This window comes from Oncorhynchus gorbuscha, linkage group LG06 (assembly GCF_021184085.1).
Source record: "Oncorhynchus gorbuscha isolate QuinsamMale2020 ecotype Even-year linkage group LG06, OgorEven_v1.0, whole genome shotgun sequence".
Lineage (NCBI taxonomy): Eukaryota > Metazoa > Chordata > Actinopteri > Salmoniformes > Salmonidae > Oncorhynchus > Oncorhynchus gorbuscha.
Genome location: NC_060178.1, coordinates 77111379 through 77182579, shown reverse-complemented (window position 1 = coordinate 77182579; position 71201 = coordinate 77111379). Strand labels below are relative to the sequence as shown.

Genomic DNA, 71201 nt, shown 5'->3' with positions numbered 1-71201 from the left:
TACACATGGAACAACTCACTGAGAGAACATCCTGTCCTGACCAAACTCAGACTGGTAAGACTGGACTGGGTTAGAGCCAGGGTTAGGGTTGAACCGGCATGTGGACCTGAAGCTTGGGTTAAAGAGCCTGGTTCTCCCCAGTCTATTTACAGTGGGGATCAAAAGCAGGGATGGTTTTACTATAGTATCGTGAGAGTTACATAGGCTACTATAACCACTAGATGTCAGCATAGTACCATACAATCACTGCAGAGAAGCTAATAATCAGCGGTAAGCAGTCGGGTATAAACATTTGGTTAGATTATGCCATAGAAAAATGACTTTTTGGTATTTTGTCAAACATTTTCTCAGTGAAATAACTTCAATGTCCTTCCTTTATGTTGCAGAAAACCCTTGAGGACCCATGGAGCGTCATGCTGGTTGCTAGTGAACAAGCACAACTGATGGCAAATCTGGCCAAACTGATCAATACCAGCAAAACCATTGAAATTGGTATGTAATGATAAAACAAGCTTGTTCCTGAAAACATTTAATATAACTATAGTATAATATTTGGAAGACATTACTTTGTGGCAATATTTTTAACGTTCTAACACTAATTTGGAATTTTTAGTGAACTGTCCCTCATTATAATATCAGTGTAGACGCACTTGCTAGGCCCTCCGCGGCAGTGAGAATAGACTAACGTTAATGTGGTGACTATTTGCACATCATAAGAGGGCGGTTGACAGAGATACATGCTAGGTGGAATGGGCTGAGAGTAGCTGAGGGCCAGGTATAAAAGTCCATGATCAGATGTCAGTTAGGATCACCACTTTATTTTAAGAATGTGAAATGTCAGAAAAATAGTAGAGAGAATTATGTATTTCAGCTTTTATTTCTTTCATCACATTCCCAGTGGGTCAGAAGTTTACATACACTCAATTGGTATTTGGTAGCATTGCCTTTAAATTCTTTAACTTGGGTCAAATGTTTAGGGTAGCCTTCCAAAAGCTTCCCACAATAAGTTGGGTGAATTTTGTCCCATTCCTTCTGACAAAGCTGGTGTAACTGAGTTAGGTTTGTAGGCCTCCTTGCTCACAGATACTTTTTAAGTTCTGACCACAAATTTCTATAGGATTGAGGTCAGAACTTTGTCATGGCTACTCCAATACCTTGATTTTGATGTCCTTAAGCCATTCTGCCACAACTTTGGAAGTATGGTTGGGGTCATTGTCCATTTGGAAGACCCATTTGCGACCAAGCTTTAACTTCTTGACTGATGTCTTGAGATGTTGCTTCAATATATCCACATCATTTTCCCTCCCCATGATGCCATCTATTTTGTTTAGTTCACCAGTCCCCCTTGCAGCAAAGCACCCCCACAACATGATGCGGCTACCACGTGCTTCACAGTTGGGATGGTGTTCTTCAGCTTGCAAGCCTCCCCCTTTTTCCTCCAAACATAACGATGGTCATTATGGCCAAACAGTTTCCTCATCCCAGAGGACATTTCTCCAAAAAGTATATTTTTTCCCCATGTGCAGTTGCAAACTGTAGTCTGGCTTTTTTAAAGCAGTTTTGGAGTAGTGGCTTCTTCCTTGCTGAGCAGCCTTTCAGGTTATGTCGATATAGGACTCATTTTACTGTGGATAAAGATACTTTTGTACCCGTTTCCTGAAGTATTTTCACAAGGTCCTTTGCTGTTGTTCTGGGATTGATTTGCAATTTTCGCACCAAGTACATTAATCTCCAAGAGACAGAACACGTCTCCTTCCTGAGCAATATGATGGCTGCGTGATCCCATGGTGTTTATACTTGCATACTATTGTTTGTACAGATGAACATGGCACCTTCAGGCGTTTGGAAATGGCTCCCAAGGATGAACCAGACTTGTGGAGGTCAAACAATTTTTTCTGAGGTCTTGGCTGATTTTTTTTATTTTTCCCATGATGTCAAGCAAAGAGGCACCAAGTTTGAAGGTAGGCCTTGAAATACATGCACAGGTACACGTCCGATTGACTCAAATAATGTCAATGTCAGAAACTGCTAAAGCCATGACATCATTTTCAGGAATTTTCCAAGCTGTTTAAGGGCACAGTCAACTTAGTGTATGTAAACTTCTGACCCACTGGAATTGTGATACAGTGAAATAATCTGTCTATAAAGAATTGTTGGAAAAATGACTTGTCATGCACAAAGTAGATGTCCTAACCGACTTGCCAAAACTATAGTTTGTTAACAAGAAATTTGTTTTTTTATCTGTCCAGGGATGTACCAGACCCTGAACATTGCGTTGGTAGTACCAGAGAATGGGCATGTGAAATAAACAAATATGTTGTCCTTTCTTTAAAGAGGTCAGATCAACATTCCACTAGTCAATGCAACATTGATATTCAGCTAGTTCACTTCCTCCATCATTCCTCTAGACAGGAATTATATATGTTCTTTCAGTATTCAACCCCAATACAACATTTCAACCCATTGGAATTCAGAAACATTGATTGTCTCCCCAAAAGCTTCCATACAGCATATGCTGTATCTAACATCTGTCATTCAGACTTCACAAAGTGCTGTGGGTGGAGTGGTGAGGCAGTCTGCTCAGGAGAAAGTGTCTACCAAAGGTACAAAGCCAAGCAACCGGGAATCCCTCTCTCCACAATGAACTTAATGCTCCCCTCCAAACCCCAGCAGTAGAAATGCTACTGGAAACAACGCAGGTCAACCATTGTGACAAAAATGCTTGGTAGGGTTTCGATTTTGTTAGGGCGCAGTCGATGGGGATGGAGGATGGTAGTAAAGGCGTCCGCATGCTTCCCAGCCGAAACAGTTCAGAAGAGTTTGTGCATATACACTTCATGATTATTGTGATTGTGGTTTTGCTATTCAGTGTAAATGTTTGTAGGCCTATGTTGCCAAATTGTATCTTTGATCGTATGCTATCCATTCATGTTTTTAGTACGTTATTTTTATATCTGAAAATGAACCAATGATATCAGGCCACACCCGGCCATGATTACAGACACCTGTGTGTGTGTGTCCTTTGACACTATATAAACCAGTCACCCCACAGTGTTGGTCATTATACCCTGATGAAGACAGCTTGTCTGTCGAAATGTTGGATATTAGGTTATTCAATTATTGCATCTGAGCTCCTAGAGTGTGCGGCTCTCCTTTGATTTTTAAAAAGTATGTGGATACCTGCTTGTCGAGCATCTCATTCCAAACTGATGGGCATTAATATGAAGTTGGTCCCCCATTTGCTGCTATAACAGCCTCCACTCTTGTGGGAATCCTTTCCAGTAGATGTTGGAACATTGCTTTCTTGCTTTCATTCAGCCACGAGGGCATTAGAGCAGCAGGTTGGGCACTGGTGTTGGGCGATTAAGACTGGATCGCAATCAGCGTTCTAATTCATCCCAAAGGTGTTCGATGGGGTTGAGGTCAGGGCTCTGTGCAGGCCAGTCAAGTTCTTCCACACCGATCTTGACAAACCATTTCTGTATAGACCTCGCTTTGTGCACAGGGGACATTGTCATGCTGAAACAGGAAAGGGCCTTCTCCAAACTGTTGCCACAAAGTTAGAAGCACAGAATCGTCTAGAATGTCACAGTACCCTTCACTGGAACTAAGCGGCCTAGCCCAAACTAAGAAAACAGCCCCAAACCAGTATTCCTCCTCCACCAAACATTAGAGTTGGCATTATGCATTCGGGCAGGTTGCATTCTCCTGGCATCTGCCAAACCCAGATTCGTCCATCGGACTGCCAGATGGTGAAGGGTTATTCATCACTCCAGAGAACGCGTTTCCACTGAGTCCAATGTTGGTGAGCTTTACACATTGCGTATGGTTATCTTAGGCTTGTGTGCGGCTGCTCGGCCATTAAAACCCATTTCATGAAGCTCCCAATGAACAGTTCTCTTGTTGACGTTGCTTGTTGCTTCCAGAGGCAGTTTGTAACTCAATAGTGAGTGTTGATTTTTACACACTACGCGCTTCAGCACTCGGTCCCATTCTGTGAGCTTGTGTGGCCTACCACTTCTCAGCTGAGCTGTTGTTGCTCCTAGAAGTTTACACTTCACAATAACAGCATTTACAGTTCTGCAAGGCAGAACTTTAACAAACGGATTTGTTGGAAAGGTGGTATCCTATGATGGTGCCACGTTGAAAGTCACTGAGCTCATCAGTAAGGTCATTCTACTGCCAATATTTGTCTATGGAGATTGCATGGCTGTGCACTCGATTTTATACACCTGTCAGCAACAGTGTGGCTGAAATAACCAAATCCAGTCATTTGAAGGGGTGTCCACATACTCTTGTATATAATGTATTATGACAACATTTTGTGACGTTTTGGACCTTTTTTTCCCCCGGTTGTTCAGGCACACAAATGTTTGTTTAGGCAAGTCGAAGTCTACGGCCCCGCGTCTGTGATTGGTCAACAGGAGGGATTCTTCAGTAAAGTCTGTCGTTTAACGAGAGATTACTTGTTTTCATACACATTTTTCCATTGAGAAATACTGCACCAAAATAGTTTTCCCAAACAACCGACAATAAAAATAAAATGCGAAATTCTTCTGTTTTGGTTGATTAACAGCGTCCGCCTGCTTCCCATCAGCCTCGCCCCTCTGCAACCCTCGAGTGTGTGCAGGTTTTGTCATCTGGAGCTGAAAAATGGGGAGGGAGGGGAGGAAGAGTGCAGTTCAAAGGTTTATAATTTATAACTGACACAATTCTATAATGAATACATAATAGAGTGACCAATAGTTACTGTAGTGTGAATGTTTAGTGTTTTAATTACTCAACAAGTAGTGCCCCAGCATCTCAAAAGCTGCAGAAAAGGTCAAATAAGGTCACCAAAATTTCCATTACAGCTATACACGTCTGGCTTGTGAGATTCATATTTTGTAATTCAGACTAAAGCACACAGAATTTCCCCAAAATCTATAGACATACAAAATTAAATGGATGTGTGATTGAAATGTGATTTTCTGGAATTTTTTCTTCTCATTTTGTCTGTCATAGTTGAAGTGTACCTATGATGACAATTACAGGCCTCTCATCTTTTTAAGTGGAAGAACTTGCACAATTGGTGGCTGACTAAATACTTTTTTGCCCCACTGTATGTGATAATTACCTGTATCACCTGTCATGGCCGGTGTAGCAGGTGCAGGGGCAGGTGACTGCAGCTGTGGGGGCTGAGGTTGAGCTAATAGGGGTGTCTGATGTTAAAGAGAAACAATTTTCTTTGGTGAAAATAATTATACAACAAAATAGAGTGAGTGATTGAGTGAGTGTGTATGCGTTTGTGTGATAATTACCTGGACAACATCACACTGCTTCAGGTCTACAAGCCTCTTGAAGTTCCAGCGTGTCACTCCAGGCCTGGAACAGCCTGGTGGAAACATGGTTAGTTGTCACCCACCGAGCCTGTTCCAGGGAGTTTTTCCTAGCCACCGTGCTTTTACACCTGCATTGTTTGCTGTTTGGGGTTTTAGGCTGGGTTTCTGTACAGCACTTTGAGATATCAGCTGATGTACGAAGGGCTATATAAATAAATTTGATTTGATTTGAAGAGACAAACACAGGCACAGACAGATGCATACACTCACGATAACATTCACACTATACACGCATGGATTTTGTGTGGTAGAGTAGTGGCCTGAGGGCACACACTTAATGTGTTGTGAAATCTGTTGCGAATGTATTGTTTTTTTAAATTGTATAGCTGCCTTAATTTTGCTGGACCTCAGGCAGCAGCTCATGTGGATCCATAATAAATGCAATACAAAAAAAAATTAAGCTTGTGTGTGTATCAGGCAACAACGCAGCAAACTTCATTTTCCCAACTGCTCATTGTATTTTCCCCTCACAATCAGTGGTGTGTGTTCTGTGTTATTGTGACTTGTAGTAGGACATTCAGTGATTAGCTTTTAAAAAAATGACTTTCAACATCCACAGTAAAAAAAGGATATAAACTATTCAGATCTGGATTGACAAGTAGGCTAAATCATGAAGTTACAAAACCTCTAGAGCTTATTCTACACTTAAATTAAATAAAGGATACAGGACCTGAACTCTAGGCCCATTCCTCAGGACAACCTGGCCTGATGACTCCTGTCTGTCCCTGTCCCCAGTCCACCTGGTCGTGCTGCTGATCCAGTCTCTGCCGTTTCTGTCTTTGGCTATGGAACCCTGACCCACTCAGGGCTCATCGGAAGTGCTACCTTGTCTCAGACCTGCTGTTTGATCCGGTCTGTCTCTACCGGACCTACTGCTCAGCTATGAAGAGCCAACTGGCATTTACTCCTGAGGTGCTTAACTATTGCACCATATATAACCACTGTGATTATTACTTGGCCCTGCTGGTCATCTACGAACATTTAAACATCTTGAAGAACAATCTGGCCTAAATGGCTGGACTCTTCTATATTCTCCACCAGCACAGCCAGAAGAAGACTGGCCACCCCTCGGAGCCTGGCTCCTCTCTTGGGAATTCTTTCCAAGCCACTGTGCTTCTACATCTGCATTGCTTGCTCTTTGGGGTTTTAGGCTGGGTCTCTGTATAAGCACTTTGTGACATCTACTGATGTAAAAGGTTCTTTATGAAATAACGTTGATTCATTGCTTGTATATGCTTCTATTCATGTCAGTAACTAAACATGACATTGAGTTATCTTACATTTCCTCAATAGAAAGTTGTAACTTAACACTTTTTCCTGGTATTACCTGCGAGGGACATGGGGCTTCAGGTTTGGGACTTGAGGGCCTAGACAATTGGAATATTAACAATAATTAGTACCCACATTGATGAATACAATTCAATTTGGGTTAGTTGTGTATCCCATCTGATTGAGGATTGCTGATGATATACTGTAAGTCCACTTCATTTTGAAAATGTGCCACTAAACCAAACAACTCGATCTAGTGAGAGTGCACAACCATTAGCTTATTTTAACACGTTGAAAATAACAGCATTTTTTCAATGGAGACTTGGCAAAGAGGGCAGAGCTGTCAAGTAAAATGCATATCCATAGCAGCAGCTATGGTACGGCTAAAGACAATGTGACACTACCACAACTGCATGTGTGAGCTGTCTATAATATTAGCTCATTTAATTTCCAGACAACAAATAACAGAACAGTAGGAAGGCTATTGTTGTTGTACTGTAGCCTACTGTACCCCATATCAACCAACTACTAACTAGTGACAAGGCTATAATGTTGTCATTCTGTAATACTGTAGCCTACACCACATTAACCACCTAGCTAGCTAGTGATAGCTTAGCTAGCTAGTTCCAAAGAAACAACCAACGACATCAACAGGGTTTTAAACAAAATATCTAACGTTAACTAGCTTGTATGATGCATGTAAAAACACCTTTGCAGATGATTACAAAGTTCGAAAGCAAAATTGCCTTACCGGTCCGCTGCTCTTGGGAGCGTCGTTAGCATTAGCTAGCTAGCAGCTGTAGCATGTTAACCATTTTTAAATGTTATATTATTATTATTTTTTAAATATATTTTTTAAAACCTTTTTAACTAGGCAAGTCAGTTAAGAACAACTTCTTATTTACAATAACGGCCTAGCTAAAAAACTATCTATCCAGCAAGAATGTCGAGGTCAAAAATGAAATAAACTATTTTAAGCCATGCTGATTCACTAAAATAAGTACATTTCTGTGACTCACTAGCTAACTTTAGCTTTCTAGCTCAGTGTGCACCTCTTCTTGTTTACAGTATTCCCTATGGGAAATCAGACTAGAGTAAGGTGACCAGACGTCCCCGTTTTTGGTGGCCTGTCCCTGGCTGGAGCTGCCTCCGGAAATGTCCCCGTTTTTAACTGTGCGTTAAAAACAGACTGCAAAGTTAAATAATATTTTACTTGGCAAGAAAGGCCGGGCAGCAAAGCCTACTGGTTGACGTCTCAATCACGTAGTGCTTGTTTTGTCCAGCAGGAGGAGCTGCTCGCTATAGCAGCTTCATTATCTCTTCTACTAACTTCTTGCTCGCGCTAGTTTTAGAGAAAACTGCTGTGGAAAACTCAGCCAAAGTTAGCAAGTGTCAAGTGAATCCACAACATCACTACAAACGTCTTTTCAAGCCAGGTAGGTTACAATTGTTTGAGATACTAGCTAATGATGTTATATTTTCACAATTTATTATATATATATAGATAATCTGCTTTATAAGGTTTTAAATAGGTTATGCTAGCTAACATTAGCTATGTCGACTAAGTTATCTAGCTAGATTAACTTGCTACTTTCATTATATTAAATTAATTCATAATTCTGAGAATATTTATTTGTAGAATAAAAAAATTAATGGTTTGGCATTATAAGTAGTGAAAATATATTTAGACATTTTCATGGATAACTTTAGCATAATGTTCTGTTAGAGTGGATAGGAAGAAGAGTGAAAGAGAGAGGAGGAAAGGTAAAGATATGATTACCGAGCCTGCCAATTTATTATTCCAAACAATGTTTTTGAGATAAAATACAAAAATGAGGCAAGCAATGGGAATCTGTTAACCAAAGTATTTTATCTAATAGTGTACTATTTATTATTAAAGATTGGAGAGGAAGGGGAAGGGAAAATTAAGGTAGTAAAAAGAGTGAAGCAAAGAGAGTGTGGAAGAGTGAGGTGGAAAGGTAAAGAGAACGAAAGGAAGAAAGAGCAGGAAGACAAGTGAAGACAAGAGGAGAAAGATTAGAGGAGAAGAAAAAGTTAAGAGAGTAAGAAGAGTGACACAAAGAGAGTGAAGAAGAGCAGACAGAGGAGGTACAATGTCTCTTTCCAAGAAACGGAAATGCCATTTTAATGACAACATGATGAGAGAATTTCCATTTATACACTCCGGTCAAGACGATAGAATGGTTAACTGCACCCTTTGTAATTCCTCTTTTTCAATTGGCAGCGGGGGAAGAACGGCAGTGGTAGAACATCAACAGACGAAAAAGCATAAAGCCTATCTGTTTGGCCGTGTTGGTATGCCATCTATCACCACATTCCCAAGAAGAATATGATTTAGCTGTGCAGGAGGGTGTCTTTGCATACCACACTATGCGACACAATCATAGTTACAGATCTATGGACTGCACAGCACAACTGACACGGAAGCATGAAGCCTCTCTGATTACCCGTGTTGGTATGCCCTCTGTCACCACATTCTTCAAGAAGGTAGAGCCTTCCCAAGAATAATGTGGTTTAGCTGTGCAGGAGGGTGTCTTTGCAAACCACACTATGCGACACAATCATAGTTACAGATTTATGGACTAGAGGTCGACCGATTATGATTTTTTCAACGGCGATACCGATTATTGGAGGACCATAAAAGCCGATACCGATTAATCGGCAGATTTATTTATTTATTTGTAATGATGACAATTACAACAATATTGAATGAACACTTATTTTAACTTATTATAATACATCAATAAAATCAATTTAGCCTCAAGTAAATAATGAAACATGTTCAACACATGGTTAGCGGATGTTAATGTGAGTGTAGCGAAATGCTTGTGCTTCTGGTTCTGACAGTGCAGTAACATCTAACAAGTAATCTAACATTTCCCCAACAACTACTTAACACATATAAAAGGGGTGAATGAGAAAATGTACATATAAATATATGGATGAGCGATGGCCGAGGGGCATAGGCAAGGTGCAACTAGAAGGTATAAAATACAGTATGATTCATATGAGATGAGTAATGTAAGATATGTAAACATTATTAAAGTGGCATTGTATAAAGTGACTAGTGATCCATTTCTTAAGGTGGCCAGTGATTGGGTCTCCATGTAGGCAGCAGCCTCTCTGAGTCAGTGATTGCTGTTTAGCAGTCTGATGGACTAGGGATAGAAGCTACTCATCAGTCTCTAGGTCCCAGCTTTGATGCACCAGTACTGACCTCGCCTTCTGGATGGTAGCGGTGTGAACAGGCAGTGGCTCGGGTGGTTGTCGTCTTTGATGATATTTTTTGCCTTCTTGTGACATCGGGTGCTATAGGTGTCATGTGGGGCATGTAGTTTGCCCCCCCGGTGATGTGTTGTGCAGACCGCACCACAGTCTGGAGAGTCTTGCTGTTGAGGGCGGAGCAGTTGCCGTACCAGGCTGTGATACAGCCCGACAGGATGCTCTCGATTGTGAATCTGTAGAAGTTAGTCAGGGCTTTGGGTGACAAGACAAATTTCTTCAGCCTCCTCACTGCCTGTGTGGGTGGACCATTTCAGTTTGACGTTGATGTGTACACCGAGGAACTTTCCACTTTCTCCACTGCTGTCCCTTCAATGTGGATAGGAGGGTGCTCCATCTGCTGTTTCCTGAAGTCCACGATCATCTCCTTTGTTTTGTTGACGTTGAGTGAGAGGTTGTTTTCCTGGCACCACACTCCGAGTGCCCTCACCACCTCCCTGTAGGCTGACTCGTTATTGTTGGTAATCAAGCCCACTACTGTTGTGTCGTCTGCAAACTTGATTAAGTTGGAGGCGTGCATAGCCACGCTGTCATGGGTGAACAGGGAGTACAGGAGGGGGCTGAGCATGTACCCTTGTGGTGTACCCAGTGTATAGGATCAGCGAGGTGGAGATGTTGTTTCCTACCAGTGGCTAGGGATGCCTGTCAGAAAGTTCAGGACCCAATTGCACAGGGCGGGGTTGAGGCCCAGGGCCTCCAGTGAAGTTCCTTTAGGGCCATCTTGGGGTCTGCTTGAGGGGAAATGTACACAGCTGTGACGATAGCTGACGAGAATTCTCTTGGAAAGTAAGATGGCCGGCATTTAAGTGTGAGGAATTCTTGGTCGGGTGAGGAGAAGGGCTTGAGTTCCTGTACGTTATTATGATTACACCATGGGTCGTTAATCATGAAGCATACACCCCCGCCCTTCTTCTTCCCAGAGAGGTGTTTATCTCTGTCTGCACAATGCATGGAGAAGCCCGGTGGCTGAACCGATTCCGACAACATATCACGAGAGAGCCATGTTTCAGTGAAATAAAGAATGTTATTATATTATTATATTATTACAATCTCTGATGTCTTTCTGAAAGGCAACCTTACTCAAATTTTGCCTACCTTGTTGTCAAGAGACTGGACATTGGCGAGTACTATGCTAGGGAGCAGTGGGCGATGTGCACGTCTACAGAGCCTGACTAGGAGGCCGCTCCGTCTGCCCCTTCTGTGGCACTGTTGTCTTGGGTCAGCTACTGAAATTAGATCCAGTGTCCTGTGTGGTGGTCCAAGCAGAGGATCCGCTTTGGGAAAGTCGTATTCCTGGTCGTAATGTTGGTAAGTTGACGTTGCTCGTATATCCAATAGTTCTTCCTGGCTGTATGTAATAAGACAGAAGATTTCCTGGGGTAACAATGTAAGAAGAAATACATATAAAAAACTAAATACTGCATTGTTTCCTAAGGACTCGAAGTGAGGCGACCATCTCTGTCATCTCTGTATACAAGAAAGGACATTGAACATTATGATAACTCATGCTAACTCATGCTAATCCCATACTAACTCGTGCTAAACCCATTCTAACTCACGCTAAACCCATGCTAACTTATGCTAACCCATGCTGACTCATGCTAACCTATGCTAACTCCAAACCCACTGATTTATTGGAGATTCGAAAGCATGTCAGCCTCAGTCTGAGAAAGAGCTAAATCAGTACCCTCTACCCCCTGAGATTTAATTTGGTTCAGGTTCAATTATGTTATTAGATATGATTCTCCACTGAATTGCTGCCTAAAGTTACATAAAGGGATTATATGTATAGCATGTTGTGATGATTTCTGATAATGTTCAATGTCTTTCCATACATAGGTCTATTGCTTCTGAGTAGTGAGTGTCTTGATGTCTGTATCACTAAAACATTTTAAAAGTATGTGTTTATTTGTCTAAAAAAAACTTGATTTGAATTGATAATCTACCAACCTATGTGTTCTTGTATCAATCCCTGTGTTCTAGTACTTCTTTAATGTTATAGTTAGAACTTCCAAAAGTAATGTCACGCCTGCTCTCACTCTTCCCATAATGCAGGCTGCCCTGCATTACGCACTCCTGCCACCATCATTTATGCACACCTACCTTCCCTCTTTTTACTCACCTGGACTCACTCAATCACCTGTTTATTCCCTAGCCTATACTAGTCAGTTCCCCAGCTCTGTCCCCCGCTGCTGCATTGCTTGTCATATGTCCGTGTTACCCGTGTGCTGACGCTGTTCCTGTCTTGTTCTCTGTCTGTTCCTGAATAAATGTCTGACTCCCCGTACATGCTTCTCCTGTCCGGCGTCGGCCCTTACAAGTAAAGTAAAATGCCATGATAAATTTGAGCAATTAAGGTAACTCATCAAATAAACTAATCAATTGCATCAACACATACAGTGTATCCAATGTGTGAGCCTCTTTACAAAGATTCTACTTAAAATAAAATTAAATGTTATTTGTAACATGCGACCTTACAGTGAAATGCTTACTTGTTGCTACATTCTGGTAAAAATGAGGTAAAACTGATTTAAGTTTCCCTGCATTAAAGTCCCCGGCCACTAGGAGCATCTGGATGAGCATTTTCTTGTCCGAGATATGGGTGTGGTTAACATTGGCTGCCATAAACATTCATTTTACTGTGATCCCTATAATAGAAACTGTGGTTAGAAAATTGCTTTCTAAAATTCTAGCCACACGATTAGAGGACTTATTGCCACTAATTGTGAATGGGGACCAAACTGGCTTCATTAAGGGCTGTAAGTCATGTAACAATATCAGGCAGCTTCTTAAAGGCACAGTCACCTTAGTGTATGTATACTTCTGACCCACTGGAATTGTGATACAGTGAAATAATCTGTCTGTAAACAATTGTTGGAAAAATTACTTGTGTCATACACAAAGTAGATGTCCTAACCGACTTGCCAAAACTATATTTTGTTAATTAACAAGGAATTTGTGGAGTGGTTGAAAAACAAGTTTTAAATGACTCCAACCTAAGTGTATGTAAACTTCCGACTTCAACTGTGTGTGTTTGCTGTTTTTTTTGCTTTGTCTTTGAATCTCAATGTGTCGAAATTGTGAAATTCCAATAAAAATACTGTTACAAAATAAAAATCCTGAGCAATCTACACACAATACCCCATAATGACAAGGCAAAAACAGAATTTTAGAAATATTTGCAAATGTATTAACAATAAAAAATAAATAAAAATACCTTATTTACATAAGTATTCAAACCCTTTGATATGAGACACAAAATTGAGGTGCATCCTGGTGCATCCTGTTTCCATAGATCATCCTTGAGATGTTTCCATAACTTGATTGGAGATCAGCTGTGGTAAATTCAATTGATTGGACATGATTTGGAAAGGCAGACACCCGTCTATATATCTCACAGTTGACAGTGTATATCAGCGCAAACACCAAGCTATGAGGTTGAAGGAATTGTTCATAGAGCTCAGAGACAGGATTGTGTCGAGGCACAGATCTGGGGAAGGGTACCAGAAAATGTCTTCAGCATTGAAGGTCCCCAAGAATGCAGTGGCCTCCATCATTCTTAAATGGAAACAGTTTGGAACCACCAATACTTTTCCTAGAGCTGGCCAAACTGAGCCATCAGGGGAGAAGGGTCTTGGTCAGGGAGATGACCATGAACCCGATGGTCACTCTGACAGAGTTCTAGAGTTCCTCTGTGGCGATGGGAGAACCTTCCAGAAGGGCAACCATCTCTGCAGCACTCCACCAATCAGGCCTTTATGGTAGCGTGGCCAGACGGAAGCCACTCCTCAGTAAAATGCCACTTGGAGTTTGCCAAAAGGCACCTAAAGACTCTCAGACCATGAGAAACAAGTTTCTCTGGTCTGATTAAACCAAGATTGAACTCTTTGGCCTGAATGCCAAGCGTTTGATTTGATTTGAATGCCAAGCGTCATGTCTAGAGGAAACCTGGCACCCTCCCTACGGTGAAGCATGGTAGTGGCAGCATCATGTTGTGGGGATGTTTTTCAGCGGCAGGGACTGGGAGACTAGTCAGGATCGAGGCAAACATTCATGGAGCAAAGTACAGAGAGCTCCTTGATTAAAACATACTCTGAGCCTCAGACTAGGGCGAAGGTTCACCTTCCAACAGGACAACGACCCTAAGAACACAGTCAAGACAATAAAGGAGTGGCTTCATGACAGATGTCTCTGAATGTCCTTGAGTGGCCCAGCCAGACCCCAGACTTGAACCTGATCGAACATCTTTGGAAAGACCAGAAAACAGCTGTGCAGCAACGCTCCCTATCCAACCTGACAGAGCTTGAAAGGATCTGCAGAGAAGAATGTGAGAAACTCCCTACATACAGGTGTGCCAAGCTTGTCGCGTCATAAATGTGCTAACATTTCTAAAAATCTGTTTTTCTTATCATTATAAGGGAGTGAGTGTAGATTGAAGAGAGAAAAACAACTATTTAATCAATTTTATAATAAGACTAAGGTAACAAAATGTGGAAAAAGTTAAGGTGTCTGAATAGTTTCCAAATGCATTGTAGATTTTATTTCAAGATATGGGTGTGGTTAACATTGGCTGCCATAAACTTTCATTTTACTGTGATCCCTGTAATAGAAACTGAAACTTAACTGAGAGCAATAAAAGACACAGTCACTATCAGAAAACACACTTCATCTGAACAGGGACAGCTGGTATTTGAAAAAACAAGTCCTGATTTTAATTATGAGGTAAGCAATGGGGGGGGGGGGGGGGGTTTAAGTAATTCTTTTTTTGTTACAATTTAATTTTAGTATTTTTGAATATGATATGACCCCTTGGTAAGCAATCTTTTCATTTTTTTTGTGCATTATCATATTATGTGTAACCGATGCGAAATGGTTAGCTAGTTTGCGGTGGTGCGCTCTAATATCGTTTCAATCGGTGACGTCACTTGCTCTGAGACCTTGAAGTAGTGGTTCCCCTTGCTTTGCAAGGGCCGTGGCTTTTATGGAACGATGGGTAACGATGCTTCGTGGGTGACTGTTGTTGATGTGTGCAGAGGGTCCCTGGTTCGCGCCCGGATTGGGGCGAGGGAACAGATTAACTTTATACTGTTACATATGCATAATTTGCTATATTCAAAATGCTTTCTTCTCATTGTGTAATACATTTATTCGCTATGAACTTTAAAGGCCCAGTGCAGTCAACCTGTACTTTTTCTTTTATTTCATATTGTACAACAGCTGATGAAACAAAAAGTGTGAAAACATTTGATCAGTGTTAATTCCTGATAGTTGCTGGTAGAAAAATACAATATATACAGGACCTTCCAATTAGAAGGTTCGCAATGGCGGGAGTTACGGGTTTCCATGATGACATCACTATGCTCTAAATTTGGTGATAGGCCAATACGAACAAGAGTTCCAAACCTCTCTGCCAATAACATCCTGTTTTCAGTTTCCCCCTCCCCACTCAGACCTCTCCCAGACAGTCCTAGCAAAATTATTACTTGAGAATTCGTTGTTTTTTTGCAAAAAAGGTTTTAGTTGCCCATTTTAATGGAAATCTATTACAGTAAGGTACTTAAATGTTGTCCATAAATTATCTGATATTGATTTAAAAACAGCTAAAGTACTGTTTACATTTTCTCAAAATCAAAATCATTCTCAGTGACAGTGAGAACACCCTTGAAAAAAAACTAAAGAAACTGCAATGTCACTTCACCTGGGAGCTAAACAAGGAACAGGCTGACCTCAACCTCCTGGAGATAAAACTACGTGAAACGCTGGAAGTAGTTCAGGAGGGCTTTGAAGGCAATCTGAAAAGACACAGTTTAAACCTGCTGGCTTATATTAAACACCTAAAAGCTGAAGATAAGAGATCACTGGAATGCTTAGAGAAGGCAGAGAGGGAAAACGCTCATGGCGAGAGGCTGTGTGTAGTGACGTATGGAAACCTGGCCTGGGTCTGCCATCACATTGGAGATGACATAAGAGCAGACGGGTATATTCAGAAGCTGGAGGAGATATACAAGGCCTCTGCCACAGCCTCAACCTCTGTCCTGCTTGTGCCCAGAGAGGTCCACAGTGAAAAGGCCTGGTCCCTCCTCAAGTTCTCAAAGCACCACTACACAAGGTATCTAGATTAATTATTTATTATGTATATTGTAATAAAAGGCTGACTGATGACTGTTGGCTTTATGTACTGTTTAGTCTGATTTCACTTTTGGAAATCAATAACACCTCTCCTTTCAGTCCTTTTTCGTCATCTACCCTCCCCTCTTCTCTCCCCTCACTTATCCTGTTTCTTTTCTTCCCTTCTCCTCTCCTTAGAGCCAAGGAGTGCTTTCAGGAGGCTCTGCAGATGGAGCCTGAAGATAAGGAGTGGAACTCGGGTTTTGCCTTCTCTCTGTTCCGCGAAGAGGGCCTGGTGACTAGGGAGGACCAGAGGCTCTCCTATGAGGATTCCCTTGCTGTTAAACAGCTGAATTATGTCCTGGAGCTCAAGCCAGACAGTGCCATGACCAGGGTCTACCTGGGCCTGAAGTGCTACAAGAACCGGAGGAACGCAGAGGCCTGGGGCTACATGAGGAAGGCTCTGAGTCTGGCACCCTACGACCTCAGTGTGGTACTACAGGTGGGGAGATAAGTTTAGGCTAAAAAGCATTCTAATGCTCTAAGATTAGGTCACATATTTCTGTGATGTGTTGGACCTATAGGTATTTTGGATTTAAAATGAACAGTTTCTGTCTATATATGACTATCCAGGGTTGTGTGTATTAGTAGGGCATGCACAAAGTGTTATGCCTCCTGTTTCACTCCATTTAAAATGGGTTTCTCCTATTTTGTGCTTTCTGAACACTATCGAGCTAATCCTGGTTGCATCACTGGTTGCATCACTGCCTGGTGTGGCAACTGCTCGGGCCTCCGACCGCAAGGCAAAACAGAGGGCATTGCGTACGGCTCAGTATATCACTGGGACCAAGCTTCCTGCCAACCAGGACCTCTGTACCAGGCAGTGTCACAGGAAGGCCCAAATAAATTGTCAAACTCCAGCCACCCTAGTCATAGCCTGTTCTCTCTGCTACCGCACTGCAAGCAGTACCGGAGTGCCAAGTCTAGGTCCAAGAGGCTTCTTAACAGCTTCTATCCCCAATCCATAAGATTCCTGAACATCTAATCAAATGGCTACCCAGACTACTTGTATTGCCCCCCCCCTTATTTTATGCCGCTGCTACTCTCTGTTATTATCTATGCATATGTAACAGTATAACTTTAGACGTCCCCTCGCCCATACCCGGGCGCGAACCAGGGACCCTCTGCACACATCAACAACAGTCACCCACGAAAGCATCGTTACCTATCGTTCCACAAAAGCCGCGTTTCACATCCGTTACACAGTCACTTTAATTACTCCCTACATGTACATATTACCTCAATTACCTCGACTAACCGATGCCCCCACACATTGACTCTGTACCAGTATGCCCTTTGTAAAGTCTCGCTATCGTTATTTTACTGCTGCTCTTTAATTACTTGTTCCTTTAATTTCTTATTCAGATTTTTTAAACTGCATTGTTAATTAGGAGCTTGTAAGTAAGCATTTCACTGTAAGGTCTACACCTGTTGCATTCAATGCATGTGACTAATAACATTTGATTTGATTTGAGGTGGGGAGGTTCATGAAAAAGGAGCAGAGTTATGATGAAGCCCTGGCAGTGCTGCTTAGGATGCTGCAGAGGGCGCCAAACTCTTCCCGCCTGCACCACGAGATAGCCAACAACTACCGCTGGAGGGCTAAGCAGAGCGGAGACCCCCACAACCAAACCCTGCTCAAACGCTGTGTGTTCCATTTGGAGGAGGGGGCACGCCTCAACCCCACACACATCTACCCTCAGGTTAGAGATACATGCATGCACACACACACAGTGATAAACACACACAGGACAGGGAAGCTACATCAAATCAAATTGTAGTAGTCACATGCGCCGAATACAACAGGTATTACAATGAAATGCTTACTCACGAGCCCCTAACCAACAATGCCGTTAAAAAAAACATGCCTACGGAATTTTTTTTTAAAGTAACAAGTAATTAAAAAGCAGCAGGAAAATAACAATTGCTAGACTATATACAGGGGGGTACCGGTACAGAGTCAACGTGCAGAGACATCGGTTATTTGAGGTAATGTGTACATGTAGGTAGAGTTCCTAAAGTGACTATGCATAGATGATAACAACAGAGAGTAGCAGCAGTGTAAAAGGGGGGGACAACGCAAATAGTCTGGGTAGCCATTTGATTAGGTGTTCAGGAGTCCTATGTTTAGAAGCCTCTTGGACCTAGACTTGGCACTCCGGGTACCGCTTGCTGTGCGGTAGCAGAGAGAACAGTCTATGAATAGGGTGGCTGGAGTCTTTGACAATTTGTAGGGCCTTCCTCTGACACGGCCTGGTATAGATGTCCTGGATGGCAGGAAGTTTAGCCCCAGTGATGTACTGGGCCCTTTGCACTGCCCCCTGTAGTGCCTTGCAGTCGGAGGTCGAACAGTTGCCACACCAGGCAGTGATGCAACCAGGATGCTCTCAATGGTGCAGCTGTTAAACCTTTTGAGGATTTGAGGACCCATGCCAAATCTTTTTAGTCTCATGAGGGGGAATATGTTTTGTAGTGCCATCTTCACGACTGTCTTGGTGTGTTTGAACCATGTTAGTTTGTTGGGGATGTGGACACCAAGGAACTTGAAGCTCTCAACCTGCTGCACTGCATCCCCGTCGATGAGAATGGGGGCGTGCTCAGTCATATTTTTCCTGTAGTCCACAATCATCTCCTCTCTCTTGATCATGTTGAGGGAGAGGTTGTTGTCCTGGCACCACACGGCCAGGTCTCTGACCTCTTCCCTACAGACTGTCTCGTTATTGTCGGTGATCAGGCCTATCACTGTTGTGTCATCGGCAAACTTAATGATGGTGTTTGAGTCATGCCTGGTTTTGCAGTCATGAATAAATATGGAGTACAGGAGGGGCCTGAGCACGCACCCCTGAAGGTCCCCTGTGTTAAGGATCAGCGTGGCGGATATGTTGTTACCTACCCTTACCACCTGAGGGCGACCCGTCAGGAAGTCCAGGATCCAGTTGCAGAGGGAGGTGTTTAGTCCCTGGGTCCTTAGCTTATTGATATGCTTTGAGGGTACTATGGTGTTGAATGCTGAGCTGTAGTCAATGAATAGCATTCTCACGTTTGTGTTCCTTTTGTCCAGGTGGGAAACGGCAGTGTGGAGTGCAATAGAGATTGCATCATCTGTGGCTCTGTTGGGGCGGTATGCAAATTAGAGTGGGTCTAGGGTTTCTAAGATAATGGTGTTGATGTGAGCCATAACCAGCATTTCAAAGCACTTCATGGATACAGACATGAGTGCTTCGGGTCGGTAGTCATTTAGGCAGGTTACACTAGTGTTCTTGGGCACAGGCACTGTGGGGGTCTGCTTAAAACATGTTCGTTTACCGACTCGGGCAGGGAGATATTAAAAATGTCAGTGTAGACACTTGCCAGTTGGTCAGTGCATGCTCGCAGTACATGTCCTGGTTATCCGTCTGGCCCAGCGGCCTTGCGAATGTTGACCTATAATAATAATAATAATAATATATGCCATTTAGCAGACGCTTTTATCCAAAGCGACTTACAGTCATGTGTGCATACATTCTATGTATGGGTGGTCCCGGGGATCGAACCCACTACCCTGGCGTTACAAGCGCCATGCTCTACCAACTGAGCTACAGAAGGACCGATGTGAGTAAGACCTGTTTAAAGGTCTTACTCACATCGGCTGCGAAGAGCGTGATCACGCAGTCTTCCGGAACAGCTGGTGCTCTCATACGTGTTCCAGTGTTATTTGCCTCGAAGCGAGCATATAAGTAGTTTAGCTCTTCTGGTAGGCATGTGTCACTGGGCAGCTCTCGGCTGTGCTTACGTTTTGTAGTCTGTAATGGTTTGCAAGCCCTGCCACATCCAACGAGCGTCAGAGCCAGTCTAGTACAATTTGATCTTAGTCCTGTATTGACGCTTTGCCTGTTTTATGGTTCGTCGGAGGGCATAGCGGGATTTCTTATAAGCTTCCGGGTTAGAGTCCCGCTCCTTGAAAGTGGCAGCTCAAGCCTTTAGCAGTGCAGATGTTGCCTGTAATCCATGGCTTCTGGTTGGGGTGTGTACACACGGTCACTGTGGGGACAACGTCATCGAGGCACTTATTGATGAAGCCAGTGACTGATGTGGTGTACTCCTCAATGCCGTCGGAGGAATCCCAGAACATATTCCAGTCTGTGCTAGCAAAACAGTCCTGTAGCTTAGCATCTGCTTCAGCTGACCACTTTTTTATTGATCTGGACACTTGTGCTTCCCCCCATTTAAGCAGGAATCCGGAGGATAGAATTATGGTCAGATTTGGCAAATGGAGAGGTTTGTATACATCTCTGTGTGTGGAGTAAAGGTGGTCCAGAAGTTTTTTGCCCCTGGTTGCACATATAACATACTGCCAGAAATTTGGTAAAACCGATTTAAGTTTCCCTGCATTAAAGTCCGGGGCTACTTGGAGCGCCGACTATGGGTGAACGTTTTCATGTTTGCTTATGGTGGAATACAGCTCATTCAATGCTGTCTTGGTGCCAGCCTACGACTGTGGTGGTATATAAACAGCTACGGAAAAAATACAGATGAAAACTCTCTAGGTAGATAGTGTGGTCTACAGCTTATCATGAGATACTCTACCTCAGGCGAGCAATAGCTCGAGACCTCCTTAGATATCGTGCACCAGCTGTTATTTACAAAAATACATAGTCCACCGCCCCTTGTCTTACCAGATACTTCTGTTCTATTCTGTCGGTGCAGCGTATAACCAGCCAGCTGTATGTTGATAGTGTTGTCGTTCAGCCACGACTCCGTGAAGCATAAGATATTACAGTTTTGAATGTCCCGTTAGTAGTTTAATCTTCCGTGTCGGTCATCTATTTTATTGTCCAAAGATTGCACGTTTGCTAGCAGAATGGAAGGAAGTGGGGGTTTATTCGATCGCCTACGAATTCTCAGAAGGCAGCCAGCCCTCCGGACCCTTTTTCTCCGTCTCCTCTTCACGCATATCAAGGGGATCTGGGCCTGTTCCCGAAAAAGCAGTATATTGTTCACGTCGTCAGACTCGTTAAAGGAAAAAAAAGGATTTTGCCAGTCCGTGGTGAGTAATCGTAGTCCTGATGCTCAGAAGTTATTTTTGGTCATAAGAGACGGTATCGGCAACATTATGTACAAAATACGTTTTGAAAAATATGTTATAAACAAAAAAAATCGGTTGGGGACATACACTATTATCACTGATTTACCACATCCATTCTCCTCTCGACTCTGACCCAGATGATATTCAAATACTTTCTTTATCACTGAGTTATGGTAATAATATCCAAACAAGACAATCTCCTCCTCTCCCCCAGGTGGAGCTGGCTGTGAGGTACTCAGAGCTGAAGGACACCAGTAAGGCCATGGAGAAGTTCCAAGAGCTGTGGTCCCGGTCAGATCTGAAGCCCTCCGACCGCCAGGCCTGGCACCGCATGTATGGTGACGTCCAGCTCTACCACCTGGGCTCTGAGCGGACCGCTGTCAACCACTACAAGGAGGGCATGAGGCTCTATAACATATCAACTGAATGGAGTCAGTGTAGAAGAAGGCTGCTCAAAGTGCTGAGCTTTAACAAGGATAGGAGAGGAGATGACCCCTATGATATCAGAGAGTTCGTTGACTCATTCAAGAGAGGGGTTTTTAATGTGGAGGACGCTGGGGTGTCGACACTGACACTGGGCCACCCCTAGTCCACTTCATAATGAGTAGCCTTCCACTTTACCATCAACAGCTCTTTACATGTTTGATCATTCATAATAACAATTTGCTGATAATGCATTTAATATACACTGAGTACACCAAACATTAGGAACACCTTCCTAATATTGAATTCCCCCCCCCCTCCCATTGGCCTCAGAACAACCTCAATTCGCCCAGGCATGGACTCTACAAGGTGTCGATCCTGTCCCATGTTGACTCCAATGCCTTTGGGTGGTGGACCATTCTTCATTCACACGGCAAATTCTTGAGCGTGGAAAAATCCAATTGCAGTTCTTAACACAAACCGGTGTGCCTGGCACCGACTACAATTCCCTGTTCAAAGGCAATTCAATATTTTGTCTTGCCCATTCATCCTCTGAATGGCATACATACACAATCCATGTCTCAAGGCTTAAAAATCTTTAATTAATCTGTCCCCTCCCCTTCATCTACTCTGATTGAAGTGGATTTAACAAGTGACATCAATAAGGGATCATAGCTTTCACCTGGATTCACCTGGTCAGTCTTTGTCATGTGTATATACTGACTGACTTTCACTTGGTCTAAAAAGCACTTTACATACACTTTTTTTGTATAGGGGGTGGGGTGAAGGGAATTAGGGGTGACTAATAAAATACTATGTTACCCCTCAAATTGAAATATATAAATATAATATATTTAAATAAACATTTTGCCTATGACATTGTTTAAAATAAGTGAATCACTGTGCATGCTATTCTAACATACAGCTGAGAAGTGACATGGAGTTAAGTGCTAATTTTTGTAAAATATACTATTTCACAATAAAAAATGTTTGCTGATACAATGTTTTCTCTTATTGCAGCCAGTGACCGTAAACACATATTTACTATTCTCTCTCTCTATGAGGTTTTCATATCTCATCAATAGTGTAAAAGGCTATCCTTCATCTGATATCATATATTATTCACTCAAATATATCACTGATTTCTATGGGGCAACCTACATAAAATAAAACATTGCTTGTAGTGAGGTGTGAAGAATGGCTGCATCACTGGAACACATCCAAGTCATTTGTCTGATTTCTGGCTCTTCAGCCAGCCTGTCTGTGCCAAGACTTGTGCATTTGTCCTCATATAGACATGTATAAAAAGGTGCAAGGTTAAAAGTGCTGCTTGACTGAGATATGGGAGTGGTTATGTCTAGGCCTAGGGTGATTCTTGCATGACTATTTTACACTTTCATTACAGTAGTCTCGTGTAGCGCTATACAGTAATATTACAAGCAAAGCAAATTCAGCCAAACCAGAATGTTCAACCACTTTCCATAATATTAAGAAAATCATCAAAACAAGGAAAGCTTTAGCCCCTTGAATAAAACAATAGTCTGAACACTTAAAATGTATTAAAGATGTATTAGACTTGAGATTTTGAGGTGTCATTGTAGACTACAGACGTTTAAGGGAAATGCTCTCCTATGGGCTACGTCACTGCTGTCTGCGACAAAACAATGAGGGAGAGAGAGAGATAGACCGCGATAGAGAGAGGACGCGCGCGTTGGCAGGCAGTCAAGCCTACGGCTGATTCAATACATTTTCAGCACTATGGACAGTTCCATTTTGCAGCGCGAGCGGACAGCGAGGGTATAAAAGATAGGAGCAGCGCTACTTAGCCTACCAACACCGCTGAGACAACTGGGGCAACATGAGCCACCAAATTGAGAATCGGTCGGGTTCTCCACAAAGAAGAGCTCAAGATGACTATTCCCGCTATCAACACAAACTGACCGGATCCCCCTCAGGGTCCAGGACCGTTATAGGTTTTGGGTCGGCTACCGCATTTATGAACAGAGGATATGCGACGACGCCGAAGAGCGAATTCGGATCGGTTCCGAGATCGGATATCTTTTTAGATTTATCAAACACGTTTACCGGGGTGTTGACGAAAATTGATGAGAAAGAACTGCTCCATGGGCTGAACGGCCGTTTCACCGGGTTCATCGAGAAGGTGCGCCATTTGGAGCACCAAAATGAATTGCTCGAGAGGGAAATCGAGGAAATCAAACAGAAGGCACAGTCACCCGCATCTCTGGCACAGGAGCACGAGTCGGAGCTTATGGATCTGAGGAAACTAGTGCATGACATCACCCTTCAGAAGCGTCAGATCGTGATAGAACATCAGAACCTGGAGGAAGACTTCCTCACCTTGAGAGACAAATACGACCAGGAGGCTCGTGAACGCTCGGATGCAGAGAAAGGCATCCTGGTGCTGAAAAAGGACGCCAACGACGCATACCTGGCAAAACTTCAGCTGGACAAGAAAGCGCAATCTCTGGTGGACGAGATTAACTTCCTGAAGAAAAACCATGAGGACGAGGTGTTGGAGATGGTAGCCCAGATCCACGAGTCTCAGGTGACGGTCGGGGGGCATGCCTTTGCAAAACCCGATATCACTGCGGCTCTCCGGGACATCCGTGCAGAGTTGGAAGGTCACGCCGCCTCGGACATCCTTGAGGTCGAGGAGAGTTTCCGTGTCCAGTTCACAAAGTTGACAAAAGCGGCAGAGAGCAACAGAAAGGCGCTGAAGGCAACACAGCAGGAGATCCAGGAGAACAGGAGGCGCTTCCAAGGGAAGAACATTGAACTGGACTGCGCGAAAGGAACGAGAGAGGCCCTGGAAAAACAACTACATGAGCTGGAGGAGCGTCACTATTCGGAAATTATTAATTACCAGGTAGGCTATGGTTTATTTCTTACCTCTAATAATTTATTGCAAATAAACATATGCATTTGTATGATAACCCCTGCTTTTCTGTCCAGGACACTGTCAGGCAGCTTGAGAATGAGCTGACTAATGCTAAACTAGACATGTCTGGCCACCTGAGAGAGTACCAGGACCTGCTGAATGTCAAAATGGCTTTGGATGTGGAGATTCTCTCTTACAGGTAAGAGACAAACTCTGTCTCTCTCACTAGATAAGGAAACTTGTTTTGGTCATTTTGAATATCAAAGTCTAGCCATACAATATCCTTGACAAAGGAAAATACCATATGTGTTATTTTTTATTTAACCTTTATTTAATTAGCCAAATCAGTAAAGAACAAATTATTATTTACAATGACGGCCTACCCCTGCCAAACTCTAACCCCAACGATGCTGGGCAAATTGTGTGCCGCCCTATGGGACTCCCAATCATGGCTTTTTGTGATACAGCCTGGAATCAAACCAAGGTCTGTAGTGACGCCTCTAGCACTGAGACGCAGTGCTTTAGACCGCTGTGCCACTCGGGAGTTGTAGTGTGTTCCTGGATCTATTTCTGGGGATAACCAGGGTGTGCACCTTTTATTCTACCCCATCACTAAAACATTTGAAAATGTGCAAAACTGTCATAGTGTTAGTGACGGATCACTACAGACACAGTTAATAACGTATAACAAAAAAAGAAACAGTAGACATTTTCTAGAAAGAGGAAGTTTGATTTCATATTTAACACATCAAATGAACAGATCGTGGCTTATATCACAATACACAATGACACTTTAGTCATAATATGGATATTGAGACACATCTACACAAATTGGGACATATCCATATTATTGTCATGATGGTAATCACGCCTAATAAGTCTCTGTCTCCATATAGGAAACTCCTGGAGGGTGAGGAGTTCCATCTGTCCACCATCTCTGACACCCACATCTCCATGCCCTACATCTACCGCCAGTCCCCTGTCTACACCCTGTCTTCCCTGGCCCGGCAGGGAGGGCCCACACGCAGGTCTGAGCCCCAGTACAAGTTTGTAGAGGAGATCATCACTGAGACCACCAGAGAGGTGGAGTCCGAGTTTGAGGAGACAGGCTCTGAGGAGACAGGAGAGGGAGAGGAGGAGGGAGAGGAGAGTGACAAAGATGAGAGGAGGGGTAAGGAAGAGGAGGATGAGGAGAAAGTGGAAGATGTAGGTAAAGTGGATCTTAAAGCGGATGCCCCAGAGAAAGAGGGGGAACAGGAGGAAGAGTCTAAGGGCCAGCAGATAGAAACATCAGCAGAGGTTGAGGTAAATGGAGATGGAGTTAACACTAGCAAGGGAGAAAATGGAGAGGAAAGAGATGACAAAGGAGAGGAGGACATTGACACAGGTGACAATACACAAAGTGAAGTCAAATCAGCTAAGGCCACCAGTGAGGAAGAGAAGGAAAAACTGGACACAACAGAGGAGATAGATGGTGAGATAAAAGATGTGGGGGAGCCATTAGAAAACGATAACACCCCAAAACATGACAAGTCCCTGCCAGAGGTTCCCATGAAGGGTGACATTTCCATAGAACCCAAAACATCAGAGTCAGAGGATATTCAAACAGAAAGTTCAATAAAGGGTGAACCACAGGTCCCCACAGAGGACATCTCCAAAGAGCCCAAAAAGGTGTCAGAGGAGAGCAAAAAAGAAAGCCCATCAAAAGAGAAAAAAGAGGTAGATCTGAAAGAGCATAGCGCCCTAGCACTGGAGCAGAAGCCTGATCAGAAGGTGCACAGAGAATCAGACCAACTTCAAGAGGCAGAGAGTGCTGTGGCAACACAAGAAGAGGATCTCCCTGGGCCCACAGAGAAGGACATGAAATCCCATGATATCAATGCTGAGCTGAAAAACAGTTCCACCAATGAGACATGGGGACAGGTGAAGTCACCAGATGATTCTGGTGTAAAAACTACACAGGATGACAAAACGGTAGGAGGTAGAATTTCAGCCAGACTTCCCAGCACAACAACTGAGTGTGAGGAAGAGCCTGTGCCACAGACCCCTGAAAAGGAGGTGGGTCTGACAGAGCCAAAAATGAGCAGCAATGATGATGGTGTAAAATCTGTTGAGCAGAATGAATCTAATGGCAGTGAAAATTTCACAAATGATATCATAACAGCTGAGGAAAAAGTGAAAGAATCTGATACATCCTCTAAACTAGACACAACTATCTCCCCTAAAGAGGAATCAACCCCACAACCAGAGCCAACCGTCACCCCCAAAGAAGAAACATCCCCAAAAATGGACCCAATGGTCACCCCCAAGAACAAGACATCCCCTAAACCAGACCCCACAGTCACCCCTAAAGAAGAAACATCACAATCAGACCCAACCATTACCCTTAAAGAAGAACAATCCCCTAAATCAGAATCAGCACTCACCCCTAAAGAAACTTTCCCCAAACCAGCCCCAACTATCACCCCCAAAGAGACCTCCCCTAAACCAGAAACAACCACCACCCCTAAAGACGGAACTTCCCCAAATCCAGAACCAGCAATCACACCTAAAGAGCCTTCCCCAAAACCAGCCTCAATCATCACCCCTATAGAAAAAACTTCCCAAAAACTAGAGCCAGCAGTCACCCCTAAAGAAGAAACTACCCCCAAACCAGAATCAACCATCACCCCAAAATATGAAATATCCCCTAAACCAGCCCCAACCGTCACCCCTAAAGAAGAAACATGCCCAAAACCAGACCCAACCGTCACCCCTAAAGAAGAAACAAGCCCAAAACCAGACCCAACCATTACCCCTAAAGAAGAAACATGCCCAAAACCAGACCCAACCGTCACCCCGAAAGAAGGAACTTCCCCAAAACCAGAAGTCACCCCTAAAGAAGGAACTTCCCCAAAATCAGCCTCAAACGTCACCACTAAAGAGGATACCTCCCCTAAACCAGAATCAACCATCACCCCAAAATATGAAATATCCCCTAAACCAGCCCCAACCGTCACCCCCAAAGAAGAAACATCCCCAAAAATGGACCCAATGGTCACCCCCAAGGATGAGACATCACCTAAACCAGACCCCACAGTCACCCATAAAGAAGAAACATCACAATCAGACCCAACCATTACCCCTAAAGAAGAACCATCCCCTAAACCAGAACCAGCAGTCACCCCTAAAGAAACTTTCCCCAAACCAGCCCCAACTATCACCCCCAAAGAGACCTTCCCTAAACCAGAAACAACCACCACCCCTAAAGAAACTTCCCAAAAACCAGAACCAGCAGTCACCCCTAAAGAAGAAACTTCCCCCAAACCAGAATCAACCATCACTCCAAAATATGAAATATCCCCTAAAGAAGAAACATCCCCAAAACCAGAAGTCACCCCTAAAGAAGGAACTTCCCCAAAACCAGAAGTCATCCCTAAAGAAGGAACTTCCCCAAAACCAGAAGTCATCCCTAAAGAAGGAACATCCCCAAAACCAACCCCAAACATCTCCACTAAAGAAGGAACTTCCCCAAAACCAGAAGTCACCCCTAAAGAAGGAACATCCCCAAAACCAACCCCAAACATCACCCCTAAAGAAGAAACTTCACCAAAACCAACCCCAAACATCACCCCTAAAGAAGGAACTTCCCCAAAATCCGCCTCAAACATCACCACTAAAGAGGAAACCTCCCCTAAACCAGAATCAACCATCACCCCAAAATATGAAATATCCCCTAAACCAGCCCCAACCATTACCCCTAAAGAAGAAACATCCCCTAAACCGGCCCCAACCATCAAACCTACCGAGATCACCCCTAAAGATGAAATATCCCCTATATCAAACTTAATCATTACCCCAGAATCAACGACCATCCCTATAGAGAGTGAAATGATCAGCAGTGGAGGCAAAGCTGAGACTGCCACACCACCAGAGAAACAGGTGTCTTCCATTGCAAAGAGCAAGGACTCACACAGAGAGGCGCCAGAGAGCAGCACAACTCAGGAGAAACCAGAGGAAAGTACGGCTAAAGAGCCTGAGAAGGTTACGGATCCCAACGATAAAACCCCAAAGACAGAGAATGTGAAGACCAAGGCCTCTGAGGAAAAACCTGAACATGTGGAGATATCTATTACAAAGACATCGCCAGTGAAAGAACAGGATGTATCAACCATGGGTTTGAAAGAGAAAACTGTTGACGGGAAGACAACAGAAGGGGCACAATCTAAAATAGACGAGAAAGGCTTTACAAGAGGTGATGAAGACAGCAAAGATGACACAACTGCGAAGAAGACATCAACAGGGCAAGCTGCTCAGCCAATTGCAGAAAAGCAAGCTAAACCTAAAACCTGGGACTTAACCTCTTTTTAGAAAGACCAGATTTAGAGGTCAGTAGAAGTTTTCTGTAAACCTGCATGATTAGTGCAAGCCTTCGAAGCAATATGAGAACTGCTCCACCTTGAAAGATTAACTGACACTTAATATGTTCAGTATCATAATTCATAACTGTCAATTATGAGACCATTAAAGAGCTCCTGTGAGATATGTACTGCAATATTGAATGTAACAAATCAAAAGCTGTATTTTGCTGTTCCTATTTTCTTCTGCCCAAGCGATGATTGGAATTGGGATGATAATGTTCATGGTTGATAATGTGATTTGATAATGCCTGAATAAGCCAAGAAATAAATGCTATTGGAAGAGCACTTCTGTTTCCAGCTATTCTAACTTGCTGTGCTGTATTCCACCTGATAAGATGCACCACATAACAGCCAATTTAAGAGTAAAAAAAAAAGGCTTTTGCCTTTACATCAGTGTCCCCATGATGAAACAGAGGTACTTTAGGGTCACCCAGTTGCTCATAAAAGTGCCTTATAGTCAGGTCTTTATATAGACCAAAGTATCTGGATAAGGTGACCCTCAATTCATCAGCTTTGAAAGTGTGCTGCTGACACACCACATTGTTGAACTGACCTTGTTCCCTGACCCTCACAATCTTTTACCCATGAGAGGTTGTCTATAGGCCAGCTTCCAGGCCAACTATACTGAACAAAAATAAATGCAACATGTAAAGTTTTCATGAGCTGAAGTAAAATATCCCATACATTTTACATAAACACAAAATGCTCATTTCTCTCAAATGTTGTGCATACATTTGTTTACATACCTGTTAGTGAGCATTTCTACTTTGCCAAGATAATCCATCCACAACCCCAGACTACGTGTAACCACGCCAACCCAGGACCTCCACATCCAGCTTCTTCACCTGCGGGATTTTCTGAGACCAGCCACCCAGACAGCTGATGAAACTGTGGTTTTGCACAACCGAAGAGTCAGAAACCGTCTCAGGGAAGCTCAGCTGCATGCTCATCATCCTCACCAGGGTCTTGAACCGACTTCAGTGAGTAAATGCTCACCTTCGATGGCCACTAGCACGCTGCAGAAGTGTGCTCTTCAATGATGAATCCTGGTTTCAACTGTACGGGCAGATGGCAGTCCGCATGCATGGCAAAATACGTCCCAGTTCTTCCGTGGCCTGCACACTCAGACATGTCACCCATTGAGCATGTTTGGAACTGGATCGACAGTGCGTTCTAGTTCCCGCCAATATCCAGCAACTTCGCACAACCATGGAAGTGTGGGAGAACATTCCACAGGCCACAAACAGCAGCCTGACCAACTATGTGAAGATGTGTTGCACTGCATAAGGCAAATGGTGGTCACACCAGATACTGCATTTCTGATCAATGTCCCTACTGTGGCCAACAGATGCATATCTGTATTCCTAAATCATGTGAAATCCATAGATTATGGCCTCATTTCAAATGACGTCATGTAACTCACGAAAATCTTTGAAATTGTTATATTTCTATTTGCCCGCCTTGATAGGAGTTTAACATACCAGACTGCAGTCAATGACGAGGCAAACAATCGTTTGATGGAATTTGAAATAGAGCACAAAACATTATGGACACCTGATCTGTCCATGACAGACTTACCAGGTGAAAGCTATGATCCCATATTGATATCACTTGTTAAATCCACTTCAAATCAGTGTAGATGAAGGGGAGGAGCCAGGTTAAAGAAGTATTTTTAAGCCTTGTGAAATGAATTGTGTGCCATTCAGAGGGTGAATGGGCAAGACTAGATTTAAGTGCCAAGAACTACAACGCTACTGGGTATTTCAAGCTTAACAGTGTTAAGTGTCAAGAATGGACAACCACCCAAAGGACATCCAGCCAACTTGACACAACTGTGGGAAACATCATGGAGCCAGCTTCCCTGTGGAAGCCTTTGATACCATGTCAAGGCCATGCCTCAATGAATACAGGCTATTCTGAAGGCAAAAGGGGGTGCCACTCAATATTAGGAAGGTGTTCCTAATGTTTGGTATACTCAGTGTATATGCAAGACCTCCCAAGGCCAGAGAAGTTCAGCTCTCAATAAAAGCCAGGAGTTGGTTTCTGCAGTTAAGACTTTATTGAAAAGTTAAACATACACGTTACAACCTTCCAGGTTTCCGGTGATCTCAGCCAAGTGACCAGAAGCTACTGGGATAGCATTGACACTGAACTTGACTTAGTGTACACCACACCAAAGCCGGACAGTATCCAGGCAGTTTGGCTTTACTGTGAACCTTATTAAACCCTCCCATAGTAGTCTGCAGCAAAGTAGAAAACAAAAGAAAGCCTGCCAGGTCAGCCAAGAATGAAAGGTTTTAACCCCAACATAGAATCTGTTTCAAGCCACCCAAAATCTGCTCAGTTTAAGCGAGGGCTTCATCATGTACAGTGTTGATAGAACATCTCAAATCCCAATGGCTGACTGACAGATCATAACAGTACAACACAGCTTTAACCTCGTCCTCATGTGCGTGGAAGGAAAAACAAAAAGGCGTATGATGATATTTAAATAGGGGAGCCTAGTGCAGTGAATAACGCAGTTATAAATGAGATGTGTTCAGACAAGATATTAGATGATTGGTTAGAAATGGTCAAATCAGAAATGTATGACCAAACCCAACCGCTGTGTTTAACCAATCTGATGTCTCACCAAATAAAAACACTTCAGAGATGTACATAGAAGCCACGTGACCAACTAGCTACATGGAAGGAGAACAATGTGGTGTATTTTATTGTCATGGCCGTGTTGGATAGATGCAATGAGAAGGTGTATAAATTATTGACCCACTGAAAGTGTCTTTGATGGAAACGGCAAAGAAAACATTTACAACAAAGAATGACGGGGTAGTGTTTTTTTCTCGTTGTAGCCTCTGAACAAATCCCTTCCATTCATGATATACCCCCTTGCTGGTTTGAGTTGGAAATGGAAATTTTAAGGGCAGATACTGCTGATATCTCGTTTCCTTCACCGCAAGGAGAGTTTAGGCCTCCAGTTCCATCCCCAGGCCCAGCTTGTGGCCTCCAGTGTTGATGCCCTTACCATCTACCAGGGCAGAGAGGGTGAGTTTCACACCTGCAACAGGAGAGAGGAAATCAGGGTCACATTCAGGATGACAGTAAAGAAAATAGGTGTCAACTAGGGATGGAAATTAAGCAAGCCAGAGGGTCGTACTTTCAGATAGATGTGCAGAACTACTGAAAATCCTAAAGTTCCATCCCCGGTGTCGACAATGCAGATATATATCTCGTATAGAACACACATGATTTCCTATTTTTAAAATGAGATACTTGCTGAGATAATCCGCGATCAAGTCGTTGGAATCTCCCCTTTAAACAGCATGCATAATGGCAGTCGCTGGGAAGATCTAGTCGCTAGCCCCCTCTCTCTATTGGCCAACCGTCGCTCCTTTCATTGAAAATGACTGGTTGCCGGTAGCTCGTTTGCGGATGATCTCACCATGTGCTAGTCCTCAGTAAAATACGAACATCTTTAAAATCCATTTGTGCAGTACAGTGCACTTATACATGCACTTATAGAAACATTCCTACTTCCCTCCATATAATGTACAGCATTGTCCAATGAATTTATATTGCAGATAGTACTGTATGAGAGTCATTACGGGCTTAGGTTGAGGAAGAGAAGCAGATACTTGTTTGTGAACAACCCTTCAAAATCGCAGATTAGGCTATTTCAGCAACACCTGTTGCTGACAGGTGTATAAAAATTGAGCACACCCATACAATCTCCATAGACAAACACTGACAGTAGAATGGCCTTACTGAAGAGCTGTGACTTTCAATGTGGCACCGTCATAGGATACCACCTTTCCAACAAGTCAGTTTGTCAAATGTCTGCCCTTCTAGAGCCGCCCCAGTCAACTGCAAGTGCTGTTATTGTGAAGTCGAAACGTCTAGAAACAACAACGGCTTAGCTGCAAAGTGGTAAGCCACAGAAGCTCACAGAACAGGACAGCAGAGTGCTGAAGTACGTACAAATCGTCAGTCACAACACTCACTACAGAGTTCCAAACTGCCTTTGGAAGCATTATCATCACAAGAACTGTTTGTCGGGAACTTAATGAAATGTATTTGCATGGCCGAGCAGTCGCACGCAAGCCTAAGATCATCATGCGCAATGCCAATCGTCGGCTGAAGTGGTGTAAAACTCAGCACCATTGGACTCTGGAGCAGTGGAAACACGTTCTCTGGAGTGATAATCACGTTTCACCATCTGGCAGTTCGACGGACAAATCTGGGATTGGCGGATGTCAGGAGAAAGCTACCTGCCCCAATGCATAGAGCCAACTGTAAAGTTTGGGGGAGGATTAATGGCCTGGGGCTATTCTTCATGGTTTGTGCTAGGGCCCTTAGTTCCAGTGAAGGGAGATCTTGATGCTACACTAGATGATGACATTCTAGACGATTCTGTGCTTCCAACTTTGTAGCAACAATTTGGGGAAGGCCCTTTCCCGGTTTCAGCATGACAATGCCCCATGTGCACAAAGCGAGGTCCATACAGAAATGGTTTGTCGAGATCGGTGTGGAAGAACTTGACTGGCCTGCACACAGCCCTGACCTCAACCCCAGCGAACACCTTTGGAATGAATTGAAATGCCGACTGAGGACAGGCCCAACATCAGTGCCTGACCTAACTAATACTTGTGGCTGAATGGAAGCAAGTCCCCGGAGTAATGTTCCAACATCTAGTGGAAAGCCTCACCAGAAGAGTGGAGGCTGTTATAGCAGCAAGGGGGACCAAGTGTGGGACCAACTTCATGTTAATGCCCATGATTTCAAAATGAGAAGTTTGATGAGCAGGTGTCCACATACTTTATGGTCATGTAGTATATTATGAAGTGTGGGTTGGCCCTTTTATTTTATTTTTATTTCACCTTTATTTAACCAGGTAGGCTAGTTGAGAACAGGTTCTCATTTGCAACTGCAACCTGGCCAAGATAAAGCATAGCAGTGTGAACAGACAACACAGAGTTACACATGGAGTAAACAATTAACAAGTTAATAACACAGAAAAAAAGGGGAGTCTATATACAATGTGTGCAAAAGGCATGAGGAGGTAAGCGAATAATTACAATATTGCAGATTAACACTGGAGTGATAAATTATCATGTACAGGTAGAGATATTGGTGTGCAAAAGAGCAGAAAAGTAAATAAATAAAAACTGTGGGGATGAGGTAGGTGAAAATGGGTGTGCTATTTACCAATAGATTATGTACAGCTGCAGCGATCGGTTAGCTGCTCAGCTAGCTGATGTTTGAAGTTGGTGAGGGAGATAAAAGTCTCCAACTTCAGCGATTTTAGCAAATCGTTCCAGTCACAGGCAGCAGAGTACTGGAACGAAAGGCGGCCGAATGAGGTGTTGGCTTTAGGGATGATCAATGAGATACACCTGCTGGAGCGCGTGCTACGGATGGGTGTTGCCATCGTGACCAGTGAGCTGAGATAAGGCGGAGCTTTGCCTAGCATGGCCTTGTAGATGACCTGAAGCCAGTGGGTCTGGCGACGAATATGTAGCGAGGGCCAGCCGACTACAGCATACAAGTCGCAGTGGTGGGTAGTATAAGGTGCTTTAGTGACAAAACGGATGGCACTGTGATAAACTGCATCCAGTTTGCTGAGTAGAATGTTGGAAGCAATTTTGTAGATGACGTCGCCGAAGTCTAGGATCGGTAGGATAGTCAGTTTTACTAGGGTAAGCTTGGCAGCGTGAGTGAAGGAGGCTTTGTTGCGGAATAGAAAGCCGATTCTTGATTTGATTTTCGATTGGAGATGTTTGATATGGGTCTGGAAGGAGAGTTTGCAGTCTAGCCAGACACTTAGGTACTTATAGGTGTCCACATATTCAAGGTCGGAGCCATCCAGTGCGGTGATGCTAGTCGGGCATGCGGGTGCAGGCAGCGATCGGTTGAAAAGCATGCATTTGGTTTTACTAGCGTTTAAGAGCAGTTGGAGGCCACGGAAGGAGTGTTGTATGGCATTGAAGCTCGATTGGAGGTTAGATAGCACAGTGTCCAATGACGGGCCGAAAGTGTATACAATGGTGTCGTCTGCGTAGAGGTGGATCAGGGAATCGCCCGCAGCAAGAGCAACATCATTGATATATACAGAGAAAAGAGTCGGCCCGAGAATTGAACCCTGTGGCACCCCCATAGAGACTGCCAGGACCGGACAACATGCCCTCCGATTTTACACACTGAACTCTGTCTGCAAAGTAATTGGTGAACCAGGCAAGGCAGTCATCCGAAAAACCGAGGCTACTGAGTCTGCCGATAAGAATATGGTGATTGACAGAGTCGAAAGCCTTGGCAAGGTCGATGACGACGGCTACACAGTACTGTCTTTTTTCGATGGCGGTTATGATGTCGTTTAGTACCTTGAGTGTGGCTGAGGTGTACCCGTGACCGGCTCGGAAACCGTATTGCATAGCGGAGAAGGTACGGTGGGATTCGAGATGGTCAGTCACCTGTTTGTCGACTTGGCTTTCGAAGACCTTAGATAGGCAGGGCAGGATGGATATAGGTCTGTAACAGTTTGGGTCCAGGGTGTCACCCCCTTTGAAGAGGGGGATGACTGCGGCAGCTTTCCAGTCCTTGGGGATCTCAGACGATATGAAAGAGAGGTTGAACAGGCTGGTAATAGGGGTTGCGACAATGGCAGCGGATAGTTTCAGAAATAGAGGGTCCAGATTGTCAAGCCCAGCTGATTTATACGGGTCCAGGTTTTGCAGCTCTTCCAGAACATCTGCTATCTGGATTTGGGTAAAGGGGAACCTGGAGAGGCTTGGGCGAGGAGCTGCGGGGGGGCCGGGGCTGTTGGCAGAGGTAGGAGTAGCCAGGCGGAAGGCATATGGCCAGCCGTTGAGAAATGCTTGAAGTTTTCGATAATCATGGATTTGTCGGTGGTGACCGTGTTCCCTAGCCTCAGTGCAGTGGGCAGCTGGGAGGAGGTGCTCTTGTTCTCCATGGACTTCACAGTGTCCCAGAACATTTTGGAGTTGGAGCTACAGGATGCAAACTTCTGCCTGAAGTAGCTGGCCTTAGCTTTCCTGACTGACTGCGTGTATTGGTACCTGACTTCCCTGAACAGTTGCATATCGCGGGGACTGTTCGATGCTATTGCAGTCCGCCACAGGATGTTTTTGTGCTGGTCGAGGGCAGTCAGGTCTGGAGTGAACCAAGGGCTGTATCTGTTCTTAGTTCTGCATTTTTTGAACGGAGCATGCTTATCTAACATGGTGAGGAAGTTACTCTTAAAGAATGACCAGGCATCCTCAACTGACGGGATGAGGTCAATGTCCTTCCAGGATACCCGGGCCAGGTCGATTAGAAAGGCCTGCTCACAGAAGTGTTTTATGGAGCGTTTGACAGTGATGAGGGGTGGTCGTTTGACTGCGGCACCGTAGCGGATACAGGCAATGAGGCAGTGGTCGCTGAGATCCTGGTTGAAGACAGCGGAGGTGTATTTGGAGGGCCAGTTGGTCAGGGTGACATCTATGAGGGTGCCCTTGCTTACAGAGTTAGGGTTGTACCTGGTGGGCCCTCAGCTCATAAAAGCAGTGAGCGACAGAATGGTTTAACACACAAGAGGACCACTTTTAATTAATACTTAAGTGCTATCCCTACATATGTACTTGAACAGTGAAGCTAAAAAACTTTTCATTTGGCTCTATACTCCAACATTTGGGACTTGAAATCAAATGTTTTATGTGAGGTGACAGTACAGAATGTCACTATTTATTACATATCCATTTTACCGGTTAGAAATTAAAGCACTTTATGAATCTTGTCCCCCCATTTAAAGTAGTCATAAGTATTTGGACAAATTTGCATAGTATATTTAATTTATTCATAAGCTTAGTATTTGGGCCCATAATCCTAGCACGCAATGACAAAGCTTATGACACCACAAACTTGGATACATTTGCAGGGTGACCCAGTCCCCGAAGTGACTTAATAAACCCTCTCGCATATTATTGAGGTCTACTCAGGAATTCAGCATTCCGTTATCTTGCCAAACCCCTCATCACATTTCTGGATAGCGGAGGTTGTCTTTACAGGTCTGATTAGAGTTTAACCTTTCAGTAATGCTATTGGTCAACAACTCAGATGTTATTTAAAGGTCTTGGATTCATTGTGCCTTCTCTTTTTTGTTCCTGATCCACGCTGGTGAGATATACACTCTCCCATGAGCTATGGGCCATGGCACAAGCTATTGTTTCTTTGTCCCATTCCCTCTCTGATCATGCTTAGAATAATGCTTTGTAACTGAAGTTTATGCCTTTTATTTGATTTCAATCATTTAACAAAGTAATTAAATACATCTATATTTATAATTCCATTCTCAAACCTTTGATTGCTGTAACTCAACTGTAGTCTCTTGCATATTTTTTAAATCATCTTATAGTCAGATAACATTTTAAATAGGCTGATTGCATATGTTACGCCCCTGAAAACAGGGGAGAAATAATCACGAGAGTGATACGGTGTTGTATTCTCAATTCAACTTTTAGTTCAACCTTTACAAAAGTAACACATTACAAAACATAAAACGCATTATACAAATAACACAGCAAAATATCTTATTAACAACGCACATGTTCATTCAAAATCGACATAAAATGGCAGCTACTCTCAGTACGATGCTATTCTTCGCTACAACAGAGCAGAGCTAATATTACTCTCTTCAAACTTAACCCTAACTTCCTCAAGATGTTACTAAGACACACCTTAAACACTCTTGACATGTTAGCGAGTTATAACATTTAAATTACTATTTTTATCATCAATAAAGTACCTGAAAACAGGGGAGAAATAATCACGAGAGAGATACGGTGTTGTATTCTCAATTCAACGTTTAGTTCAATGAGAAAAGACCGCCATTTCCCCCAGGAATATGGGTGGAGACCAGAGCCATCGATCTCCGGCTCATAGATTAAGAGCATTTCGTAGATCACAGATTAACACTTTTAGGCACCACAAAATAAAGTAATCAATATAACGTTTACACATTACTCTCACAATTCGTACCCTTTGACAGATTTTAACTTTAACACAATTATATGAATGTTATCAATCTCTATCAACTAATACTGAATGCATCTTTTTAACCTTAGACGTTTTAAGATCCTCACATACTATGAACTTACTAATACTTTTTAATGTATAGCAGGCTATGAATATTTCCTTTAACCTGTCACACAGTCTTATCATGGGTCACATGAAGAATATATAATATTATGCACATATCAAATATTCACCTAATACACAGTTCATGCCCAATATAAATGAATAGTAAATAATGTAGTGTGTCATTTGTAGTGTGTAATTTGAGTCACTTATTGTAAATAAGAATATAATATGAAACAAAAAAATCTCTAGCTTACATAGATGGATTTTGATGGGGATTTATTATTTTATTATGCGCTTAGATTTGCGCAGGGCACAGACATCGACTTTAGGGGGTTAAAGTCCTAACATCAGAACTAAAGGAACAACCTGTGAACTTTATTCTAGTGACAGCTGATAAAATAACCTTTAGAAACACCAATAAGATAACTATTATAATTATCCTTAAAACAAGAGGTCTTACCTGGTCTCAGCGTCTGGGTATAGCCAACACCGACAAGGCTGTTGTTGTTCACTTTAGCCTGAAAAGACCAAATGAATTGATTAACTTAAAATCCAAAGGCAGATAACGACAGCAGTCAGAAATGTACTTAACAACTCTGATATTTCAGAGCCAGACAATGTAGTGAGGTGTAGAAGATATTTCTTGCATGTGTTCTTAGGATACAAAGGACACAGTCAAAAAAAACAACCAAGAAGAGTAGTTTTCCAGACACAGATTAAGCAACAACAAATAAAATTGATGGAAAATCTCCATTGACAATGCTTTTCAGTCCTGGACTAGGCTACATGTGTCTGAAACTGGCACAAAGAGTAACTCGTGCTCGGTACTTACACTGATGGAGGCGCTCTTGTCCAGCTGGTATTTGGCTGCAATGCCAAAGTTTGTGCTGTTGCTGCCGGCAGTCCAGGCAAGGTTGACCGCCGTCTCCAGCACTGGGCTCACCTTCTGGTAGATGGAGCCGCCAAACTGTGCACCGTCGTTACTGTAACACAAGAAAGGGGAGAAGATTTGAGAGAGAACTGCAGTCTTTATAGTAACAATAACCAGGGAGAGGAGTGATAAGAGGGTATTTCTCTGTAGACCAGTTTGAAATAAAGCCCTTTCCTCTACCCTCATATGCAGTTTGTTGGGTCTGACATATTGAGCCCTTTATAGGGGCTTTGGTTCAATCGTTGGATATTCAATGATTATAATTTCCAAGTTGAACCATCACCATATTGCCTACAGCTCTGTCTATTCACCCATGTCAGCATTAAAAATTAAAAAACGTTTTACAATTGAATGTAATTGGTAATGCATGTACACAGCAGAGCACTGGAAAGTCATAACATTTTAAATAGAAAGGCATAATAAACTAATGTATGCCCTCAATTACACGTTGGTGTGCAGCTGGAAGTCCCCGGTCTTGTATCCCACAGCGAAGTTGTTCTGGGTCATCTTAGACTTGGCCGTGTCAAAAGTCATCTGGTAGCCGGCGAGCCAGCCCTCGTAACCCACGACGGCCGCCCCGTGGATAGTGGGGCCAGCAAAGTCAAAGTCGACATCACAGCCCAGGTTGACAAACTCGCGCTTGTAGGCGGTCTTGACTTTGCCGCTCTTCTTGCTGTTGGAAAGGAAAACTGTTTTGGTTAACCATAACCTACAGTCTGAACTATAATATTTTGAATGAACAGCTAAACAGCTCAGGCTTAATATAGCCAGTCTGAGGGAAATGTAGCAACCGTAACATAATGAATGCAATTGGGACAAACCAAGAGATGAAAAACATCACTCCAGTAGTAATTCACCTATACACTTATGTTCATAATCAATAGTCCACAAGCAATAACAATTCGGAGCCACGTCTTTCTGGAACATTACACCAGCCAACAAGGTTTACAGTAGGTGCATCAACACACACAACAACAAATCAGACTTTATGAGCCTCTTGTGCTAATGTTACATGACACCAAGCCCAGTTCTAAACTAATAGCCTGGCCAGCATGAAGCTCGCTGAGAAACTAGCCTTCTGTGGGTTGAAGTTACCCCCAGACACCGATCTTGAGTCAGTTTTGCATTGTCTGTACTAATGGTGAAGTTTAGGATAAAGGAAGCGGATCCTAGATCTGTACCTAGGGGAAACTCATCCCACGGAGCTCAGTGGACATGCAGTGACTCATGGAGGAATAAGGATATGAATGGGCACTTCAGGCTAACGTTGGACCAAATCATGGTTTCAGCGGCATAAAAAGAATCTAGTTTAGTAAAATGGCAGTGGACATTGATGCAACCAATAAAACATACAAATTGGATAGCAAAGTCAATGGGTTGCTAAATGTGTCCAAATGGTCACAGTTTGGAGGCCCTGCTAGGAGAATAAATAAACTACATTCAAATAAAAGCACAAAAACAGTAACACAATCCATGGCTTGGATGTGATTCAAATATTACTACACAGATGAGTGCTAAAGTTTATTTGACTGACCAGTCACCTCAGATCCACCCACAAGCCTCTGAGGAGTGCGCACCCCAGATCATGTAAGGACATCAGGTGCTGGACTGACTTCTGGACAAGCTACATGTTCATACCATCAGCACCCATAGATCCTTTAAGTACTAGAACTAGTCCTCTGCATTGAACTTGTACATGACTAATCATACCCAGTGTTTGGTGAGAAGGTTGTGTCGAATGTCAGCTTCAGACCCTTGGCAATCTAGAGGGAACCAGAACAGAAAGTTGGAAAAAGACTGGCAACACGAGGTTGATCTACCTGCAGTTAATTTGATCAATACATATTGCATATTAATTATTTGTTTGAATCACCTTTTATTGTGTCAAGGCTATCATGATGCTCCATAGACAGATTTTATTGTGTAAGGATAACCAATTGAGTTCCAAAAATAATGTTTTTTTGAATCCGAACCTGGTCTTCAACGGTGATCTCTGTTCCCAGGGTGTTGTCAGTGTTCCACTTTTCTGTGAAGGTCAGGCCATACTCGGACCTCTTGTATTTGGTTTCAAGGCTACCTGCCACCTTGCTGGTGTCCGTGTTTGAGGAGCCAGCTGTTTTGAACTCCTGTATAACATTTGTAAAAAGATTCAAATCAGGATATGAACAAACTTGTATAATTATCTGAAAGCTCCTGGGTTATCATCATCAAGGAGTGTATTGAACTATACTGCCGTCAAGCTCCCAGGGTTGTAAATTGAAATGACCTTCTATTACACAATTACTGCAATCATAAACATGTCTAAACTTTTACATATGGTAGAGTAGATACAATTAATTTTCAAAGTACACAAATTATTAGGAAGAAAATAAGTAAACTTACCACTCCACTGTCAGACTTGGTCTTCACATCAAGCTTCACCAGGCCAAACCCTTTAGGGGGAAAAGCAAAGTTCTTATGAATTAAAAGCTATTTCGCAACCCTTGCATTGTGCAAATTCATCCTCGGACGGTTTACACCATATGACATTTTCACCCTTTGATATGCCAAAACTGTAAACATATCATGCCGTGTGATAATTGATCCGGTGCCAAATAGGGGAGAACATGTAGAAATGTGCTGTAAGAAGATTTTTTTGCATATGTTTTTTATATATCTAAAATATTTTCCTTGGACACAAAAATAACATGTCACGACAACAGCTTACATATAGGAGCACCCGCCCAGCCTTCCTATTGGTTTAGCATGCCTCTAACAAAGCCACCCGATTGGTTATTCTTGTTCTTACACAAGGTGTTCAATACAACCAAATCAATGACCAGTATAGCCTATTCCAGAGTGAAAGGTACAGTACCATAGCCTTTGTTGAAGATATCCTTGGCAGATTTGCCAAGGTCACCATATGATGGAGGCACTGCCATTACACCTGCAGCAGGAAAAGAAATATGCATATATTACACAGTCAGAGTATATTTTAGTTTACAAAATGCCTGTGCAAGGGTGCGTAGTTCAGAAAACAATGTTTCTTTTGAGTCTATAAGCATAGCTACTCATCCAAAACAGCTAGTCATCCTTTGGGATAATATTTATTTTCCCCCAACTTAAGGGCGTGGTTGCCTGTCTGTATAAGAGCCAGCTCTATCAGCCCAGAGCATGGGTTCCCTTGCAGATGCTGGATATGATAAGTGGCCTGTCTGTCTGCATAGCTCTGCATGGCCAACTTATTTAAACTGACGCTAGGCCATAACTCTGTGACTCATTCAGTCAAGGCTAGGTGGAGGAAAATAAAACAATTCCAGAAAGGGTGGGTCTGGGAAGGGCTCCACTCCCCAGCCAAGTACTGTCTCCTACCCAGTCTGTCTCATTAATCAATCAATAACTGGGTATGGTGCAACTCAGACTCCATTACTAATCTCCTGGAACAGTCTCTAGGACAGACCGTGGTAGGTGGGTCTTTCTGTTACAAGACCACGCAGTCATTCCTGGTTCATGTGAGGCCTCATCTTTGAGTGAGGGTATAGCATAGGTATACTGTAAGAAAGGGGGTGTTTGTGTAGTGAATCTATTTTTGACATCCTGTGGTTGTCATAACAGCTGAATCAGTTTGGATTAAACAAGTTGACATTGTCACCACACTGTTACAATATGGTTTAGGAATGCCTGGTGTTCCACACTAACAGTGTCAGGTATTCATTCACCTGTCACTACACACTTTTCAGAAGTGACAACCATAAAACCTATAAAAATGTATGCGTTAATTAAGCAATTCGACATATGCCATTCAGCAGAGCCAGCTGGGTGGTAGCTAGTTAGCCAGCTAAGGTTAACAGATAGTGAGAAGCTGTACTTTCACGTTCCAGTTCTGTATCTAACGTTAGCTAAGGTGGCTGGTTAGCTAGCAAGCTAATGATATGGAAAATATAATGGTATGCCAATTATGGCAACTGTAACGACAAACGTCATACTGAGCGTGGGCAAGGTTAACTGAGGGAAGCCATTGATATATTCAACCTATCCTATTGCTACCTAGTGTTGCTGTATCGAGTTAGCTGGCGTAGAAGCGCGTGTCAAAGTTCTGAGATATATTATTTATGCTGGACAATAAAACAATGTACATATTCCTTGTGCATTTTCTGTACAGAAATGTTTAAGTTGTATCAACACCTTAAAAATAGTCTGCCATGCACAAGTAGCTATGTAACCTGCTGTACGTCCGCATTGCCAGGCATGCATTGCATGCAAAGGAAGCTAACTAGCTACAGCTAACGTAGCGGTCTAGTTAGCAGATTGAGTTGACTATCTAGCGTTACTGTTACAAAATGGAAGTTATCTAGTTAACTCACAGTTAGCTACTCCAAGTAACAAAGTAATCCAGTTTAATTTGTAGTCTTAATTTCACACACATGTGCACCGGACATGAGTTGTCCGCTACAGTACTCGTAGCATAACTCAAGCTAGCTATGCTAACCGGCTAGCTAGCTAGGAACATTGAGCGATTGCGTGTCAGGCAGTACTCGGGCAAGCGTGGTCATAAACTGCGACAAATATACAGTTTGGCTAGTTCATCTACAGTAAAATCCAGTTCAGTTGCTTTACTCACCGGTAAGATATGGGACTATAGGTCAACTAAAGTGACTTTATTCAGATGTTTGTGGCGCCGCTGTAGACTTCGCCGGTTGGACTGGAGTGTAGGACGAATTGAAGGAGACTGCAAGGAATGACGTCCACAGCATATCAAACATCCGATGCGAAGGACCTGTCCTTGAAACATGTTCACCTGTCTTAACATACTTGCAGATTCATGACAAAATAATTACAAAATGAACAAAGATAAAAATGCATTTTTTTTGCTGTAAATATTTTTTGTACATTTTCTTTATTATAGAATCATTCATTTCCGGGTGTAACTTCTCATTGACAACTATATTTGATCGTGTGAGTAGGTCATTGGTCATGTGGAGTACGATCACTAGAATGAGAAAGGCACTGAGGGAGTAATCCGTACATATCTGACTGGTGTTAGACTTTATTGACTATTCTGATCTAATCTTCAAATCTATTTTTATCGTCTTCTTAGACTTGTATAAAGCCTTCGATGCAGTGGAACATGAGTTTCTATTTCTTATGCAAAGTTGCCAATTTTGCTTTACCTCTTCCTGCTTGCAACCCAACTATTTACAAGTTGTATTATATCCAACGATACACAGTTGAAGTTGGAAGGTTACATCCACTTTGGTTGGAGTCATTAAAACTCGTTTTTCTACCACTCCACAAATTTTGTGTTAACAAACAATAGTTTTGGCAAGTCGGTTAGGACATCTACTTGGGCATGACACAAGTAATTTTTCCAACAATTGTTTACAGACAGATTATTTCACTGTACCACAATACCAGTGGGTTAGAAGTGTACATACACTAAATTGACTGTGCCTTTAAACAGCTTGGAAAATTCCAGAAAATGATGTCATGGCTTTAGAAGCTTCTGTTAGGCTAATTGACATCATTTGAGTCAATTGGAGGTGCACCTGTGGATGTATTTCAAGGCCTACCTTCAAACCCAGTACCTCTTTGCTTGACATGTGAAAATCAAAAGAAATCAGCCAAGACTTCAGAAAAATAATTGTAGACCCTCACAAGTTTGGTTCATCCTTGGGAGCCATTTCCAAATGCCCGTAGGCACCACATTCATCTGTACAAACAATAGCACACAAGTATAAACACCACAGGATCACATAGCCATCATACCACTCAGGAAGGAGACGCGTTCTGTCTCCTAGAGATGAATGTACTTTGGTGCGAAAAGTGCAAATCAATCCCAGAAAAACAGCAAAGGACCTTGTGAAGATGCTGGAGGAAACAGGTACAAAGGTATCTATATCCACAGTAAAACAAGTCCTATATCTACATAACCTGAAAGGCCACTCAGCAAGGAAGAAGCCACTGCTCCAAAACCACCATAAAAAGCCAGACTACTGTTTGCAATTGCACATGGGGACAAAGATCGTACTTTTTGGAGAAATGTTCTCTGGTCTGATGAAACAAAAATAGAACTGTTTGGCCATAATGACCATTGTTATGTTTGGAGGAAAAAAGGGGAGGCTTGTAAGCCGAAAAACACCATCCCAACCGTGACGCACGGGGGTGGCAGCATCATGTTGTGGGGGTGCTTTGCTGCAGGAGGGACTGGTGCACTTCACAAAATACATGGCATCATGAGGAAGGACAATTATGTGGATATATTGAAGCAACATCTCAAGATATCAGTCAGGAAGTTAGTTTGGTCAATCAATCAATCAATCAATCAAATTTATTTATATAGCCCTTCGTACATCAGCTGATATCTCAAAGTGCTGTACAGAAACCCAGCCTAAAACCCCAAACAGCAAACAATGCTCACTTCCGGGTTGGAGCGAGCGGTCGCATCTGCATTTCGCTCCGCAGGTAGTATAACTTTTTCATTACATTTCATTACATTATAGCACAACGGTTTGTTTTGTCTAATCTTAGCAATTTCTTCTTAGCTAGCTACATAGCCGTCTTTGTATCAAAGATAATTGCGTAATTATCGTATTTCGCCGTCCTAACGTAGTCTTCACTAGCCAGCTAGCTAATGTCCACCGATTAGCTGCACTGTAGAACTATTACACTCAACTGAACGACTTGATTAGTGTAGTGTTAGCTAGCTACATAGCTGTCTTTGCTGTCTTCGTATCCAAGATAATTGTGTAGTTTAGAGTGTGTAGTCTTAGAGTGATTATCTTAATTTACCGAGGTTAGCTAGCCAGCTATTTGTCGTCCTTAACGTAGGAGACACTGCTAGCTAGCCAACAGCTAGCCGACAGCTAGCCAACAGCTAGCCAACAGCTAGCCAACGTCTACCGAATAGACTCACAACCCGGTCGCATTCACAGGTAGTATCACATTTTCATTTCATTTCATTACAGTACAATGGTTTGATTTGTTTGATCGTAGCTAGCTACATAGCTAGCTACATAGCCATCTTTGTATCAAAGATAATTGTGTAGTCTAGAGCGACTTTCTAGGTTAGCTAGCCAGCTATTGTCGTTCTTTTAACGCAACGTAACGTAAACAACACTGCTAGCTAGCCAGCTAGCCCCCGAATAGCAGCACTGCAGAAACTATTACACTCAACGGAACGACTTGATTAGTGTAGTGTCAACAACGCACCCACTGCCAGCTAGCCTACTTCAGCAGTACTGTATCATTTTAATCATTTTAGTCAATAAGATTCTTGCTACGTAAGCTTAACTTTCTGAACATTCGAGACATGTAGTCCACTTGTCATTCCAATCTCCTTTGCATTAGCGTAGCCTCTTCTGTAGCCTGTCAACTATGTGTCTGTCTATCCCTGTTCTCTCCTCTCTGCACAGACCATACAAATGCTCCACACCGCGTGGCCGCGGCCACCCTAATCTGGTGGTCCCAGCGCGAGTTCCAGGTCTCCGGTAGCCTCTGGAACTGCCGATCTGCGGCCAACAAGGCAGAGTTCATCTCAGCCTATGCCTCCCTCCAGTCCCTCGACTTCTTGGCACTGACGGAAACATGGATCACCACAGACAACACTGCTACTCCTACTGCTCTCTCTTCGTCCGCCCACGTGTTCTCGCACACCCCGAGAGCTTCTGGTCAGCGGGGTGGTGGCACCGGGATCCTCATCTCTCCCAAGTGGTCATTCTCTCTTTCTCCCCTTACCCATCTGTCTATCGCCTCCTTTGAATTCCATGCTGTCACAGTTACCAGCCCTTTCAAGCTTAACATCCTTATCATTTATCGCCCTCCAGGTTCCCTTGGAGAGTTCATCAATGAGCTTGATGCCTTGATAAGTTCCTTTCCTGAGGACGGCTCACCTCTCACAGTTCTGGGCGACTTTAACCTCCCCACGTCTACCTTTGACTCATTCCTATCTGCCTCCTTCTTTCCACTCCTCTCCTCTTTTGACCTTACCCTCTCACCTTCCCCCCCTACTCACAAGGCAGGCAATACGCTCAACCTCATCTTTACTAGATGCTGTTCTTCCACTAACTTCATTGCAACTCCCCTCCAAGTCTCCGACCACTACCTTGTATCCTTTTCCCTCTCGCTCTCATCCAACACCTCCCACACTGCCCCTACTCGGATGGTATGGCGCCGTCCCAACCTTCGCTCTCTCTCCCCCTCTACTCTCTCCTCTTCCATCCTATCATCTCTTCCCTCCGCTCAAACCTTCTCCAACCTATCTCCTGATTCTGCCTCCTCAACCCTCCTCTCCTCCCTCTCTGCATCCTTTGACTCTCTATGTCCCCTATCCTCCAGGCCAGCTCGGTCCTCCCCTCCTGCTCCGTGGCTCGATGACTCATTGCGAGCTCACAGAACAGGGCTCCGGGCAGCCGAGCGGAAATGGAGGAAAACTCGCCTCCCTGCGGACCTGGCATCCTTTCACTCCCTCCTCTCTACATTGTCCTCCTCTGTCTCTGCTGCTAAAGCCACTTTCTACCACTCTAAATTCCAAGCATCTGCCTCTAACCCTAGGAAGCTCTTTGCCACCTTCTCCTCCCTCCTGAATCCTCCTCCCCCTCCTCCCTCTCTGCAGATGACTTCGTCAACCATTTTGAAAAGAAGGTCGACGACATCCGATCCTCGTTTGCTAAGTCAAACGACACCGCTGGTTCTGCTCACACTGCCCTACCCTGTGCTCTGACCTCTTTCTCCCTCTCTCTCCAGATGAAATCTCGCGTCTTGTGACGGCCGGCCGCCCAACAACCTGCCCGCTTGACCCTATCCTCTCTTCTCCAGACCATTTCCGGAGACCTTCTCCCTTACCTCACCTCGCTCATCAACTCATCCCTGACCGCTGGCTACGTCCCTTCCGTCTTCAAGAGAGCGAGAGTTGCACCCCTTCTGAAAAAACCTACACTCGATCCCTCCGATGTCAACAACTACAGACCAGTATCCCTTCTTTCTTTTCTCTCCAAAACTCTTGAACGTGCCGTCCTTGGCCAGCTCTCCCGCTATCTCTCTCAGAATGTCCTTCTTGATCCAAATCAGTCAGGTTTCAAGACTAGTCATTCAACTGAGACTGCTCTTCTCTGTATCACGGAGGCGCTCCGCACCGCTAAAGCTAACTCTCTCTCCTCTGCTCTCATCTTTCTAGACCTATCGGCTGCCTTCGATACTGTGAACCATCAGATCCTCCTCTCCACCCTCTCCGAGTTGGGCATCTCCGGCGTGGCCCACGCTTGGATTGCGTCCTACCTGACAGGTCGCTCCTACCAGGTGGCGTGGCGAGAATCTGTCTCCTCACCACGCGCTCTCACCACTGGTGTCCCCCAGGGCTCTGTTCTAGGCCCTCTCCTATTCTCGCTATACACCAAGTCACTTGGCTCTGTCATAACCTCACATGGTCTCTCCTATCATTGCTATGCAGACGACACACAATTCATCTTCTCCTTTCCCCCTTCTGATGACCAGGTGGCGAATCGCATCTCTGTATGTCTGGCAGACATATCAGTGTGGATGACGGATCACCACCTCAAGCTGAACCTCGGCAAGACGGAGCTGCTCTTCCTCCTGGGGAAGGACTGCCCGTTCCATGATCTCGCCATCACGGTTGACAACTCCATTGTGTCCTCCCAGAGCGCTAAGAACCTTGGCGTGATCCTGGACAACACCCTGTCGTTCTCAACTAACATCAAGGCGGTGGCCCGTTCCTGTAGGTTCATGCTCTACAACATCCGCAGAGTACGACCCTGCCTCACACAGGAAGCGACGCAGGTCCTAATCCAGGCACTTGTCATCTCCCGTCTGGATTACTGCAACTCGCTGTTGGCTGGGCTCCCTGCCTGTGCCATTAAACCCCTACAACTCATCCAGAATGCCGCAGCCCGTCTGGTGTTCAACCTTCCCAAGTTCTCTTACGTCACCCCGCTCCTCCGCTCTCTCCACTGGCTTCCAGTTGAAGCTCGCATCCGCAACAAGACCATGGTGCTTGCCTACGGAGCTGTGAGGGGAACGGCACCTCAGTACCTCCAGGCTCTGATCAGGCCCTACACCCAAACAAGGGCACTGCGTTCATCCACCTCTGGCCTGCTCGCCTCCCTACCACTGAGGAAGTACAGTTCCCGCTCAGCCCAGTCAAAACTGTTCGCTGCTCTGGCCCCCCAATGGTGGAACAAACGCCCTCACGATGCCAGGACAGCTGAGTCAATCACCACCTTCCGGAGACACCTGAAACCCCACCTCTTTAAGGAATACCTAGGATAGGATAAAGTAATCCTTCTCACCCACCCCCCTTTAAGATTTAGATGCACTATTGTAAAGTGACTGTTCCACTGGATGTCATAAGGTGAATGCACCAATTTGTAAGTCGCTCTGGATAAGAGCGTCTGCTAAATGACTTAAATGTAAATGTAACCCCACCCACTTTGCCAAAGCACAGCCCCCAAACCACTAGAGGGATATGGGTCTTCCAAATGCACAATGACCCCAAGCATTCTACCAAAATTGTGGCAAAATGGCTTAAGGACAACAAAGTCAAGGTATTGGAATGGCCATCACAAAGCCCTGACCTCAATCCTATAGAACATTTGTGGGCAGAACTTAAAGCGTGTGCGAGCAAGGAGGCCTACAAACCTGACTCAGTTACTCCAGTTCTGTCAGGAGGAATGGGCCAAAATTCACCCAACTTATTGTGGGAAGCTTGTGGAAGGCTACCTGAAACGTTTGACCCAAGTTAAACAATTTAAAGGCAATGCTACCAAATACTAATTGAGTGTATGTAAACTTCTGACCCACTGGGAATGTGATGATATAAATAAAAACTGAAATAAATCATTCTCATTCATATTATTATTCTGACATTCACATTCTTAAAATAAAGTGGTGATCCTAACGGACCTAATACAGGGAATTTTTACTAGGAATTTATTTCAAGAATTTTGAAAAACTGAGTTTAAATGTATTTGGCTAAGGTGTATGTAAACCTTCCAGACTTCAACTGTACAAGGGATCTCTATTGCTGACAGACATTACCATAAATCATCTTGCAGATGATACCACCCTCTTTTTGAAAGATGCTGACCAGATTCCTAAAGCAGTCGATGTGGTAAATATATTTTCCAAAGCATCTGGTCTTTGCCTAAACCTTAAAGTGTGAATTGTTTGCTGTAAAAGACTGTGTGATACCCTCTATCTGCAATATTGCAGTCAAGGAAAAAATAACATACCTTTACCATATCAACAGGAAAGATGCTCATTAAATTGCATGCATATTTCTGAAAAAAAGTAGTTGAAACATTGGTTGCAGAGGGATTTATCCTTGAAAGGTTGAGTATTGTTTTCTAGAACAAAAGGTATCTCCAGACTTACGTACGCAGCCCAGTCCCTACATCTTGACAACAAAATAGGTAAAGCGGTTGACCAGATGCTTTTTATCTGGAAAAATCATGCACATTACATTAGGAAATCTATTATCACATATGAATATGGTGTTCTCAGTTTTTTGATTTTTCTATTTTGAAAAATACTTTTAAGATAAATTGGGCTAAACATTTCTTAAAGAATCCAACTTCAATTTGGAATTTCATCCCCATTATATCTTCTCACGTTTTGGTGGTTTCAATTAGTACTCTTAGCGTGGTCATTAACATATACACATGTTTTTTCTCCACATAGGTAGGCTATTTCATTTGGAACAATGAGGATATTCTGTATAGAAACAAGTCTTTTTAAGTACTGGTTTAATAATCATATCCTGCTGGTGAGTCAACGTTTTAATGCAGAAGGATTATTACTCAATTAGGATGAATTTTTATCACGTTACAATATCCCTGTTACACCTAGATGTTCGCCGTAGTCTTTGATGCTATTCCATCTGGAACTCTCATGTTGTTTAGAGGTGTCAACAGACACCTTGAGCTACCACCGCTTAATCCAGTTGACTCTCCAATAGGAGAAATGTGTTTCTCCTTGCTCCCTCAGAACAGATCTATACATGCTTTATTTCAAAGGGATATTGAATATTTTCCTTATGTCACAATTTACTGGAATACATTTGTCCAAAATATCTGCTGGGAAAAGGTTTGGCTATTACCACACAAATACCTGCTTATTAACAAAGTCAGAGAGGTCTCTTTCAGAATTATCCATAAGTATTACCCTGCGAATCATTACCTGAAGAAGCTTAACATTAACTGTACTTGTTGTGTTGAGCATCCAGAAACAGTTTTGCATTTATTTTGGCATTGTATACATGTAAATAAATTATGGCAAGATATTTATAGTTTTATAATTGTTAATATTCTTCATGACTTTTGTTTATTATGGGAGAATGTGCTGCTCTGTCACGCCTTGGTCATTGTATTTTGTGTTTTTGTTATATGGTTGGGTAGGCCAGGGTGTGACATGGGTTTATATGTTGTGTTTCGTATTGGGGTTTGTATTATTTGGGATCTGATTAGGGGTGTGGTATAGCTGATTAGCTGTGTGGTATAGGCTTGGCTGATTAGGGGTGTGGTATAGGCTTGGCTGCCTGAGGCGATTCTCAATTAGAGTCAGGTGCTTATCGTTGTCTCTGATTGGGAACCGTATTTAGGCAGCCTGAGTTTCGCTTTGTATTTTGTGGGTGATTCTACCTGTCTCTGTGTCGTTTCACCAGATAGGCGCGGTCACTTGGTTTTTTCTTTTCACTTGTTTTGGAAGAAGAGTACGAGCGCCATTCTCCTTGCGGAGATGGTGCTAAATACATCTACACGGTCGGTCCCTGGGATTGGGCTGGCCAACACGATTCGGTTTGCTTGGAAGGAAAAGGAGATGGAGCCTTTAGGACGGGAATCGTTTGGAAGGATAATATTGATGGGGATTCTAAAGCTGACGGTGAAGGACGTGTTTTGTTTCCAAGGCAACTCGTTGGAGGGAGCATACGACGTGGCGCTATATACAGAGGAAAAGCACGATGATATCCTGAGAAGGGCAAGAGAGGTGAGAGGCCGATGTGCCACTAAGAAATAACAAGCCTGGCGAAGAATAACTTTAGGGTTGTAACTGTCAACATTTACAACCCTTATGTTAAGGACGAAGAGGTGAGGGCTTTTCTGGGGAGATACATGGATAACGTCTCCTCAGCAAGGCACCTCAAAGACTCCCTTGGGTTTTGGAATGGGAGGAGAGGCTTCCAGGCCCTCCTCAGAGAGGACCCAAGGGGACATGGTGGCTACCTCCATCCTCCTGCTATGTTCTCCCTAGGGGCTGACAGGGGGACGTTGTTTTATGCACGTCAGCCCCCATTTTGCAGGCGCTGTATGGCCTACGGTCACATATTCGCCTCATGCAGTGCAAGAAAATGCATGATGATTTTGTGCATCTGAGGATCACGAGGCGAGGGATTGTGACAAGCCTAAGACATGCCATGGGTGTGGCTCGTCAGCACACCTGTGGAGGGGGTGCCCGGCCCGTCAGAGGTCATATGCGTCTGCGGCTGGGGGGGAGTAGGAGCGGGTTATGGGGGAAGAAGAGGAGGGGAAGGAAGCACGCCTCATGACCAGAGTTCAGGTCCAGAGGGGAAGGCCACAAGGAAGGAGGAGGAGCCAGAAGCGGCGGATGGAAGAGAGAAGGAAACGGGGGAGTAGGAGAACCAGAAAAAGCGGCGGAAGAAGGCAACCGAGTGGAGGAGCATGAGAGAGAAGATAGCGAGGGAGGAGTGGTGGAGAAGGAGACGGTGGAAGAGAAAGTGGACTGGGGGGAAAGTGCCCTGGTGGAAGAGATGAGGGGTATGGTGGAGGAGCTGGCGGGGGGGAGGGTGGTATCTCTCCACTGCCGCCATCACCAAAGAAGAGTATGAAGAGGAGGGGGCGATTGGCCGACAGTGAGGGGGAAGGGATGGCCAAGAGAGTGATGGGGGTGGGAGAAACCTCTGGGTTGCTGCTGGTTTCCCCAGGCCCTCAACTTCTGTTGGGTGGGGACACACATAACAAGAGTCAGGACTGGGTACAAGAGGAGGTGGAGAGTTTTTTGTTTGGAGACTCAGCCTCCCCAATTTTTTTCCAAACCAGCTGCAACACTGGGGAGGGGGAGGATTGTGGGGGTAGACCCAGCGTGCAGGGCACCCCGGAGCCAAACACTATTCTTGCATCCTGGGATGGTGTGATGGGGGGATGTCGGGGGTTACGGATGGTGTTCTCACCGGTAGATATGGAGCAGGGGAGCATCGGGTGAGTCTCCTGCTTGTGTTTTTTTCTGTCTGGGTTTAGAATTTGAGTGTATTACATGTTTTTTTTCATGGAGTCTAATTTTACTTTTGTTAGTTTAAATGTAAGGGGTTTAAGGGATTTTGTTAAGAGGAGGGCGGTTTTTAGTTATTTGGAGGGTGTGGGGTTTGATTTTTGTTTTTTACAGGAGGTTCACCTGAGGGATGGAGGGGATGTTATTAGGTTTAAGAGGGAGTGGGACAAGGGGGAGTCGGTTTGGGGTGTTGGGGGGGTGCACTCATCGGGGGTAGGGATTTTTGTGTGGGCACAGGGAGGTAAAAGTGGAGGATTCTTTTGTGGTAATGCAGGGGAGGGTTATAGGGGTGGATGTCACGATAAGGGATTGTAAATTTAGATTAGTGGTGGTGTATAGGCCACAGGTGGTGGCAGACAGGAAGGGGATGGTGGACTGTCTGACGCCCCTGTGTGTCACAAATAGGAAATTAGTGATAGGGGAGATTTTAATACAGATTTAGGAAGAGGGGGGGATAGCAGTGCGGGCGCCATTGCCAGGCTAATGGCTTGCCATGGTCTGGTAGATTGTGGTCTGCACACTACTCCGAAAATGGACGGTCCTACATGGCGCAACTCCAGTGGGGTTGAGCGGAGGCTCGACTATATTTTTGTACCCAGGTCTTTGGGTAAGTTGTCTGTGCGGCTGTTGCCTGTTTTCTTTTCGGATCACGACGGGGTGCTCCTGCAGGTGGGGTCGCCAGTCTGCCTCTTTGGTAGAGGGTACTGGAAGCTAGATCGGGATGTGCTGGAGGAGCAGGCTTTTGTTGACGGGTTTTATGGTTTCTTTTGGAGGCTTGAGGGCCTCCGGTCCATGTGCGAGGGGGTGTTAGAGTGGTGGGAATTAGTTAAGGTGAGGATTAGGGCTTTTATAATAGGGTATTGCAAGAGGAAAAAAAGGGAGGAGAGGAGGGAGGTGGATCGTATCCAGAGGTTAATTGAACTCGAATACGAGGCAGGCAACCTCGGCGGGTCGTTTGACTGGGAGAGATCCGCAACCCTAAAGGCGCAGCTCAGGGAGTTGCAGGAGCGGAAGGCTCGAGCTTTCCTTGAGCATGTGCATAGTGGCTTTCTAGAACATAATGAGACTTGTTCTGCTATGTTCTTTAAGTTGGTTAGGGCAAGACAGAGTAGGAAGGTAATGCATGGTGTTAGGGAAGAAAATGGTAGTATAGTTAGAGAACCAGAGGATATGGTCAGGGTGAGAACTGATCATTTCCAAGGTTTATTTAAGGAAAGGGAAATAGATGTAGAGCAGGGAAATGTGTTTTTAGAACACTTGTCCAGGCAGTTGCCGGAGGACATTAGAGAAGTGATGGAGGCCCAGATCTCACTAGAAGAGGTTGAGAGCGCTCTTAGGAGGATGGGAAAAGGGAAGGTGCCTGGGATAGATGGGCTGCCGGCTGAGTTATCTCAAGTTTTGGGGTATACTTGGTCCAGTGGTCCTCGAAGTCTTGAAGGCCATCCTTGAGACGGGGGTCCCCGGGGGATCAATGGCTGTTGGTGTGCTGTCACTTTTATATAAGAAGGGGAAGTAAACAGACCTTGGCAACTGGCGGCCGTTGACCATGCTGTGTGTAGATTACAAGCTACTTGCAAAGGTTTTAGCAGAACGGTTGCGCACAGCTCTTCATTTACATTTTTACATTTAAGTCATTTAGCAGACGCTCTTATCCAGAGCGACTTACAAATTGGTGCATTCACCTTATGACATCCAGTGGAACAGTCACTTACAATAGTGCATCTAAATCTTAAAGGGGGGGGAGAGGGAATACTTATCCTATCCTAGGTATTCCTTAAAGAGGTGGGGTTTCAGGTTTCTCCGGAAGGTGGTGATTGACTCCGCTGTCCTGGCGTCGTGAGGGAGTTTGTTCCACCATTGGGGGGCCAGAGCAGCGAACAGTTTTGACTGGGCTGAGCGGGAGCTGTACTTCCTCAGTGGTAGGGAGGCGAGCAGGCCAGAGGTGGATGAATGCAGTGCCCTTGTTTGGGTGTAGGGCCTGATCAGAGCCTGGAGGTACTGAGGTGCCGTTCCCCTCACAGCTCCGTAGGCAAGCACCATGGTCTTGTAGCGGATGCGAGCTTCAACTGGAAGCCAGTGGAGAGAACGGAGGAGCGGGGTGACGTGAGAGAACTTGGGAAGGTTGAACACCAGACGATCTGCGGCGTTCTGGATGAGTTGAAGGGGTTTAATGGCACAGGCAGGGAGCCCAGCCAACAGCGAGTTGCAGTAATCCAGATGGGAGATGACAAGTGCCTGGATTAGGACCTGCGCCGCTTCCTGTGTGAGGCAGGGTCGTACTCTGCGGATGTTGTAGAGCATGAACCTACAGGAACGGGCCACCGCCTTGATGTTGGTTGTGAACGACAGGGTGTTGTCCAGGATCACACCAAGGTTCTTAGCGCTCTGGGAGGAGGACACAATGGAGTTGTCAACCGTGATGGCGAGATCATGGAACGGGCAGTCCTTCCCCGGGAGGAAGAGCAGCTCCGTCTTGCCGAGGTTCAGCTTGAGGTGGTGATCCGTCATCCACACTGATATGTCTGCCAGACATGCAGAGATGCGATTCGCCACCTGGTCGTCAGAAGGGGGAAAGGAGAAGATTAGTTGTGTGTCGTCTGCATAGCAATGATAGGAGAGACCATGTGAGGTTATGACAGAGCCAAGTGACTTGGTGTATAGCGAGAATAGGAGAGGGCCTAGAACAGAGCCCTGGGGGACACCAGTGGTGAGAGCGCGTGGTGAGGAGACAGATTCTCGCCACGCCACCTGGTAGGAGCGACCTGTCAGGTAGGACGCAATCCAAGCGTAAGCCGCGCCGGAGATGCCCAACTCGGAGAGGGTGGAGAGGAGGATCTGATGGTTCACAGTATCGAAGGCAGCCGATAGATCTAGAAGGATGAGAGCAGAGGAGAGAGAGTTAGCTTTAGCAGTACGGAGCGCCTCCGTACGTCGTTCATGAGGATCAGACGTGCGGGGTAGAGGGCCGCTCTATTAGATGGAACCTACAGTTAATCAGGGACTCCATCGCTTGGGTTGAAGATAGAGGTCTTCCTTTAATGGTAGCAGCGCTAGATCAGGTGAAAGCCTTCGATCGCGTGAATAGATCCTTTTTATTCAGAGTGTTAGGTCGATTAGGATTTGGGGAGAAGTTTATAGGATGGATTCGTACATTATATGTCGGAGCGGGGTGCCGAGTTAGTGTAAATAGTCACTTGGGTGACGTTTTTTGACTTCTCGTCTGGGGTCAGGCAGGGTGCCCACTCTCGGCTCTCCTCTTCATTCTGTACATGGAGCCTCTGGGGGCTGCCATTAGGGCAGACACAGGGGTGGAAGGTTTGCTGATCCCTGGAAGTGGTGGGCTGCGTGTTAAGATGACGCAGTACGCCGACAACACTTCCTTGCTGTTGTGCAAGGACTCGTGCCTGACAAGGTCCCTTGCCATCTTTGGGGATTTCACCCGAGCGTCGGGAGCAGTTCTGAACCATGCAAAGTCTTCCGTCAAGTTTTTCGGAAGATGGCGCGGTAGAATGGATGTGCCTGGGGGGTTATCTCTGTGAGGGGGCCCTGAGGAGTCTCGGGGTCCATTTTGAGACCTCCGGCTCAGCGACGCTAAACTGGAACATGCGTATCGCAGTGGTACAGAGGAAGCTAGCAATGTGGAAAGCTAGGTATTTGTCTTTTATGGGCAAAGTTCTGGTCCTAAAGGTGGATGTGTTGCCGTCTCTTTTGCATTTGGCATACATCTACCCATTGCCGGCTTGTCTGAGAAGGCCTCTAGTGAAGCTTGTGTTTCAGTTTATGTGGAGTGGCAGGTGCGAGTGGGTCGCCAGGGCACGCATGATCTGTCCCATCGGGGAGGGAGGTAGGGGGGTACCACATTTCCCCCTCAAGCTGGACACAATTTGTTTCTTTCTTGTTAACAGAGCTTGCTCAGCCAGTGATACACCTGTCCGGTTACCTCCTGCGGGTGTTTTTCTCGTATCAGGCGAGAAGCATAATGGTGTGGTCTAACACGGGTCCTCGGGCGGAACAGCTGCCGTGGCACTTTGGTCACGCGGCCAAGTGGCTGCGTGCGCACCCTGAGGTTGAAGTTGCCCGAGTAGGTTTAGATCACAGGCACCTGTACGAGGAGGTCAGAAAGGCAGGGAGTCCGGCGCCTGTAGTGGGCATCTCGGAAGTGGTCTGGGGGGGAGTGCAGGCGCGGGGTCTGGATAACAGGCTCAAGGACCTGAATTGGTTGAGCCTTCATAAGTGTTTGCCGGTACGTTCCATTTTGTACCGGTATAATTTGGTGCAATCCCCCACCTGTCTAAGATCCTCTTGTGGCAGGGAGGAGACTGTGCGCCATGTCTTTTGGGACTGTGCCTTTGCCGGAGTAGTATGGGCTAGGGCACGGGTGTTGTTAGGTTTGGTAAAGGGGGATTTTGTATTGACGTGGGCCAGGTTAGAGAGGGGTGTAGGGAGAGCGAGAGGGACGGATAGGGACAGGTTTCTGCTCTGGCTTCTCATGAGTCTCTTTAAACGGGGGCTGTGGGAAGCAAGGCAGAACATGGTGAAGACAGGGAGAGATTGGGGGGTGGAAGGGATAGTGAGGAGGGTGGAAGGAGATTTGAGGGGGAGGATGAAGAGGGAGGAGAGGAAGTGGGGGCAGCATGCTGCTCGGGAGAGGTGGAAGGGGGGTTTAGGGCTGGGTGTCATTTAGATTTGTAAGAGGATAGATTAGGGACGGGGAGATAGGGAGAGGTATTTTGTAGGTTGACTGGGAGGGAAGATGCTCCCCTGAGGTTTTGTTTGGGGTTTATGTTTAGTTTAATTAGTTTATTTAAAATACCATTATTTGTGTATGTATGTAAATTATGAGTTGTAAAGAATGAATGGTATTGAAGATAATAAATTATTAAAAAATAAAAAATAGGCTGTAATAAGTTTCACGTTCCGTTCTGTTGTTTTTGTATTTAGTATTCAGTTATTTCATGTACCGCGATTCATTTGGTCCTTCTGTAGCTACAACTGAGCTACAGAAGGACCATATTTTTAAGTTGGAGAACTTGCACAATTGGGGGCTGACTAAATACTTTTTTTGCCCCGCTGTACATACATACATATATGCAAACAAACTCAAAACACAGAAACTGGGGAACGTAACAAACTTTGATGTTACTATTCCAGATAGAGTACCATTCTGAAGATGGTGCTTTCATGAAGCAGACTGGGAAAAGATTGGTGATCATTGCTTAAAGTCTGTTGGAGAGTTATCTTTAGAGAGAACTATTGATGTATATGCTGCTTCTGTAGGGTTGCCAACTTTCTCACTACCAAATAAGAGACAAAAGGTGGACGTGCCAGTGTGGGTATCGTGTTGTGTGAATACAGTGTATATTCATATTCCTATTCAATTGGAAAGGCAAAACATTTTTATATTCCATTTAGTCTATAGCTTTACTAAAACTGTATAGTTATGTAAACTTATGTGAATAAACCTCAGACTAAATTATCAAACAAATCACCATTTGGACCTTTACAGCAAAAAATATATATACTTTTCAAATGGAAACAAGGGGCATAAGCCACTCACCAAGTCTACTTTTTCCATTGATATATTTTGCTTCTCTTGACTGATTGAAGCAGTCCTTTGTCCTTTTGCATAGCCAGAGAGAAGTCCTTACATGACAAGTCACAGTTCACAGATATTTGAAGTTAATTTTTGATCAGCTCTGTGCTGCATCTGTTTCTTGAGTCTGACCATTTAATGGTCATCAGAGAGAAAATCCTCCACAAAGACATTTGAGCCTGGCACACTGAGGACAAATGAGACAATCCTGAACATGTTGATCAAGTTGGCTTTCCCTTGGTTTTGGAAAACTGCCACCCCCTTCTCACTGGTGGATTTTGTGGTATCCTGTCTGGCTTTCTGTATTTCCTCCCGGCTAGCACAAAACTCTTCATAGAGTTGGTCCATACTGACTGTCTCTGTCAGTTTGAGGGCTCTGACCACCTGCTCCAGGTCAGTGAAGGAGAGCTCCTCATAGAGGCCGATTACTTTCAGTGTTACCATGGAAATAAAACGTTTATTACTTTGACACTGTCTGCCTCTGGGTTTTCTCCTGAAACGTGATAACGACTGCTCATAATAATGGACTGGCATCAAACACATGTTTAATGTATTTGATACTATTCCACTCCAGCTATTACCACAAGCCCGTCTTCCCCAATTAAGCCGCAACCAACCTCCTGTGGGGTTGATGTGTTGTAATGTCAGAAGAACAAAAGGAAAGTGCATTGGGTCACAGGGAATTATCGGAGTATGAAGTAGAAAGCTTAGATTTTCTGAACAGGGCACCGGTAAAGGTGTCATCTCTGGCGTTGCAGTGGAAATTGAAGCTAAAAATCTAAAACACCATGTACCAGAAGTAGAAGTTCCATTTTGTCAGATAACAGTAGCAATTGTGATATAGTGAAGTTGACCTCTCTGCAAAAGAACAGCCTAGTCTGACCATGTTTCGCAAGTTATCAGAAAAAAGTGGTTTTGAGCGATGTAAATGAAAAATAAAACACACCCGGAACTGTTTCAAGGTTGTAGTTATATTTTGTTCCAAACATGTCATTTTCTTAATCCATCTCGCTAGTGACTAAAGTATCATGCTAGCTAGTCTTTGGTGTTGGCCTGGGAGAAGTTACAGAAGAGACGAATGGGACAAAATTAACACAATGTAAACTGATGATCTGGAATTTAAACAGATAAATGTGCCATTGTCTCATCTACATAGTTCATATGGCTTTATAATGTTAGCAAAATATTGTGGTTTGTGAATCTTCACTGAGTGTGAGCTAACGTTAGCTAATGCGCAATCACCTCAACAGTGAACCTAAACCTGACTAGCACTGTTAATCTATAACTCACTGTACAGCTGATGTGGAGGACATGGGCGGAAGGACCACAACAAACCTTCTTTACTCTCTCTCTGGTATGCAGTCTGGTTTCATTCTAAGCAATGCTGTGCTGCTATTTTATTGACTTTGCCAAAGATTTTGATACGGTAGACCATTCCATTCTTGTTGACCGGCTAAGGAGTATTAGTGTTTCTGAGGGATCTTTGGCCTGGTTTGCTAACTACCTCTCTCAAAAAGTCCAGTGTATAAAGTCAGAACATCTGTTGTCTCAGCCACTGCCTGTCACCAAGGGAGTACCCCAAGGCTCAATCCTAGGCCCCACCCTCTTCTCAATTTACATCAACAACATAGCTCAGGCAGTAGGGATCTCTCTCACCCACTTATATGCAGATGATATAGTCTTAACCTTGTTCTGAACACCTCCAACACAAAGGCCATGTGGTTTGGTAAGAAGAATGCCCCTCTCCCCACTGGTGTGATTACTACCTCTGAGGGTTTAGAGCTTGAGGTTGTCACCTCATACAAGTATGTGGGAGTATGGCTAGACGGTACACTGTCCTCTCAGCACATATCAAAGCTTCAGGCCCAGGTTAAATCTAGACTTGGTTTCCTCTATTGTAATCATTCCTTTTTCATCCCAGCTGCAAAACTAACCCTGATTCAGATGACCATCCTTCCCATGCTAGATTACGGAGACATAATTTATAGATTGGCAAGTAAGGGTGCTCTTGAGCAGCTAGATGTTCTTAACCATTCGGTCATCAGATTTGCCACCAATGTGCCTTATAGTACACATCACTGCACTCTATACTCCTCTATAAACTGGTCATCTCTGTATACCCAACGCAAGACCCACTGGTTGATGCTTATTTATAAAACCCTCTTAGGCCTCACTCCCACCTATCTGTGATACCTACTGGCAGCATGTAGCCTAGTGTGTTTTGTTAGTAACTGAAAGGTTGTTGGATCGAATCCCAGAGCTGACAAGGTAAAAATCTGTTGCTCTGAGCAAGGCAGTTAACCCACTGTTCCCCAGGTGCTGTGGATGTCTTATGGCAGCCCCCCGCAACTCTCTGATTCAGAGGGGTTGGGTTAAATGCTGAAGATGAATTCAGTTTCACTACTGCAGCCCTCATCCTCCACATACAACACCCATTCTGCCAGTCACATTCTGTTAAAGGTCCCCAAAGCACACACATCCCTGGGTTGCTCCTCTTTTCAATTCGCTACAGCTAGCGACTGGAACAAGCTGCAAAAACACTCAAACTAGACTGTTTTATCGCTGAGAATCGGGGCACTCGGCTGAGAGTCACACTCTGCCGAGTCATGTGGCCCAAGACTGGGCCGCCTTCGGCAGTATTAAATATGGCTAGAATGCGGGGATTGAGCTCGGGCCAATTCCGGTGTGAGTTATCTGGCCCAAGTGTATTACTTGGGGCTCAGGTCAATTGGGTTTACTCTCTGGCAGATGATTACACAGGCTGCTTTTTATAATTAACAACATTTATTTTTTTCCATATTTTCCTCATTGTTTCTGTGATCAGAAAATACAGTTCATTTCAATGATAAGGGGCCTCTCTGGTGGCGGTGGTTAAGGGCGCTGTACTGCAGCGCCAGTTGTGCCATCAGAGTCCCTAGGTTCGCGCCCAGGCTCTGTCGAAACCGGGAAGTCCGTGGGGCGACGCACAATTGGCCTAGCATCGTCCGGTTTAGGGAGGGCTTGGTCGGTAGTCTCATCGCGCACCAGCGACTCCTGTGGCAGGTGCAGGAGCCAAGGTTGCCAGGTGCACGGTGTACCCTCCACATACACATTGGTGCGGCTGGCTTCCGGGTTGGATGCGTGCTGTGTTAAGAAGCACGGCTGTTGGGTTGTGTATCGGAGGAGCCTGTTGTAGCAATGAGACAAGATAGTAGCTACTACAACAATTGGATACCACGAAATTGGGGAGAAAAAAAGGGGTAAAATATAAATAAATAAAATAAAAATATTGAAATTAAATTATTTAAGCGTCCTGTGTAGTTTTGATTGTACAAGGCAATGCTTAAATAATTTAATTTCAATATTGTTATTTTATTTTTATTTTACCCCTTTTTTTCTCCAATTTTGTGGTATCCAATTGTAAGCATGAAAAACTTTGTGGCTGGAACCTCCCGAGTGGCGCGGTGGTCTATGACACTGAATCACATCGCAAACTGCATTTCCACAGATGCTGGTTTGAGACCCGTGTCGGCAACGTCCATCCCGGCTGGTTTGGCCAGCCGGGATGTCCTTGTTCTATCGCGCTGTAACGACTCTTGTGGTGGGCTAGGCACATGCACACTGACAGTCACCAGGTGTATGGTTTTTCCTCTGACACAAACTGTTTTTTTTGTGGATGGGTATAATTTGTATGTATAAAATGTATAATAGTCATATTAAAAATGACTAAATCGGGTAATTTTGTATACATTTATTTAAATTTGCATTGGGCCGCTTCTGGTAAGATGCAGGCAAAGTAGGCTAAATTCCGGTAGACGGAAACGGCCAGATGTACTTGGGCCGATTCTGGGCAGTCATTCATTTTGATTCCGGGCCGAGTCTGACACCCGTTTCCGGGCCGATTCAATAAGTTCCGGCCTCCCGGAAGAAGGACGCTTCTGGGCCGATTCCTCATTGCTAGCTGGGGTCTCTCTTTATGTAGTGTTTTGTTGTCACTCTTGTTGTGATGTGTGTTTTGTCCGATATTTATATCAATTTTTTTATGTTTAATCCCAGCCCCGTCTCCGCAAGAGGCCTTTCGCCTTTTGGTAGGCAGTCATTGATCTTAACTGACTTGCCTTGTTAAATAAAGGTTAAATAAAAAATATATTTTAAAAAGGGGGGAAAAAACTAACATTTTACTTTGGTCCTAATTCTCCCCTATATTAGATACGCAGTGAGAGTTTATGTGAACAGACTGTTGTCTTAAATGTAAAAGGTTTGACCACGTGGCAAGTGTGTGCATACGGAATAATATGTTGTGGAAGAGTCAGTGGATACCACAGGATGCTGCTTAGGGGAGGGCTCATACTAATGTCTGGAACTAATGGAATGGCATCTGGAGCTGAATAGGTGGAATAGTATGAAATAGATCCACCGACTCCGCTCCAGTCATTACCACGAGCCTGTTCTCATCAACTAAGGTGCCACCGGTGGTGTATTAACGGTGCTGCAATTGGGGTGGGAACCACATTCCAAGAATGTACTGTAAGGGTGAAAGAGGTTGAATTAGCATGAATCCATGCTGTCCACAAGGTCCCCTATGCAGAGGCAGTATGTAAATCCTGGTGGAGCAAAAAAATTAAAAATGGGATGCATGCCAGCAAAGCCACTACACGCCAGCAAAGCCACTACACGCCAGCAAAGCCACTACACGCCAGCAAAGCCACTACACAGCACAACACTAAACAATACATTAAATGCACATCTTACCACTGCTATACCTGGCTCTCAGCGGAGCCTTGTCTGGCAGCGAAACAGTTCATTCAGCCTTATTTACTGCCTTTAAAAAAAAACATAGCTGATATGGCTGACTTGCATAAACACATGTGTTGGGGGTTAAACCACTGACTAAAGCTATATGCGGTTCATAACTAGCTAACTGTTTCTTAACAAAGCAATTTGTTTTCTCAGCTGTGGTCTTAGTTGTTCTTAGTTCTCAGAAATCCTGTCTGAAATCTGGCTACCTTGTCTTATTATAGTTTGGTCTAGCTACCTGGCTAATCAAAACTAACGCATATTTATTGTCTAGCTTCTTTTATTTGCCTGTTCGTTAGCTAGCTAGCTTCCAGATGACTGGTGTTTGATTTGATTTGTTAGCTATCTACAGAGGCTAGCTGCTAGACTTTGTACACTGCTGCTACTCTCTGTTTACTATCCATGCATAGTCACTTTACCTATATCTACATTTACGTATTACCTCAATTACCTCGACTAACCGGTGCCCCCGCACATTGACTCTAATGGTATATAGCCTCCCTACTGTTATTTTATTGTTGCTCCTTAATTACAATTTTCTTTACTTCAGTTTATTATAGTAAATTTTTTCTTAACACACTTTTTATTCTTTTTTTTTTAAACTGCTTTGTTGTTTAAGGACTTGTAAGTAAGCATTGGGGCAGCAGCGTAGCCTAGTGGTTAGAGCGTTGGACTAGTAACCGGAAGGTTGCGAGTTCAAAACCCCCGAGCTGACAAGGTACAAATCTGTCGTTCTGCCCCTGAACAGGCAGTTAACCCACTGTTCCCAGGCCGTCATTGAAAATAAGAACTTGTTCTTAACTGACTTGCCTGGTTAAATAAAGGTAAAATAAAATAAATAAAACTGTAAGGTCTACTGCACCTGCTGTATTCGGTGCATGTGACAAATAACATTTGATTTGATTTATTGATTAACCTCAGCTTGAATACCACCATATAGCTAGCTATATACAGGAGCCTAGGTTTGTTTCCATACACTTCTTATGACTGGCAGCATGGTGCGATCATCAGTGTTATTAGTATGTAAACACTTAAAAAAATATATATATACTCTAGAATAACACATTTTTGGAGAATACACACCAATACAGCGCTCTGTGAAGATTCAGAGCATATCTGTATTGCAGTTCTATCAATTATTTATACAATTGGTAGATTTTTACATGCAAAAAATGCCGTTATTTTGGTAATGGGAAGCAATTCCTCTGCAGAAGATCTGTCTATCTGGTCAAAATCACTGATACAGGTCTCCCTCCACCCTTTGGTGTTATGGAGTACCTGTTATTATGTCTCCAGAGAAACCTAGATTTAGTAAAGATCCTATCTATCAAATTAGGTGGTGTGACAGCTTCTAAACTGTCTTTCTGAATTCCTGTTTGGTTTATGTCCCATCTTTAATAGACCTAGACAGATTTGTTATTTCATTCATTAAAGAAAGATTAAGATTATCATTCAGTGTTCCATCCATTCCACTTTAACTTCAATAATATTGTCACTGTCTTCTGAGAAGGGTTTATCACTCTAACAGGGAGCCACCCATCCCCCCGCAATAGAGCTACTGTCCTCCCTACCAGTATTGACCTTGAACTGTTGGGCTCAATGAGTGTTTCGTAGTCTGCCCCAGACTAAGTGCTCCTGCATAGGCTCTAGAGTCACAGCCCCTTTTAGTCTCACAGTTCCAACTTTGTCAGGTACTTCACTGTCTCTCCATCTCTCCACATTAGCCATCATCTCGATTAGCTTGCTCTCCTCACCCCCGTCACACACAGGAGTATAAACCCTCTTCCAGACATCTCCATCCGTCTTCAGGTGGCGAATCAAGTGCTTTAGGAGATTGCTGCCCAAGATGAGGTCATCACTCTGGCCTTCAACCACCAGTGTAGGCACAGCAACTCTACATCCGTACACCTCATTCTCCAGCTCACATACTCCCAAAGGCTTCGTCTTCAACCGACCACAACCAACCAAGACTACCTCTGTAGGACTCAATGATGGACTTTTCAACACTCCTGCATGCAACAGTTCAGGTAAGACCCTAGAGCTCAAGGTACAAGCCATGGACCCACTGTCAAGCATAGCTCTCACTTCTACTTCTCCTCCTATTAACACATTGGCATAGAATAAATCATCGTACGGGGAAAGTCTCTGTGTGTTCTGCATTATGATACTCTTCTCAAAGAGAGCAGAGGTGATTGGCCCTGCAGTGAAAGTAAGTATCATGTCCAGCATCCCCGCACACGTTACATGGCCCATTAGACTTCACTTTGCTCCTATTCCCTTTTTGGAACTTATGGTCAAACTGTTGTGGCCTCTGCTCCAACACACGCTCCGGCATTGCAAGGATACGTTCCATCAGCTCAGCTGAACCCTGAATAGTCTGGGCTGGGTAAGGCAACGCATTAAGTATTTCCATGTGGGCCTCACAGCGGGCATGGTGATCGGCTTGACAGCACCAACTTCCTGCTTCATTGTTGTGATGTCTGGGGTCAACTTAGATAAGTGAGAGTACCTCCGCTCCCTCCTGTATTCATCCAGCCTCGCATGAACATCTGCAGCGGTCCACTGCTGTAATGGCTTGCACTTAAAGATAAGCGACAGTTCAGCATTAGGGCAATATCTGATGAACATGACTGTGAGCTCACGAGATGGGTCTTCAACACTTTTTTTTCTGTCTCTTTAGCTTATCTTCAGCAACCTCCACAGCCCTGTTCAGTCTGAGCCAATATTCAAATGGTTGTTCATCAGTCAGAGGTAATGTGGCATAAAAGTCAGCAAGGGGCATGCTTGAAAAAACAGTGTCACTAAAATGTTGTTTCAGTATGTCAAAGATGGGACTCAGGCCTTTAGATAAATCAATGGAGGGATTGCTGCGTATTCCAACTTTAACAACATCGCGGGCCCTTCCCATAAGGCTGCCCATAACCTCAACTGCTTGGTCCATCACAGACACGCCCCTCTTAGGCATGTAAACCATGACGATATCCTCCCACTCATGCACTGTGCACTTTTCAGAGCCACCCCCCCGGAAAGTACACCGGTTCCCTGATATCAGACTTCAATACCAGGTTCAGGCCTGACACATCCATACCCCTAGAGCTGCATACACTCCCCATAACATTGTCCCCAACATGTCCAACAATTGCCTTTGACTCCAAACAGGAGGCAACGTTCTCCCCAATGGAATGACCAATCTGCTGTACTATGTCTGCTATGAAATCCATGGAGACCTCCCCACTCCCTGTATTTGGCAAAACTCTTTCATACACATCCTTGGGCATGTCCATGGGTAAACTATCATCAAAACCCTCCAGTTTAGGCATAGGTGTAGAAGTAACTGGAATTTTGGCTGAACCCCTACCAACAGATGGTGACAGATTAAATGACAGGAAACCCCCACCTCTCCCAACACCTTCCATTTTAACAATGGGAAATCAACACCGTAATAAAAATGTAAATAGCAAAACATATATATATATATATATTTAACCTCACGTCAAAATCTAACCTATATCTAGTACACTGGTAAAACTCACCCTACTTATATCAGATATACATTAGAATTTCAAATAAACAAGTAACACAAAAGAAATCTGAAGTCTGGTGTTCAACCTTCCCAAGTTCTCTCACGTCACCCCGCTCCTCCGTTCTCTCCACTGGCTTCCAGTTGAAGCTCGCATCCGCTACAAGACCATGGTGCTTGCCTACGGAGCTGTGAGGGGAACGGCACCTCAGTACCTCCAGGCTCTGATCAGGCCCTACACCCAAACAAGGGCACTGCGTTCATCCACCTCTGGCCTGCTCGCCTCCCTACCACTGAGGAAGTACAGCTCCCGCTCAGCCCAGTCAAAACTGTTCACTGCCCTGGCCCCCCAATGGTGGAACAAACTCCCTCACGACGCCAGGACAGCGGAGTCAATCACCACCTTCCGGAGACACCTGAAACCCCACCTCTTTAAGGAATACCTAGGATAGGTTAAGTAATCCCTCTCACCCCACCCCCCCTAAGTTTTAGATGCACTATTGTTAAGTGACTGTCCCACTGGATGTCATAAGGTGAATGCACCAATTTGTAAGTCGCTCTGGATAAGAGCGTCTGCTAAATGACTTAAATGTAAATGTAAATGTAAAAATCATCAATTTCGATAATAAAACGTTGCAGTGGCGCCCTCTTGTGGTGAAATGCGATATCGCCATAAACTGCACAAGCAACGTCTTATCTGATTCTTCAACGGCAACCACGGCGAAGTTCTGAGATGGAAATCCAGCGAAGGATGATCCGATCCACGGCACCACTGTAACAGTACTCTTCTTGCGTTGTGTACAATCAGTCATCGACACGGAACTCCAACGTGTAGCACCAGTCATGGAGATTTATTCTGATAGGAACAGCACAAAATTGCACGTCATGCAATGCACGGCTCACCATCCAACTCTTTACTCACGCACGCTGGTTTGGTGCTTGTTCACTGGAGTAGTTACCAAAATAATACAATTACAATATAATATATTTAACAATGTACCTGATAGGAACAGCACAAAATTGCACGTCATGCAATGCACGGCTCACCACCCAACTCTGCACTCACGCACTGTACAAAATATATGAATCACTTTTGATGTACAGTGCTTTGCAACCAACAACTTAACGCTGGTTTGGTGCTTGTTCACTGGGACGATTCTAACTGGAACATCCCCCCTCGTAAGCAAGCTACGCAAACCAGCCAATAAGATGCCATGTTGAGTAGGTGAAGGCAAGACAAACCTCAAACCAAAAACCCATTGGCTTAACAATAAAGTGGCAAGGGGAATCACCAATATAACCGTGTTACACTGGTAAATATGTCCTTATCCTACTTTCCAACCTTTATATAACACAAAGAATGAATTACCAACTGTGAGAAGAGCAGAGGACTAGAGGATTGTCTCTGCAGACAGCATTAGAGGTGGTTGCTGCTACTTTATTGAGTGGAGTTCTGGCGACTCCAAAGTGCTTTTCAAAATGAAATTTGACAATGTCCTCTCAGAAATCAATGGATTTGGAAAATTCCAAACAATGATCGTCCTGATTCAGAGCCTCTCTCGCATGACCCTGCCATGTCACTTCTTACTGAATAACTTCATAGCTGCTGTGCCCTCTCACCACTGTGACCTCAGCGCTCTGGATGATGAGGGTGTCTTTGGGAATCTGACCCAGGAGCAGAGACTGACTGTCAGTATTCCAGTACAGGAAGATGGGACTCCAAGCTCCTGCAAGATGTTCCCAGAACCCCAGTTCCATCTCCTGTCCAACTCCAATGACAGTGACCTAGCTACAGTCCCCTGTCAGAATGGATGGGTATATGACAACAGCACCTTCAAATCCACTCTGGCTACAGAGGTAAGTCTCTTCCTTTTCCAGCTATTTTGCTTTCTAGATGGAAAGCATTGAACATGTTGATCACTTTGTAACTGTCCCGTTGTACTCATGACACCACGGTTATTGTTATGATCTCTTTTAAGTGGGACCTTGTATGCGATAGAAAAGGGATGAACAAAGCGACAGCCACCATTTTCTTCATTGGAGTAATGTGTGGGGCTCCTTTATTCGGTTTCCTCAGTGACAGGTATGTATGCACCATACAGAAAGGACCCTTACTACTTCACACAAACTTGCGTATACACACCAAGGTTATTATAGTAAACGAAAACTGAAAATAAATAACAAATAAAATTGGAAAAATAATTTAGTAAACTGAACAAAAATGTCAAACGAAAAAAACATTTGAAAAACTTAACTATACTGAAACTATTATCTATGATGTAGAAAATAACTAAAATAAAATAAAAAAGTTTTAGTTGTTTTCTTCTAAACTTTGAGCAGAAATCAAATGTTGACGTTTCAAATAGGCCTAGCTTGTACTAGCTATCAGTAGCTAACAGGGAAGAAATTTGAGGGTGTGCATGGAGCATGAATGGGGCAAGCTAGAACAGCTTGTGAAGTTGCTGGAGCCGTTCACAATCCCCCCCTTCCAACCGGCTGACCAGTGACTGGGCCAAGCTAGAACAGCTTGTGAAGTTGCTGGAGCCATTCACAATCCACACCGTCCAACCGGCTGACCAGTGACTGGGCCAAGCTAGAACAGCTTGTGAAGTTGCTGGAGCCGTTCACAATCCACACCGTCCAACCGGCTGACCAGTGACTGGGCCAAGCTAGAACAGCTTGTGAAGTTGCTGGAGCCGTTCACAATCCACACCGTCCAACTGGCTGACCAGTGACTGGGCCAAGCTAGAACAGCTTGTGAAGTTGCTGGAGCCGTTCACAATCCACATCAACCAACTGGCTGACCAGTGACTGGGCCAAGCTAGAGCAGCTTGTGAAGTTGCTGGAGCCATTCACAATCCACACCATCCAACTGGTTGACCAGTGACTGGGCCAAGCTAGAACAGCTTGTGAAGTTGCTGGAGCCATTCACAATCCACACCGTCCAACTGGCTGACCAGTGACTGGGCCAAGCTAGAGCAGCTTGTGAAGTTGCTGGAGCCATTCACAATCCACACCGTCCAACTGGCTGATCAGTGACTGGGCCAAGCTAGAGCAGCTTGTGAAGTTGCTGGAGCCATTCACAATCCACACCGTCCAACTGGCTGACCAGTGACTGGGCCAAGCTAGAGCAGCTTGTGAAGTTGCTGGAGCCATTCACAATCCACACCGTCCAACTGGCTGACCAGTGACTGGGCCAAGCTAGAGCAGCTTGTGAAGTTGCTGGAGCCATTCACAATCCACACCGTCCAACTGGCTGACCAGTGACTGGGCCAAGCTAGAACAGCTTGTGAAGTTGCTGGAGCCATTCACAATCCACACCGTCCAACTGGCTGACCAGTGACTGGGCCAAGCTAGAGCAGCTTGTGAAGTTGCTGGAGCCATTCACAATCCACACCGTCCAACTGGCTGACCAGTGACTGGGCCAAGCTAGAGCAGCTTGTGAAGTTGCTGGAGCCATTCACAATCCACACCGTCCAACTGGCTGACCAGTGACTGGGCCAAGCTAGAGCAGCTTGTGAAGTTGCTGGAGCCATTCACAATCCACACCGTCCAACTGGCTGGCCAGTGACTGGGCCAAGCTAGAGCAGCTTGTGAAGTTGCTGGAGCCATTCACAATCCACACCGTCCAACTGGCTGACCAGTGACTGGGCCAAGCTAGAGCAGCTTGTGAAGTTGCTGGAGCCATTCACAATCCACACCATCCAACTGGCTGACCAGTGACTGGGCCAAACTAGAGCAGCTTGTGAAGTTGCTGGAGCCATTCACAATCCACACCGTCCAACTGGCTGACCAGTGACTGGGCCAAGCTAGAACAGCTTGTGAAGTTGCTGGAGCCATTCACAATCCACATCAACCAACTCCAAAAACTGACAGCCAGTGCAGTGTCTTCTTAACCTTGAGGCAGACTTGCAGTCAACTACGGTTTCAAAACAGTTGGCACAGGTCCTTCTGAAGTCACTGCGTGAGCGCTTTGCATGCATACTGAATCCTCTGGCACTTCGATCCAACCTCTGCAACAGCTTGTCTGATGGGCCCAAGTGTGTCTGTGGCACTTCGCTCAACAGAGA

The 71201-nt window shown here is 44.4% G+C and overlaps 4 protein-coding genes across 6 annotated transcripts in view; 3 read left to right on the top strand and 1 right to left on the bottom strand.

Moving 5' to 3' along the window:
* The first annotated feature begins 14242 nt into the window (after positions 1-14242).
* On the top strand, positions 14243-22601 carry ifit8 (interferon-induced protein with tetratricopeptide repeats 8). Of its 3 annotated transcripts, XM_046354143.1 has the most exons (6): positions 14243-14302; positions 14563-14675; positions 15598-16062; positions 16260-16563; positions 17597-17824; positions 21401-22601. In XM_046354143.1, exons 2-6 carry the CDS (start codon positions 14671-14673, stop codon positions 21773-21775), a joined length of 1377 nt encoding a protein of 458 aa, XP_046210099.1. In that variant the 5' UTR covers positions 14243-14302; positions 14563-14670; the 3' UTR covers positions 21776-22601. The 3 variants fall into 3 exon arrangements, with proteins under 3 accessions (XP_046210099.1, XP_046210098.1, XP_046210100.1); XM_046354142.1 differs by lacking the exon at positions 14243-14302 and having other exon boundaries at positions 14309-14675; XM_046354144.1 differs by lacking the exons at positions 14243-14302; positions 17597-17824 and having other exon boundaries at positions 14309-14675.
* Positions 22602-23380: 779 nt separating this feature from the next.
* On the top strand, positions 23381-29193 carry LOC124037260 (neurofilament medium polypeptide). The gene is made up of 3 exons (XM_046351942.1): positions 23381-24496; positions 24583-24707; positions 25405-29193. The coding sequence occupies exons 1-3, from the start codon at positions 23468-23470 to the stop codon at positions 28856-28858; spliced, it is 4608 nt and encodes a 1535-aa protein (XP_046207898.1). The 5' UTR covers positions 23381-23467; the 3' UTR covers positions 28859-29193.
* Positions 29194-30944: 1751 nt separating this feature from the next.
* Positions 30945-43723, bottom strand: vdac2 (voltage-dependent anion channel 2). Its single transcript, XM_046354140.1, has 9 exons — positions 43569-43723; positions 41823-41894; positions 41351-41400; positions 40942-41094; positions 40679-40731; positions 39414-39641; positions 38870-39020; positions 38498-38555; positions 30945-31963 (listed from the first exon to the last, which is right to left on the bottom strand). Exons 2-9 carry the CDS (start codon positions 41887-41889, stop codon positions 31872-31874), a joined length of 852 nt encoding a protein of 283 aa, XP_046210096.1. The 5' UTR covers positions 41890-41894; positions 43569-43723; the 3' UTR covers positions 30945-31871.
* A 24755-nt stretch (positions 43724-68478) lies between these two features.
* Positions 68479-71201, top strand: part of LOC124038356 (solute carrier family 22 member 7-like) — a 19205-nt gene continuing 16482 nt past the window's right edge. The window contains 2 exon segments of the mRNA XM_046354139.1: positions 68479-68988; positions 69111-69214. Of these exon segments, the coding sequence (XP_046210095.1) occupies positions 68611-68988; positions 69111-69214 (482 nt within the window). The 5' untranslated portion in view covers positions 68479-68610.

What these genes read in the sequence shown, in the direction of transcription:
- ifit8 (XM_046354143.1), top strand. An exon ending in TCAAAGCACCACTACACAAG is followed by an intron (nt 16,063 to 16,259) that starts GTATCTAGATTA and finishes TCCTCTCCTTAG; the next exon opens with AGCCAAGGAGTGCTTTCAGG. An exon ending in CCACACACATCTACCCTCAG is followed by an intron (nt 17,825 to 21,400) that starts GTTAGAGATACA and finishes CCTCTCCCCCAG; the next exon opens with GTGGAGCTGGCTGTGAGGTA.
- LOC124037260 (XM_046351942.1), top strand. Translation starts at nt 23,468, where the DNA reads ATGAGCCACCAAATTGAGAATCGGTCGGGTTCTCCACAAAGAAGAGCT. An exon ending in CGGAAATTATTAATTACCAG is followed by an intron (nt 24,497 to 24,582) that starts GTAGGCTATGGT and finishes TTTTCTGTCCAG; the next exon opens with GACACTGTCAGGCAGCTTGA. An exon ending in GTGGAGATTCTCTCTTACAG is followed by an intron (nt 24,708 to 25,404) that starts GTAAGAGACAAA and finishes GTCTCCATATAG; the next exon opens with GAAACTCCTGGAGGGTGAGG.
- vdac2 (XM_046354140.1), bottom strand. Translation starts at nt 41,889, where the DNA reads ATGGCAGTGCCTCCATCATATGGTGACCTTGGCAAATCTGCCAAGGAT. An exon ending in TATCTTCAACAAAGGCTATG is followed by an intron (nt 41,401 to 41,822) that starts GTACTGTACCTT and finishes TTCCCCCTAAAG; the next exon opens with GGTTTGGCCTGGTGAAGCTT. An exon ending in ACCTTCTCACCAAACACTGG is followed by an intron (nt 39,642 to 40,678) that starts GTATGATTAGTC and finishes CCTTTCCAACAG; the next exon opens with CAAGAAGAGCGGCAAAGTCA.